Here is a 72,089-nt window from a genome sequence, read left to right as displayed (position 1 = left end):
CAGTTCAAGCGTAAGAATAACTTGCTCAAAATGCTGAAACCTTTATTTCTTTCACAAGAAGTAATGAGACTGAGGTAGATGAAGAGAGAAAGAAAGCAAAAGCAGGCTGAATGCTGCTTTTAGCCTTGACAAGATTGCTGCAGGGTGCAAGTCAAAATTGTATTTATTTAAACTGCACAGTAAGTTGCTCTGAGGAGGATCCATCATGTATAACATTTTGTAAATCCTCCACCTACTGAAAAATATAACCTAATAAAAACTGCTTGATACATAATTTCGCACTCCTTTGCTTAATTGCACATAGAGGATAAATGGATAGAAGCAAATTACTATTATTTAACATTTATTAAGCACCCACAGGGTACCTGGCATTCTATAAAACATGGATGAATCCATCCTTTCTTACTATCAAACTTTAGTTTCAGGCAAAATTATGTACACGCACAGATAAGACACTTTTTAAAAAAGTATCCATTCCACATGCTTAAGCTATTCATATATATTTGATGCACTTTATGTATGTGTATATAAAGTATACAATTTAAAAATATCATCTTATGCTATATGTTTTAGCTCATCTTCATACACATGCACACACGTACTTACACATGCACATTTTTGCTTTAAAAGTGATTAAGGTAAAAATAAGTGGTAATAAGAAGTGAGGATAACCAACAAAGCAAAATACCTGAAATTGAGAAGAAAGGAAGAACAAGAAAGCTGTTTCTTTCCAAACAACTATAATCAGTTTATATTAATTCCCCTAGCTTCTATGGGGTTCTTATTTCAGGCTGTATATATATGTATGCATATATATTCATTTTATGTTAGAAAATTTATTAAAATGGCAGGATTGAAGGGTGATCATTTATTTAGTAGTTTAGGTAACATATGAGATTAAGTGATTGGAGTGATAAAAATTGTAAGGGGAGGGATTAAAATGGTAAAAGTTTATCTTATGATAAAATGGAATAACATTACTGAAAACTTTCTTTTTTCTGCCGTCATAATTTGGTTCACAATTCTGTTTCTATTATCTAAGTTTCCTTCATTTCTCATTGTCATTACTATTGTTATAACCAAATAATGACTGTACCTGTATGCCTATGTGGCATGTTGTTGGTCACCACACACTGAGAAAAAAGATGCATGTTACTACAAAAGCACACATTCACACCCAGGCAGGCACACAATTATCAACTCAATTTTAAGCACCTTATTTCCCTGAAGAGACATTTCCATCCACACAAATTCCAATAAAATCAGTACAATATTTGCTGAGCACCTACACTGTACCATGTGTTAATTAGGAGTTTCAGATAACACACACACACACACACACACACACACACGGCCTTCCTGCTAGGGATTCATAAACTAAAATAGGACATAGGAATGTTAATGAGAGATTTGCAGAATATGGTAATGAGTGTGCATAAAGTGCCATGGGGGACCCGAGTGAACACTTTGTTCTACCCAGTTTTTGGAGTAACTCTCCTCTGGTATATAAATCAAATCTATCCTCAGTGAGCAGTGAAAGAAACAACAAATAAATCCCTCTTAGATATTACTAGTGTATAAACTATTTAGCAACTAATCATGGATTCCCTCATGGTATTTCTTATATTGTTATTTTGTATGGCTTGCTACTTTTGACTGTATTTATGTTGTATCTCCCCAACTCTATAGCAAGCTCTTTGTGCCCTGCACTCAATCATTTATCTACTGATTTGATTTCAGTTGTAAAACAGAAAGACATTGATATAAAGTCTGTGTCATTCCACCCACTTTCAATTAGGCATTTCTTTGTCTGAGATCTCAAATAATTCCTTTAAAAATAATTTATCATGTTTCTTTTTATTCGAGATTTGTATATCTGAGTCCCTCAGACTGAACTCCTTGAGGAGAGGGACTGGGTTTTATGCCTGGTGCATAGGGAGGTAGGGTTGCCAATTTTAGCTAATCAAATTCTGGAGGCCTAGTAAAACTTGAAGTCCAAATAAATACTAATAAATAATTTTTAATATAAGTATATACCAAATACTTCATGGACATACTTTTATACTTATAGTGTTATTTATGTTGATGTTTATATATTTATACTCATATGAAAAATTATTTATTGCTTATCTGAAATTCAAATTTAACTGAGTTTCCTGTATTTCATTTGGCAACCAAATATAGAGCAACCCAAAAAGTATTGTGGTACATGAAAAGTTTATATATATATATAGTGGTTTATTCAGGCTGCTCATCACGTATCTGCTGAACTGGAACATGAGGCCAATTACGACATTGTTTTCACTCTGCTAATGAAAGAGATCTTGGACCTACAGCTATGCAAATTCTACCAGATGAGACCAATCAGAAGCTTGAGGTCGTATCCACAGCAGCCACAGAGCTGCTATACTAAATATGTGCTTCCTGTAGTACTAAGGTATCAGTATGACCATCAGCTCAGAGCCATGTGGCAAGTCTAGGAGATCATGGGAGGCAGAGGACTGGTGATGACCTCCAGTTTGGGAGAGAACAATAGAGAGTTCAGACTAATGAAACAATTTGATATCCTCCTCCTCCTTCTTCTTCTTCTTCTTCTTCTTCTTCTTCTTCTTCTTCTTCTTCTTCTTCTTCTTCTTCTTTCTTTCTTTCTTTTCTTTCTTTTCTTTTCTTTTCTTTTCTTTCTTTTCTTTCCTTCTTTCTCTTCTTCTTTCTTCTTCTTCTTCTTTCTTCTTCTTCTTCTTCTTCTTCTTCTTCTTCTTTTCTTCTTCTTCTTCTTCTTCTTCTTCTTCTTCTTCTTCTTCTTCTTTTCTTCTTCTTCTTCTTCTTTTTTTAGGAGAGAGGCTTTTATAATTGTTTAACTCTTTAGAAACCCAAAGTTTAACTTTAATGTGATGTTGAAACTGTCAATGTAGGAGACAGTGTGACATAGTGTACAACAAACACAGAATGGGTGTGAGTCCCAGCGTTATTCTGACCACCTGTATTGGCAGCCTCAATGGGGCACAAGGTGGCTTTAGCTTGACCCCGCAGATAATGGCATTTGCCCTTTCCTCACTTTTAAGTGTTAGCTAGAGAATACAAAATGCAGTTTTAAACCCTGTCTTCCAATTATCTTGACCCTTTTAATGCTCTCCCATGCAGAATTCTGAAACCACCACTGCAGCTGTGAGCGCCTGTGCATCATCACCTTTTTTGAAGCTCGTTTTCCACATCTATCCATTGAAAACACTTTCACATACAGTATAGGGTTATCACGCAATTTAAAGGTAATAGATGTGATGCACCTGCCACATATTAGGCATTTGAAAAATGTGAATTCTTACTATTATGTTTGGCCCATATATAGCTTAATATGCTTTACTTTGTTTCTTCTCCATTCATGTGAGCCTCTTTTCACTACAAGTTCCTCTGTCAGTGAAGCTCAGTGTGTCACAAAGATTCTTCTCTTTGAGGATCAGTATATGTCATCTTCGGAACGCCTAGTGTATCTCTCCCTTTCTGTGAGCAGAGCTCCTCCCATATCAGACAGAATAAAGAGCTCAATGTTGAGGAATTTAACTACCTGAATTCATAGAGCAATGCAAATTGAACAATTTCCTACATATTTTTAATATTTGGCCAACTATAATAACTGTGACTCACCACACACTCACGCACATAAAAAATGCTATAGGTATTTGACATGGTAGCTATGTTTATGTATTTTGACTGGGAATCCTCTAGAATATGGTTTTACAAATATGCCTTTAATTTGTAATTGCTATTCACTTATTTTCTCACGTAGAGCAGTGTAAGATAAGGTGTTAACAGCAGAGATAAAAATGAGACAATTACTCAAAGGAGAAAATAAAGCATTGCTTTATAAATGCCAGTGTAATAATCACCTCTGTGGGTGAGGTGCTTCTAGGTTTCTCATCATATTTCATGATCCATGATGGTTCTCCAGCTGTGGAGCTGTTTCTGAAGTCAGTGGGCATTTCATACTCATCTGATTTGCAATAGACAGAAACCCTGGGGCCAAACACCATCTTACTTGTGAACTGGCTTCAGGGAGTAAATAATCTATCCTACACTTTCATTTCTATATAGTAACTCTACTTACATGTGATATGCGACAAGCTGCTCGACCTTTTTATGAGGGAGTTTTATTTCTTGTGAAAAAATAGGGAAATGGATATTATTGATTTCGCAGCAGTGATAACTTTTGCTTGCTCTATGCATGCAAATTTTTAGATTAAATATAAGAAATTCATTATTTCCTTAATTTCTTAAGTCTTAGCCATGAAGAGGGATCTACTCTATCATGTAGTTAATCACATCTTCTCCTATTTTTGAAGGATCCACATTTTTTTCTTAGCTACCTTGATAGATTTATTCATTCTCACATCTAACATTTGAATAATTTATTATAATTAATTATTATTAAATATTAACAAAAAGAAAATGAATTTTATGAAACTTTCAAAAAATAAAACTTTACCTTGGAAAAAAATTTGCATTTTTGGTTACTTACATTATTTAAAACATTTAAATGAGTACATCACAATTCATTTGATAAATATCAGTATATTATACCTCAATTGCCTCATCATATATTTTCTTCCTTCTTGGAGAATTTTACATCTATTTATTTTCCAAAAGGAGAGAAGAACTATTCTGTGCCTCATTTTTTCATCTGTAAATTGAGTACAATAGTAGCATCTATCAAATTAAATAAATATAAGTGAAAATTAAATGATTTAACACATGTAAAGAACATAGAATAGTACATGGCACATATTAAAACAATACAAATTTAGCTATTATTATTATTGTCACCTTGTGAAATCCTACTCAGTTCCTAGCATCAGCTCAAATACTAGCATTTCCTTTAACATGGCATTGATCATTCTAGCTTTCACAGGACTCTTTCTGTTAGTCACATGGCATTTATAACTTTCTATATTGTAGTAATTTGTGTACAAGTTTTGTCATATGTCTCCTGCTAGAATCCGACCTCTGTGATTGTAAGTCTATATTTTATTCATTTCAATGCTCTTTAAAGCCACTGTTGGGAAAAAATATCTCATATAATTGTATGTTTAATAAATGAACAAAATCCAAGGTAAAGCATGTGTGACAAAAGTTCATTCTGGAAAACCTTCAATCCAATAAGTTACTATACGTTAAAAGTAAGTTTATGTCTATTTGGCTATGTTAGATCTTAGGAAGAAATTTAAGTAAAACTTAGTTTTCTTACCTGACATAATGCTACTTCAGAAAAACAATAAATATGCACCATGATTAATATGAATATGTTCCTATACATTTAAAAAATAAACCTGACAATTCTAATAATAGAACAAGTAAAAACACACATGATCTCTTATGGCATAATTTCACTTTTATCATATAACTATTGGCCAAAGAAAGTCCAATGGTTAAAGGTTAAGCCCATGTTTAGGAGCATGAATATATATTATATTATATATACTATATTATTACATATTATTATTATAGTATATATAATATCGTAATATATTTTATGTATATACTATATATACTCCATTGCTTTAATAGAGAAACTGAAAAATCACATGATTGAGGGCTTAGGTTCAGAGAGAGCAAAGGCTCGAGACCAATAACTTGATCAGCCACATATCATATTGAACAAAAATGAAATTTAACGTAAAAAATACAAATATTTTAAAAATTAAAGCTAATTAAAACTTAACATAAAGTTGAAAAAACAAACAATTGAACATTTATGTGTACCAGATGCTTCATGTACATTCTTTATTTAATCATTTCAACAACATTAATGAAGACATAATTTTAAATAAGCAAACAGAGTCTCTTTATTGGAGATATAATAACTTGCTCAGGTTAAATAAGTTTTACAAGTAAAAGTAATCCTTTTAAGGCTCTGAGTCCAGAGTTCATGATTTTTCTATTTACAGCTCTACCTTGGAAGTAAACAAAAATACATGGAGTTTATTTGGAAAAAAAAATCTCCAACAAAGTATTAAAGAATAATAGGACAAAAGGTCTCATGGCTTGTTAAAAAGGTGGAAAATAACTTTCTCAGTGGGCAAAACAGGTGTGATAATAGTGAGAATATTTATGTCAAAATGAATTAGGAAACCTTTGCACTGTAGATTTTGTACATTAAAGATGTAAATATTTCAAAAAAATCTATGAATTTATTTATTTTTGCAGAAATGCCACTCTTTGTTCTAACCTCACTCATAAATTCATGAGTCACCACTTTCACTCACAAGATTACATCTTTGAAGATGAATCCCCATATTCACTGAGTATATGCCACCAGAGTGGCCACAGTTTCCAAAATAGGTAGGCTTTCCTTTCCCTTGAGATCTTATAAAGCCCTAATGTTTAGTAAGTGTATTATTAAAGAGTTTTGATATCTGTACATTGTAATAACAATTTCTTCCCTTTTGGTCTACATAAATAGTAATATAAATAACTACTTCACAGTTGTTTATGTGCTCTACCTAATATATAGCACTTCACATTAATATTTGGCCTGCTAAAATAAATAAAAATTAGCAGAGAAGAAGTATGATGGGGAAATGGTTTCATGTTAAATAACTACATCATATATGGATGTTGAAACTATACTTGACTATTGAAGTATTTGAAAACATGCAAGACCATTAAAGTCATAGGATCTAAAATTGATTAAGCAATAAGAAGGCTTACCCTTATTAATATTTCAAAACTCACACATGGAAAAAATTCACAATGAAAAAAATTCTTCAATCACCAGATCGAAATGAATATATTCTTCATTTTAAAAATGTGTTCACAAACGATTCTGTGAGCAAATAATATAAACTCTGGATTCTATAAATATCCTGAGGGAACAGTGAATTATTATTTTATATAATAAGAACTATGGCAAAAGTTTAATTCTAAGAATAATCAAAATATGATTTATCAAGGCAGGAATAGATAAGGTATTTAAACCTCCCAAGGAAGTCATGTCCATTCAGTATGAAATATCATTTGTCTTAAGTATAACCTGTTACAGTGTCAGAAAATTAACAAAAAAGTCCAAATGTTCCATAAGACAATGTTATAACAATACTATAATAACTACAGTGGCTACCATGCATTGAACATTGATAAGCTGCACATTGTTAAATGTTTAATATACCATATTTCATTAACTTTGTGATAGGCTTTTTTCATATTCTAATACCTGTTGAAAGAGATTCTTCTTAAAATACGTGACCTCGTTTAATCTTCATATGCAAGACAACAATTGTCTGCTTGACATTTCCAGCATATGTTCAAATTTTGTCATTGTTGCTCAGTTTTTTCTCATTTCAACCCACTTGGTACTACCTCACATGTTAAGATTAATTGCTGTTTAAAATGAGTTTTAAAAATATTACACTGGGCCCAGGTGTGGAAAGGATTATGTATGCAAAAAGGCAGAGACACAAAACAGTATATGCAAATAAATATGGAAATGAATAAATTTGATATATGTGAATGAAAATTCATCAGAAAAATAAACACAATTCCATATTTTCTTGAAAAGCCTCAACCAAATTCTTTTGAGATCTAAGAAAGGAAGTTATCCATAAATGCAGTAATCTTTATTATATGTTGTTGCTGAACTATGTAAGAAAGTATTGCTTATCATAAACAAAGCCTTACACCTAAAATGCAGGAATATTGCTGTATCCTTTAAAACAGATGGAAACTTCAAAGAAACCAAGATCAAATATGATTGGTTTTTCAATGAAGCAAGATCATCATTGAGATGTTGAGTATCATCAAAAACAATAAAATATCTAGTAATAAATTTAGCCAAGGAGGTAAAAGATCTATACTCAGAAAATTATGTCATTGAAGAACAGAAATTGAAGAAGATACATATAAATGGAAGCATATATAGTGTTCATAGATAGGAAGAATTAACATGGTTAAAATGTTCATACTACCCAAAGCAATCTATAGACTCAATGCAATTTCTATCAAAATACCAATGCATTTTTCACAGAACTTGAACAAATAATCCTAAATTTATATGGAACCATAAAAGACCCCCAATGGCCACAGCAATCTTGAGAAAGAAGAACAAAGTTGGAGTTATCATGCTACCTAATATCAAATTAAACTACCAGGCTATAGTAATCAAACAACATGGTACTAGCATAAAAACAGACATATAGATCAATGGAATAGAATAGAGAGCTAAGACATAAATCCATGTCTACATGATCATTTAATCTATGACAAAGGAGGCAAAAATATACAATAGAGTAAAGACAGCCTCTTAAATAAATGGTGCTGAGAAAAGTGAACAAATACATGCAAAAATTGAAATGGACTACTTTCCTATACCATATGCAAGATAAACTAAAAAATAGATTAAAGACTTAAATGTAAGACCCAAAATGAAACTCCTAGAAGAAAACATAGGCAGTAAACCCTCTGACATTACTCTTAGCAATATTTTTTCTGTTATATCTCCTCAGGCAAGGGAAACAAAAGAAAAAAATAAATAAATGGGACTACATCAAATTAAAAAATTTTACACAGCAAAGGAAACTATCAACAAAACAAAAAGACAATCCATCAAGTGAGAAGATATTTGCCTATGATACATTTGATAAAGAGTTAATATTCAAAATTTATAAAGAACTCATAAAACTCAACACCAAAAAAATCCAAACAATCCAATTTAAAAATGGGCAGAACACCTGAAAAGGTATTTCTCCAAAAAGGACATACAGATGGCCAATAGAAATATAAAATGAAACTCAAGGTCAGTAATCATCAGAGAAATGCAAATTGAAACCACAATGAGATATCATCTCCCACCTGCTAGAACGGTTATCATCAATAAATTAAAAAACAAGTGTTGGCAAGGATGTGGTGAAAAGGAAACCCTTGTACACTGTTGGTAGGATTGCAAATTGGTACAGCCACTATGGGAAACAGTTTGGAGGTTCCTTAAAAGATAAAAAATAGAACTATCTTATGACCCAAGATTTCCACTTCTGAGTATTTTTCCAAAGAAAACAAAACACTAATTCAAAAAGATTATCGTGTCCTTATGTTTACTGCAGTGCTATTTACAATAGCCAAGATATGGAAGCAACCTAAGTGCCTATCACTAGACAATTGTATAAAGAAGTTATGGTACATATACACAATAGAATATTGCTCAGCCACAAAAAAATGAAATCTTACCTTTGCATTGACATAGATGAACCTAGAGGACATAATGCTGAGTGAAATAAGTCAGACAGAGAAATATATATGATTTCACTTATATGTGAACTCTAAGGAACAAAACAAATGAACAAATAAAACAAAAACAGACTCGTAGATACAGAGAACAGACCTGGCGATTGCTAGATGGGAGGGAGTTTGGGAGGCTGGGAGAAAAAGATGAAGGGATTATGAAGTACAAATGAGTAGCTACAAAACATTCACAAGAATAGCAGTACAGTATAGGGAATATAGTCAATAATATTGAAATGGCTATGTATAGTGCCAAGTGGGTACTAGAGTAATCAGGGGGATCACTTCATAAATTATATAAATGTCTAACCATTGTGCTGTACACCTGAAACTAATATAAAAAAAAATTAAATTTTAAAACAGACATTGAGCATCAATTTGTCAGAAGCTTTCTATTCATTTTGAACAAAAGTTGCTCACATTTTCAGCAATTCAGAAATAAAAGGAAAAAATTTTTTATGTTTATATAAATAATAAATTGCCAGCATCAAAATTCCGGAATGAGTGTTAACCATGTGGGAGAAAACTTCAGAGATAATAGTGTATCATTCTCTTAAGAAATGCTTCAAAACTAATGTTTTTGCTGCACAGAGAATAATATTATGATTTTAAAAAAGCAACAATATGGACATCAACCAATTTGAGTTTCAAAGTGACTTAAAATAAGCTCTGAAAATGGTAAGTTTTCGGAATGCCTAAACCAATATATTTTTCTTATATTTTAATTTTAATACTTAAACCTTAAAAATCTTTTTACTTGTATATAAAATAAAATGTTCTAAGTAAAAGAAAGAATTGTAGTTTTCTTTCTTAGTGATATAAAAATAAAGGGGATGGCTAGAATAAATAACGTATTATAGTTGGTGAAATATAATTATTCAAATTATTCCTCAAAGTCATGGTTATACATATTAATATTTTTAGTTTACATTTGAATATATTGAGTCATAGAGAGTCTTGGTACTATGCCAAAGGTTACACAAATCGTTTTGTGCCAGAGAACAATCCTGAGGATTCTTGTTGAAAAGCTGGAGGTCTTTCATGATGTGATCAACTTTCTACACATTTCCAAAGCTCAATTTTTTCAAGCACAAAAAGAGGAAATTTAATTAAAAATACTACAAAGTTCTTTTCACTGACATTATTGTTTCTGAGGAAAACCCAAACTATTGTCTAATGGCAACTGTAACATAAAGGAAATGTTTGCTAAGTAATTCTTGTATTCATTCAATATGCAATTATGGTTCAAATATCCAATTGTTTCTCCAGATTAATCTTGCCCCAAATTTAATATTTTATCTACTCTATACCACATAAGGTGATAACAAGTCTCATGCATAGTTATCTACAGAAGAAAAAAAAAGCTTAGTTTATTTGTCCTAAAATCAATATTTTGTTCCAGAACCCATGGATTTAGAGAATGAATTTTCCCCCCTCATCTTTACCTTTAATTAATTTTAAATTTCAAATATAGAAACTCTCAGCTTTTATGTTTTGACATTGCATAAGTTTTTAATCTTTTTATTCACAGATATTCACAAAAAGTCTCTGACATTGATTAACTTTTTCTGGAAAATCTATAGCTTCATTTTAATGTCTGCAGTTACAATGAACAAAGAGAAAGATAACTAGATATGGTGAATCTTGGTCTGAATTATGAACAATACGTATATTTTTGCTGCTCTTGATACTTTGGCATTTGTTGTGCTTTTGAGCTAATATCTTTAAGAATCGAGTTGCATAAAGGGTGAGTCTTAATAGTGAATCACTTCAGTAGAATGGTTCTTTTCTCTAAATGTGTTACTTGACACTTGCAGAAGCAATGTGCCTCTGCCATATTTTAACCAGTCAACAATCTTCTTATATCTTGCTGCCATTTATCTCCATCACTTGGGAGCTGAGAATGGAGGTAATTTGACACATTTTACTGCTTCTCCATCCAAAATAGAGTAAGACATTTCAGAGATGTAGTTTGTCTTGGAGTTCTTCTAACATAGCCTCATCTGAGAGATGTTAAATGAATCAGAGAAACGAAATAATTCGACCAAGATGTCACAACTGTTCTATAGCAGCCTTAGTATAAGAGACCAGGCTCCCTTGGTTCACTATGCCATGCTGGCTATTCCAAGTCTGTTTATTTCATCTTTATGATTACACTTCCTAACCTCTAACAAAAAATTTCTTTCAACACCATTAAAACTCAGTTATCCTATTTCTTAATTGGACGTTTTTAGAAACCTAACAGCTCAAGAGACTGTATTGAAGAGTTAAAAACATAGTCTATGGAATCTTAAACATGTTAGATTAAGCCTGGGGTCTCAGAACTTTATAATATGAGCTTCATTTAAGTCTCAGTTTATTATTTTTTTTAAATTTATATATTGGGAAAAATAATACTTACTTACAGAATTATTGAAAAATTAGTATGTGCTGTATAAGATTATATACATTAATCCTGAGCCACTGTGAGTCTTTAATAAATGGTAGTAATTTTATTATGATTGAAAAAAATGATTGAAGTAGACCAAAATGTAAAGATGACAAGGTGAAATATTGTGAACATTTATTCTTTTTGTATAACTTTTTCAAATTTTGTATAAAGTAATTATAATAGTTAATAATGAATAAATAAATGCAATTAAATTATAGAGAGCCTAGAAAAACCATAAATAATTCTTGCAGTTTCTTTGAGTTCCCTGTTGAGATGGAGAGGCCTGGGAAACTAAAATTTTACTTCTTGTCACTCATCACCCCAAGGACTGTCTTCCTGACAAATTAGCATAGAAGAATTCAAATAACAGGCTAAAACCACAATGAAATGCCATTACCCAGCTATTTTAGAATGGCTAAAATCAAAGAAGACATACCAAGTTTTGGTGAAGATGTTGAGCCACTAAAATTCTTTTAATTTTCTAGGAATGTAAAATAGTACAACCACTATGGAAAACAGTGCATTTGTTTGAAAAAATCAAAGATACACCTATTCTAGGCATTTATCCAAGAGAAAGGAAAACAAATGTCCACCTAAAGACCTGCATACAAATGCTCAAAGCATCTATCTCTCTTTGTGACAACCTAAAATCAGAAACATCGCCAATGTCCATCCACTGGTGAATGGATAAACAAATCATGCCATATCTATACAATGGAATACTACTCAGCAACAGGGAGAAATAGGCTACTGATAAACAACATGAGTAAATTATTAAAATAATTGTGCTAGGTGAAAGGAGCAAGATACCCCTCTCCCAAAAGAAAGAGTATATACTGAATGATTCCATTTACTGGAGAATCTTGAAAACATATGTAAAAATATAGTGACATAAAGCTGATCAGTGTTGTCTGGGGTATGGGGGTGGGGATAGAGAGTGGGAATTTAGACAAATTTGGAAAGTGATGGATATGTTCACCATCTTGATTGTAATGATGTTTTCACGGGTATATACACAACCTATCAAATTGTACACTTTAAATATGTGCAGTTTATTGTATGTTAGTTATACCTTAATAATATTGCTTTTCTTTTAAAAGGTTATACTACACAAAATGTAGTCGTCTCACTCGTTTTGAGTATCATTACAAGGGACAAAAATTGAAGCATAGAAGCACAATAAGGAAAATTATGTTCACCAAATTATCTCAGATCTTTTATCCAAAAATTAAAAGTATTATTTCACTTTTATTATCTTTGTGGTATCTAAAGAAGGACAGATTTATTTTTCTTATTCTTATAATTTGCTAAAAGTGTTGCATTATATGATTCTCAGGGTTCTTACTCCAATTTCTGTATTGAACCTCATCTAACTTGGCAACTTGATGCAAATAAAGAACATATTTGGAGAGAATTCACAGCCAATTCACAGATTTCCCAGTAGCGAGAACCATTCCATGAAAGAAAACAATACCTGAAGTTAACTGTAAAAAAAAAAAGTCTTACCTAAAAGTGCACTCAAAAGGTAAGAGACATATAGACTTTACATTTTGCTAGAAAACAGGCTGTAAATAATGTAAATGGTGTGATTACAGTTTTTTTTAGCTTCTCATCTTCCCCATTTTTCTATACAAAGAAGGAAAGAATAAGTTACAGCTGTTTCCAACAATGTTCTATATCTTGGATTTCTGTTAAAAGCCTACCCAAATACACTTAAAAGACAAAATAACAAGTATCTTCCCTTATAAAAATTGTGAAACTGGCACAATTAAGGTGCAAGCAAGATTTCTTTACAATGAAAACCATAGGAATGAACAATTCTGTCATAGTGGAATTTCATTCTATATAAGTAAATTGCTATGAATCAAATTTCCATCTTACAGAGCAAATACTTGGCTTCCCATCTTTCTTTATTAAAACTGTCAAGTGTCAGGCAGGGAATTAGTATGTGAAAAGGAATATTTTATATAGGGCAGGTGTTCTATGAATGTCTTTGACTGACAAGAATCTTGCTAAAACCTGGACTGAAGAAATTAAACCTTACTGTTTGTTGTCATTTAAATTTGAGGGATGGTGGGAAGCTCCTCACTCTTATAATATCTCTCCATTGGCCTGACAAAATGCCTATAATTTCACCATTAGAAATTTACTCTTTTCAACCAGCTGAAGCCGTGAATGAGCAGAGGCACAGAAGAAACAAATATATGGATGCATGCTCAGACCTGGGAACTTCTAATGTGCCTAAATGCAAGACAAAAGAAAACATCATTGCCATGTTGCAAAGATTTTCAGCTCTCAAAATTTTTCAGCTAGTACATTTAGGGTAAAGTATTTATCTAATAGATCAAAGCGTATACCCATTATTATGACATTATCAAAGGTGCCAAAGTGATAGAAGTTTAATCATTTAGTATTATTTCAACCTATTTTATTTTAATGTAAAAAAGGATTTTTAATGCAGAAATCAATGATAATTTTTAAAAATATACAGTTTGAGGTTATTAAAAAATTGCATGAGTCAAATATGTTAGTGAGAACTTGTGTGTGTGTGTGTACATGCGTGAGAGGTGGGAGTAATTTCAGTGTACATATAGGTTAAGGGACTGTTAGTAGTATATGTCATAGTTTATGTCCATAGAGAGCCAAGGTTTTAATTATTCATAACTTAAGACTCTTGAGTCATAGTAACAGCTGCAAACACACACAGCAATTAATAAATGGACAAAAGCCAAGGCCTCAGTCTCTGGAGCTCTGACGCTCTGGAATGAGGCAGAGGGAATTCAGAGGCTTACCCAGGAAAGAAGCTTTAAAAGCCTCGCCTAAGTCTCAGGTGTGTGTGCTGGGCCTTCCCTGGCTTTACCATAAGCCATCTTTCACCGTGTAATTCCAGTTAAATTCTGTGCAGGGACATGCGCTGAATTATTGTTTCTTTCTGCCTGTATTTTCCTGACATTTGCTGTTGGCTGGGCATTCTCATTTGCCTCTTCCCGATGTTCGTCACTGATGTGGCTGCAACATACAGGTCAGTGACCAGGCATCCACAATATGAAACGCTCATGTCATCACATTCTATGTATTTTGCTACTGAGTAGAGAATGTTGTGTTCAATCTGCAATGAAACTACTCTCTTATATCCTTTGGACATGCATTATACCTGTGTAATAGCATCTGCTTCAAAAATGCTTCTTCTCTCTTTCCTCTCTACATTCTTTTGAAACTATTGCCTTCAATTACTTTTCATTCAGAGTTCACATTTGCTAAAATTGGAATAAACTCAAAAAAGCTTTAAAAAGAGACGGAGAGAGACTCATCATGGATGCATTTTGACAACCCTCTTTTTTTTTCTTTCCATCCCCCTTCAGAGAGGGTAGCTTCTTCAAATGCACACTTTGCTTTTGACAGCTCTGCAGTGATTGGGTGCAGCAGAAAATAGTGCCTGACACATAAAATCCACTGATTCATCTATGCAATATTTATTTCATAGCCAACATAAATAAAAATAAAATATTTCCTTGAACATTTTGCTCACACAGTGCCTGGCTGCACTGCCAGCAACTTTTCAGATCCTTCCATTAGAAAACTTTTATTTGCTTTCCACTCTACCATAAATCATCTCTAATCTGACTCTGATTGGACTGTCTTTTGTTGAATAATAAAACGTAAGTATTGCTTGGGAATGTATTTTGAATACATTGACGATAACTCAATAAAGATGAGACGAGTATGTTTGGCTGAGGAATCTGTTGGATTCATAGAAGATAAAGACTTTCAACAGAAAAAAATGTGTGGGTTTTTTTTTTTTTTTTGCCCTAATTACCAATTACCTAGGCCTTGCTGTGGCCTCACTAAGTAGCTATTATTGCTCAGTGTCTGGGCTTTTAGGTGATTGAGGTAATCACAACCTTGCAGAATCCAAATCCCAGTTATTAGAGTGAGACCAAGATAATTCAAGAAACTGAAAGAGAGAGAGAGAAAGAGAGAGAGAGAGAGAGAGAGAAAGAGAAATCATCACTTGTAGAAGCTACTATAGCCTCAAGTGAGTCAAGTAAGAGCAAGCCTGATTATCACCATTGCACAAAATCTAATTGAGATAAATATGCAGAGGTAGAAAGTCAGGAAATCTCTGTTGCTTGAGTACATTTGTGAGCACGGTAAAAGTTTTCTTGAAGTGGCAGGAAATCACTAAGCATAAGTAGAACCAGGCTATAGGGCAAGAAAAGATCAGAGAGGAGGGGTAGAAATTAAGTGACAGAGGAATGAACTGATGGGGCGATCTCTAGTGAAATTAACTGAATATCTCTTATCATTTGGCAACACCGAAGATCTTTATTTAACCTATTCACTTAATATGGATTTGCGTTATTTAGGAGCAGCTTTCAAATTTCTTACTCTGAAACTCTTAAAATATTTTAAGAACTATATAAAACTTAAAAGTTTTTAAGTTGATATCTAAAATTTAATTGTAGTATATGATATAATTTATGTGTATTATATTGACATTTTAAGCACAATTAAACGACTTTTTAAATGTATACAATTGAGTATAAAGACCATAGCATTTAATATACACCTCAGTCCATAAAAATTTCCTTAAGTAAAAGATTATATTATGGTCAAAATTTATATTTTTCATATTTGTGTATTACCATTCCATTTTTTTCCACAAATTTTAACCTAATGGAAAATGTTTTTAAAATTGCGAGACTAATCACAAATAATATGTCTCAATTTTTATATGTGTCTCTGTGTGTCTGTATGTCTGTGTGTTTGTAAGTCTCTAAATTTTGAAAATGTCTATAGGCTTAAAATCATTATGGTTATTTTATTAAATAATTGATCAAAAATATATTACCAAGTTGATAATTAATTATCGAGACATAAAACAGATTGGAAATATATCTCTTAATGTGATAAATTGGACTTTTAAAATATTTTTTATTTCTACACAAATGAATATTTATTGCTAGAATGAAGTAGTGTTCAGCTTGAATTCTATATTTGTTTTTATGGATGTGAGCTTTATACATTTTTTTTCTTTTAAGATATAAATGAAAATGAAAGAGTTTAGTTATTTAATAACACATTATTTTTACTTTATCTTAGTTATATACTTAAAATCATATAGTGATCTGTCAAAAAAAATATTTTTATTTATCTAAATTTCTCCAGGTTTATTGAAAACAAAGAAATAAAAGCTGCTTGAATGGAAAAATGATTTTTTAGTCATTAGGGTCATTTACTTTCTCAGCTTCTAAAAAGTGTATCTAAAATTCTTTCAAAAGATTTAGCAATGATTATTGATGATGCAACTTTTTTTAAGTTAGAGGCATCTTATTAAATCCAATATGATAAGAAAAGTTTGAAAAATTAAAATATTACAAATTCTAGCATACCGTCGCAATACAGTTTTTAAACAAACTGCATATATCTTACTATGTGATTTAAATAAAATTACATCAAAAACTTGAACTATATATTTAACTCAACCTATGGGATACAAATTAATTAGCAAAGCCAATTCTTATCATAAATACAGTTAACCCAATGAGATTCATGTTCTATCAGAAAAAAATCTAATTTTGTGTTTATTTAAATATCTTAAGATAATTATTTTGTGACTACCATTTATATTCTGAATTAAATTCTAAAACAGATAGTGACATAGATTAGATATATTAGATAGATGATAGATAGATAGATAGACAAATAGATAGATGATATGATAGATAGGATAAATAGATGATAGGTAAATAAGTCACGAAACCTTCCTATGAGTTTATTGCTTAATTAAAACAAGTTGTTTTAATTAATTCTTAATCTAAACAGTGCAAATACCCAATTTTTAATGGCATATATGCTATTTACAAAGTATATATAAGACAGGAAAAATTCAAAAGTTAGTCTCACATTGAAGGTGTATAGAGTAAAGGAGCTTCAGTAATACCAACTTTTTATATTTTTCACTTGTGTGTTTTTGTTTTAAAACTTTTACATTTCCTATTATGAAAATTTTTGGAAATATACAAAGTGGAGAAAGTAATATAATTAACTCTACATATCCATTTCCAGCTTCAACAATTAACAACGCAGAGTCAATCTTGTTTTATCAATCACCCACCCATTTTCCCCAGTCCTGGATTATTTTGAAGCAAATATCAAATTTTGAATAATTTTATCTGCAAACATTTTATTATATATCAAATAAAAATAAAGACATTTTACAAACAATTACAATGTTATTATCATTTTAATGAGTAATTTCTTAGAGTGATCAGTTATCCACCATGTAGTCATATTTTCCTGATTGTTAATTATTTATTTAAAACAGAAGTCAGAGGTCAATAGATTGTGTTTTGTTGATATTTCTCTTAAGACCCTCTTTTACTTTATATCCCCAGTCATTGCCTCCCTCTCTTCTCCTTCCTTCTCCTCTCATTTTGTTGTTGTTGTTGAATAAAATATAATCCCATAGAATTTGCCACAGTCTAGAGTTTGCTAATTATATCTCCATGGAGCTACATAAAAGTACATTAAATGTTTACACTTTCATTGTGTTATCTGCAAGTTGCTTTAGACCCATAGACTTGATAAGATTGTTTTTTCCCCTCTTTCTTCTGGGAACAAATGAAATTAAAAAATTAAAAAATACAATGAAAATAAAAATAAAAATAAAACTCACTGAAAGAGCCCAACAAAAAAGTGGCAATGACAGAAGATAAAATCAAGAAACAAGAATTGATTAATGGAATTCACAAAATATGTAAAACAGAAAGAAAATTATTTGAAGTAAATTTAACAGAATCTCAGGGATCTGTGGAGCAATAACAAAAATTCAGCATTTGTATCAGAGATCCAGAAGGAGAGAAGACAAAGAGCAAGCTAAAAGACACAAGCCTACTAATCCAATAAACTGAGGGAACCCCAAAAAAAGAAAACCAAAGACATCTATGCCAAGACACATCATAATTAAACTTTTGAAACTAAAGACAAAAAAAAAATCTTGAGAGTAATAAAACATTACCTGTACAAAAATACCAATTTGAATGATAGTAGATTTATTATCTAAAGCTATGAAAGCCAAAACAGATAGGAATATAAAATAAACCACTTTTAAAATAATTGAAATCATAAGGAGTATGTTCTCTAACCATAATGATATCAAATTAGAAATTAATAACAGAGAGACAACAGGACAATTTCAAAATGTGGAAATTAGGTAATGCACTTTTAAATAATCCATGGATCAAAGAGAAAGTCTCAAAGGAAATGAAAACATATATAAAATAAATGAAAATAAAAATACAACATGTCAATATATGTGAGATGCAGCCAAAACAGTGCTAAGGAAATTTATACCACTAAATTTTTATATGGGAAAAGAAGAGAAGCTTCGGATCAATACTCTTAAGTTTATATCTCAAAAAACTAGAAAAATAACAGTAAAATAAAGCTAGAGTAAGAAGAAAGAAAATAATAACAAAAGCAGAAATTTAAAAACTGAAAACATAAAACAATAGACAAAAAATTGGTATTTTAAAAAATCAATAAAATTGATAAAATTCTAGCATGACAGACAAAACAAAAAGAGGATACAAATCAGCAATACTGGGAAAGTAACAGGAAATAGCTCTTCAGACCCTGCAGCCATTAAAAAGCATAAAAGAATAAATGGACCAATTCCTTAAAAACTACCAAAACTCAACTAAGCTGAAATGATAATCTGAACAGACAGATAACAATTAGAGAAATTGAATTCATATCTAAAAGCATCTGAAAAAGAAATCTCCAGGCCCAGGCGATTTCATTAAAGAATTCTACCAAACATGTAAAGAAGATTAACACCAATTTTACACAATCTCTTCCAGAAAAAGAGGGAATGCTTTCCAATATATTTTTATGAGTCCATTATTACTCTGATCCCAGAACCAAAAAAAAAAAAAAAAAAAGAAAGTACAATAAAAAAATAACTATAGACCATCATATTCCATGATATTAGACACAAATTTTTTAACAACATATCAGTAAACTAAATTCTCAATTCACTGAATACACAATATATAAAAAGAATTAGCTGATTCAACATGTAAGGAGTTTGGAAGCTGCCACTCCATCCTAAAACAAATGAAAATCGTAATAGATTGAAAAAAGTAACTCTTCTAGGATCCTACAGAGATAGGAGGACACAGGACAAACCACTGCCCTGATAATCAGAGAGACAGAGAGGTAAATATAGGGAGTTACAGTTTACCAGAGCGGAAACTCAATAGGGAAAATGACCAAATGAACCATAGCTAGAGAAACCTGAATTGTAACTGATAAATTGCTGAAGGCCAAGTGTGGAAAACTAAAAGTTAAAAATTCCAGGGGAACCCAGTCATAAAGGGGGTCCCACAATATATGTGTGATTTACATCCAGAAGCTCTTCCGGCTTCCACAGTAAATATTGGAAAAAAATATTTCCCTCTCCCAGCAAGGAGAGGGAAAAAAAACATTTTCAAATATAGCAGAGCATTGTTTTTAACAAGGCCTGCACTCAGGAAAATAGATAACCAGAGCCTAACCCGTGGGGGTATAATCAGAGCTAAACTCACCTGGGGGAAGAAAAATACCCAACTTTAGCTTATTCTAGCCATCTAAGTGGGAAGGAAAAAAAGGGAAACATTTGTAAAGTTCATAGTCTAAACACATAGGCTCACTAAAGGACTAGACCTAATCATTGGGCTATAGAATGCTTCCCCTATCCCCATACTTCATACCACATTACTGAAGATCTATATGCAGCAATTCCTTTTACCCAATATGTCATCTCTGGCTATCAAGACATACTAAAATGCAGAACACATCATTGAAAAGACAGAGCAAGTATCAGAGCCAGACATGGCAGAGATGTTGAAATTATCAAATTAGGAAAATAAAACAACTATGATTAATATTCTAAGAGCTCTAATAGATAAAGGAGACAGTATGCAAGAACTGATGGACAATGTAAGCAAAGAGATGGAACTCCGAAGAAAGAACCAAAAAGAAATGCTAGAGATGAATAAAAATTGTAACAGAAATAAAGAATGCCTTTGATGGGCCTTTAGTAGAATGAACATGGCTAAGGAAAAAAATCACTAAGCTATAGGATATATCAATAGAATTTCCAAATACCAAAAAGCAAAAAGAACAAAGATGGTAAAACACAGAACAGAATATCCAAGGACTGTGAGACAACTACAAAAGGTATAATATATACAAAATAGGAATACCAGAAAAAGAAGAAAACAATAAAGGAGCAGAGAAAACATTTGAAACAATGAGAATTTCAAGTGAATATCAGACACCAAACCACAGATCTAAGATTCTCAGAGAACACTTAGCAGTGTGAAAGTAAAAACACCCTCAGCATATCATTTTCAAACTACAGAAAATCAAAAATAAAGAAAAAGTCCTGAAAGAAGCCAGATGGGGGAATAAAACACTTAACAAAAATAAAAATTACATCCAACTTCTCATAAACCATGCTAGCAAGAAGAGAATACAATGAACATTTTAAAGTGTTCAGAGAAAAACACCCACCAATCTAGAATTCTGTATCCTGTGAAATTATTATTCCAAAATGAAGGAGAAATACTTTCTCAGAAAAAAAAAAAAATGAGAAAATTTTTGACAGTATACTTTCCTTGCAAAAATATTAAAAGAAGATTTTTTAGAGACAAGGAAAATAATACACATAAGAAAGCTGTATCTGTGTAAATAAAGAGCTTTAAAAAACGGAGTAAAGGTAAAATAAAAACATTTTTCTTATTTGTAATTGCTCTAACAGACAATAGTTTGTTTAAAATAATAATAGCAACAATGTATTCAATTATGTATGCTTATGTTTATATCCTCTATATTTATATATAGATATAATTAATGACAGCAGTGATAAACAGGACAGGAAGAAGGAGATTAATCCAACTACGTCATTAATCACTTTGAATGTCAATGGCCTAAATGCACCAATGAAAAGACAGAGATTGTCAGAGTGGAATAAAATACAACCCGTCTACAGGTATACTTTGAAGATTTTCAAGTTTAGTTGCAGACCACTGCAATAAAGTGAATATAGCAAGTCACACAAAGTTTGAGGTTTCCCAGTGCATAAAAAGTTATATTTACACTACACTATAGTCTATTAATCATGCAATAATTTTATGTTTTAAAAAACAATGATCATACCTTAATTAAAAAATACTTTATTGTTAAAAAATGCTAACCATCATCTAAACCTCCAGCAAATTGTAATTTTTTTGCTGGTGTAAAGTCTTACCCACAATTTGTAAAATACAATATCTGTAAAGTGCAATAAAGCAAAGCACAATAAAACAAGGCATGACTATATATGTTGTTTTTTTAAAAACCCACTTTATGTATAAAGACAAATATAAATGAAAAGTAAATGGATGGTGTAAAATATATCATACTAACACTAGTGAAAAGAAAGCAGGAATAATTAATTTCAGACAGAACAGATTTCAAAACAAGAAAAGCTAACAGAGATAAAGAAGGGCATTTCATATCAATGGGTCAATGCTCCAAGAAAAAATAACAGTTCTTAATGTATATGCACCTAAAAACATAGTGTCAAGCTATGTGAAGCAAAAACAAATAGAATTATAAAGAAAATAGGTGAATTCACTATTATAGTTAGAGACTTCAAAAACCACCTAGCAGAAAAGGATGGATCCAGCAGGCAGAAAATCAATAATGACATAATTGAACTCAAGAACACCATCAATCAACTAGATATAATGGACATCTATAGACTGCTTCATCCAGAAACAACAGCTGAATACACATTCTTCCCAAGCTCACACAGAACACAACATATCCAAACTTGTGGGATGCAGTGAATGCAGTGCTTATAGGAAAACTTATAGCATTGAATAAATGCATATATTAGAAAAGAAAAAAGATCTAAAATCAATAATCCAAATTTTTACCTACAAAAATTAAGAAAATAAGAAAAAATAAATCTAAACAGGAGAAAAGAAATAATTAGAGCAGAAATCGATGAAATTAAAAGCAGAAAATCAATAGAGTAAATCAATAAAACTAAAAGCTGCTTCTTTGAAAAGTTCAATAAAATCTATAAGCCTCTAGCCACACTAAGGAAAGAAGAGAGAGAGGACACAAATAACTAACATCAGAAATGAAAAATAGATATCACTACAGATCACATAGATACTTAAAAAGATAATAAAGACATATTGTGAAGAACTCTATGTCAATGAATTTGATAACCTAGATTAAATAAACTAATTCCTTGAAAAATGCAATCTGCCAAAATTTATGAAAGAAGAAATAAAAAATCTTAATAGGTCTGTATCTATTAAAGAAATTGAATCAATAATTAATAAACTTCCATTACAGAAAGCACCAGGCCCAGATGGGTTCACTGTTGAATTCCACCAAATATTTAAGAAAGAAATTATACAAATTTTCTACAATCTCTTTTAGAGGATAAAAGCAGAAGGAATACAGTCTAACATATTCTATAAGGCCAGAATTACCTTGATTCCAAAACCAGACAAAGAAATTACAAGAAAAGAAAACCACAGAACAGTATCTCTCATGAGCATAGATTTTGAAATTCCCGGTAAAATGTTAGCAAATTAAATTTAACAATTTGTAAAAAAAAAAAAAAATATGTATCATGACCAAATGGGATTTATCCGACATATGCAAAGCTAATTCCACACTCAAAATCTATAAATGTAATCTATCACATAAACAGTTTTAAAGAAAAGATCAATCACAAGATTTTATTAATAAATACTGAAATCCAACAACTTTTGATGATAAAAACTCTCAGTAAACTTGGATGGGAAGGAAATTTCCTCAATTTGTTAAAGAATATCTACAAAAACCTACAGCTAACATCATATTTCATGGTGAGAAACTTTCACACTAAGATCAGGTAAAAAGCAAGGATTTCTCATCCTATCACTACTTTTTAAGATTGTCCTGAAAGTTCTAGCCAATGGAATAAAGCAAGAAAAAGAAATAAATCATATGCGAATTGAAAGGAAGACATAAAAATGTCTTTGTTCACAGATGATATGATTATCTATATAGAAAATCTGAAAGAGTTGACAGAAAAACTCCTGGAACTAGTAGGTGAGTAAGTATAGCAAAGCTAAAAGGGTATGTTAATATACAAAAGTCAATTGCAGTCTTATATATCAGCAAAGAACAAGTGGAATTTGAAATTGGAAAGAATTATAAACTGTGATCTAGTGAAATTTTTTCTAGTTATCTAATGTTAAAAAAATTAATTAATGTAATTTACCATATCAACAATCTAAAAATGAGAAATTGGGCGATGCACAAATTGTTTAACAAAATTTAACATATATTTGTGATAAAAATACTCAGTCGGTTAGAAATAGAGAATAACCTCAACTTTATTTAATATACCCCACAGCTAGGTTTACACTTAATGGTAAAAGACTAAATGCATTTCCCTAAGATTGGAAACAAGGCAAGGTTATTTATTCTCACATTTCTTATTCGATATACTGTTGGAAGTTCTAGCCAGTGCAATGAGACAGTAAAAAGATATAAAAGCACATAGATTAAGAATCAAGAAATAAAACCGCCACTATTTGCAGATGATAGATAGTGATTGTCTACATAGAAAATTCCAGGAACCTGTATAAAAAATCCAAAACTTCTAAAACTGATAAGTGAGTTCAGCAAGATAAAAGAATATAAGATCTACTCGTAAGAAAATGATTACATATTCAAATACTAATAATTAGCATATGAGAACCAAAATTAAAAACACCATACCATTTATAAATACTCCAGAAAATACGAAATAAATACTTAAAAGTTTAACAAACTGTATACAGGAACTCTGCTGGAGATTACTAAAAGCTGATTAAAGAAATCAGATAGAAGCTAAATAAATGGAGAGACATACTGTGTTCACAGATTGAAAGACTAAACACAGTAAAGAAATCGGTTATCTCCAATCTGATCTATATGTTTAATGAAATTCCTATCTGAATCACAGTAAGGTTTTTTGGTAGACATAGACCAGTTTATTCTACAGTGGAAAGGTACAGTCCTTGGAAAAACTAAAATAAACTTGTCAAAGAAGAATAAAGTTAGAGGAATCACTTTATCCGATATTAAGGCATACTATATAGCTACAGAAATAGACTTTGTGGTATTGGAAAAAGGACAGAAACACAGATTAATGGAACAGAATTAAGAATCCACAGATAAAACCACGCAGATGGTGCTTAACTGATTTTGAAAAAGGTATAAAAACAATTTAATGATGGTAGAATAGCCTTTCAACAGATGATACTGGAACAATTACCCATCCTTAGGCAAAATGATAAACCTCAAATTAAACCTCACACCTTATACAAAATTATTTAAAATAAATTCTGAACTTAAATAAAAAATGTAAAACTATAAAACTTTTAGAAAGACACATAGGTCAAATATTAAGTACCTAGGACTAGGCAAAGAGTCGTTAGACTTAATCTAAAAGCATTATCAATAAAAAGAAAAATTGATACCTTAGATGTCATCAAAATTATAAAGTATCTGTCGCTAGTGCAGTCACCTGCATAGAGGAGGCAGAGCACCCCCACGACTTGCTGCTCCACCACCTTGTTTTTTTCAACACCTCCACAAACCGCCTATTTGTACCCAGGCTTCCCACAGCTCCAGCCTACGTTGCCTTTGCAGCTGTCGCAGCAGGGTAGAAGGAGACACTGAACTGGCATTAGACAAGCAGGATCACACAAACTCACTCTTCCAATGAAATAATTCCTTCATCAAGCAGAAATCAACTGAAATACTTCATTCAAATGTGGCCAATTATCTCAACAATGTCATTCATAAAAAATATATATATAGTATGTTTTATCAAGATGGTGGAGTGGGTAAACTCTGTGCTTGCCTCCTCTCACAACTACATCAAAATTACAACTAAACTATAGAATAACCATCATAGAAAATCGCTAGAAGTCTAGTTGAACAAAAGTCTTAGAAAAAAGGACAAACAGAAAAAAAAACACCTTGAGAATGGTAGAAGGGGCTGGTCTCACACCCACAAGTGGCTGTTAAAAATCTGAGGGCTATCTTGGCTGCAGAGGTCCCCCTGGAAGGGCAAGGGGTTCCAGCACCACACAAGACATCTCAGCCCAGGCTTCCAGTACTTGAAAGAGAAGACCCCACAAAATCTGCATGTGAAAATCAGCAGAAATTGTGCCTGAGTGAAATGAAGGGCTGCAGAATTCCAGGCATTTCTTTAAAGGACCAGTGCATGGACTCACCCACTGATGAACTTGCTCTGAGCTCCAGTGTTATGGCAACAGCTCAAAAGGCAACAGGGGACCTATGGAGAGGAACTGAATTGTCTGGCTTCAGGGCGAGGGCTAAAAGGTCAGCTTTTTCCCAGACAGAGTGCTGGTAGAGGCCACTATTTCTTTGTTGAGCCCTCACACCACCCAGAGTGCGGACACAGGCATTTGCCATATCTGAGTCTCCATCAACCTGGCTAACACTGGTCTCCTGCGTTGGTGATTCCCCGAGACCCCTCTGCCCAAATTGTGGACCCTCCCAAGCCACTTCTAGTGGATTTTCCATACAAATGGCTTGTCTTGGCTCATGCTGCAGACTTTGCTAAAATCTCTCAAAGGTTCGTAAAACCTAAACAAGCAGCATCTGGCCTTGGCATGCCCCATATGTCTTGCTGAGCAGCCTCAAGCCTAGCACTAGAGGCAGCTGGCCTTGAGTTTCAGCTTGGCCTTTTGAGCCACATCTAAGCCCAGCATGGGGTGGCAGCCATCTGCGGATCACTTGGTAGCTCGTGCCAGGTGGCCCTGGGCAGGGTACAGGCTACAGCTGAACTTGGCCTGTAGCAGGGCCCCTCCTAAGAAACACTGCCTGCAGACTCAGTAACTGGCTTTGGTCTGAGCCAGAGCATCACCTGGAACCATATTCAAGGACAACACACCCAAAGGGTGAACTGGGAAGGCAGCAGAGTTCTGCTAAAGCGAATCCTGCTCCATAAGGTCAGCTCCTCTGCTATAGTTTGCAGCCAGTCCTCACAACCAATCAGCTCAAGGGTCTGTCCCTCCCGCTGATATATAAACAGCAACCAAGGCTCAACTACAACAGTAGGGCACACATAATCCACACAAGGGACATACTTGGATTACCCAGGTCAAGTGACAATAGAGACTGTACCACTGGGTCCCACATGGCACTTATTACATAAGTACTCTATTAAGACTGGGAAACCTAAGCTCTACCTAATACATAGAAACTAACACAGGGAGGCAGCCAAAATGGGGAAACAAAGATATACGCCAGATGAAAGAACAGAACAAAGCTCCAGAAAAAGAACTAAACAAAATTGAGATAAGCAATCCATCAGATGCAAAGTTTAAAAAACTGGTTATAACGATGCTCAGTGAACTTAAGAGAAGAGTAAATGAACTCAGTGAGAACTTTAACAAAGAAATAGAAAACATAAAAATGAAGGTAAAATGCATAAAAAAGAACCAGTCAGAAATGAAGAATGCAATAACTGAAACGAAGAATTCCTTAGGATGAATTGGCAGCAGATTAGACAAAGCAGAGAATCAAATCGGTGATATAGAAGATAAGGTAGCAGGAAACACCCAATCAGAACAGCAATAAGAAAAAAGAATCCAAAAAATGAGGTTATCTTAAAGGACCTCTAACTATCATTTAGAACATCAAGCATATCAACATTCACATCATAGGGTTATCAGAAGGAGAAGACAGAAAGTGAGAAATTGGAAACCTATTTGAAGAAACAATGATGGAAAACTTACCTAATCTGGTGAAGGAAATAGACATACAAGCCCGGAAAGCATAGAGTCCCAAATAAAATGAACCCAAAGAGGCCAACACCAAGACACACCATAATTAAAATGCCAAAAGTTAGAAATAAAGAGAGAATATTAAAAGCATCAAGAGAAGTGCAGTTAGTTATCTACGAGGGACCTCCCATAAGACAGTCAGCTGATTTCTCGACAGAAACTTTGCTAGCAAGAAGAGATTGGCATGAAATATTCAAAATGATGAAAAGCAAGGACCTATAACCAAGATTTACTCTACCGAGCATAATTATCATTTAGAATTGAAGGACAGATAAAAAGCTTCACAGACAGGAAAAATCCAAAGAAGTTCATCACCACCACGCCAGTATTACAGGAAATGTTGGAAGGAGTTCTTTAAGAAGAAGAAGAAAAAAGAAAAAGAAATTAAAAATATGAATAATAAAATGATAATAGCTACATATCTATCAACAATGTAAATAGATTAGTTGCTCCATTCAAAAGATAGGGTGGCTGAATGGATAAGAAAATAAGACCCTTATATATGCTACCTACAAGAGACTCACCTCAGATTGAAAGACACACACAGACCGAAAGTAAGGTGACGGAAAAAGATGTTTCATGAAAATGGAAATAAACAAAAAAGCTGGGGTAGCAATGCTTATACTAGATTTTAAAATAAGATTTTAAAACAAAGGCTATCATAAGAGACAAAGATTCAGTAATCCCACTTCTGTGTATTTATCTGAAGAAATCCAAAATACTACTTTGAAGGGACATATGAATCAATTATTTACAATAGTCAAGATATGAAGACAACCTGGGTGTTCATCAATGGATGAATAGATAAAGAAGTGATGGTACATATATACAATGGAATATTACTTAGCCATAAAAAAGAATGAAATCTTGGCATCTGCAACAACATAGATGGATATAGAGTGTATTGTGCTGAATGGAGTAAGTCAGACAGAGAAAGACAAATTTCATATGACTTTACTTATATGTGGAATATAAAGAACAAAATAAACAAAACAGAAACAAACTCATAGATACAGAGAACATTTTGGTGGTTGCTGGATGGGAGTGGGGTTGAAGTGGTGGGTGAAAAAGCAGAAGAGATTAATAAGTATAAATTGGTGGTTACAAAATAGTTATGGGGATGTAAAGTATAACATAAAGAACATAGTCAATAATATTGTAACAACTATGTATGGTGTCAGGTGGGTACTATATTTACTGATGTGATCATTTGATAAATTATATAAATGTCTAATCACTATGTTGTACATCTATCTGAAACTAATATAATATTGTATGATAACTGTAATTTTAAAAATTTTTAAATATTAAAAAAATACAAATCGGTAGTTACAAAACAGTCATGGAGAGGTAAATATAGCATAAAGAATGTTGTTGTCAATGATATTGTAATAACTATCCATGGTGTCAGATGGTTACTAGCTTTATAGGGGTGATTACTTCATAAGTTATATAAATGTCTAATTACTATTTACATATCTGAAACTAATACAATTATTGTATATCAACCGTTATTGAGAAATTTTTTAAAATTGTTAAAAAAACTAAAGCATTTTCTCTTTAAAGGTCCATATAAAAAGAATGAAGACTAGCTTCAGAGTTAGGGAAAATATTTGCAAACCATATGTGGTTTATCGAGTAATCTCCCCAACAAAGACTCAGCATGCTAACCCCAGGAACCTGTGGATGTTACCTTAAAAGGCAAAAGAGACTTTGCAGATGTGATGAGGAGATTATCTTGCATTATGGAAGGGGGGCACTGTAATCGAGGATTCTTATAAAAAAACCATAGTAGGTCCTGGTAGGAAGAAGACAATGTGATGATTGTAGTAGAGATTGCAGCAATGAAGCCACAGTACAATGAATGAAGGTGGCTTCTAGAAGCTGGAAGAAGCAAAGAATAGATATTCCCCCTGTAAACTCCAGAAGGGATCAGACATGCTGACACCTTGAATTTAGCCTTGCATGACTCATTTTGGCCTTCTAACCTTCCAAAACGTGAGATGATAAATTTGCATTGTTTTAAGTCACTAAATTTGAGGTAATTTGTACAGTAGCAACATGAGGCTAATATACCAAATATCTGACAGAAGAATATCTAGATTATATAAATAAATCTCAAAACTTAAAAATAAAAATAATTCAATTAGAAAATGGGCAAAAAATGAAAAGATATCTCACTGAAGAGGATATACAAATGACAAATGAGCACATTGAAAAGATGGTCAACATCATTAGCTATCAAGGAAATGTAAATTATAGTACAATGAGATTTCACTGTATATTTATCAGAATGGCTTATTACCAAAAAAAAGTTATAATACCAAATGCTGGCAAGCATGCACAGAAAAAGAATCATTCATATATTGTTGATGCAAATATAAAATATTCACTCTAGAAAAAATTTTGGCAGTTTTTAATAGAAATAAATATGCAGTTACCAAATGACCTGGCAATTGTACCCTTGGGCATTTATCCCAGAGAATTAAAAACTTGTATATACATAAAAACCTGTACATGACTGTTTATGGCAGCTCTATTTATAGTAGCCAAAAGCTGTAATCAGCTCAGATTTCCTTCAACAGATGAAAGGTTAAACAACCCCAGTACACACAAAGCATGGAATACTACCTAGCAATAAAAAGAAATAAACTACTGATACATGCCACAATTTGGATGCATCTCCAGAGAAATAGTTTAGTGAAAAAAAATCTTGAAAGGTTGTATACTATATGATTCAGGATATGTAACGTTTTCAAAAGTACTAAATTTTAGAAATAAAGAACAGATTAATGGTTGCCAGAGCCTAGGAAGAGGTGAAAGAAATGAATGTAGTCATAAAAACAAAATACAAGGGATCCTTGTAATGACAGAACTGTTCAGTATCTTGACTGTCTTGGTAGATACACAACCCTAGATGTGATAAAATTGTATAGAACCAAACACATACACACCCATACACACATACACAAACAAGTAAATTGGGGAAATACAAATAAGATCATTGGATAGTATCAATGTCAATACCCTGGTTCATACTTTAGTTTTGCAGAATGTTAACACTGGGAGAACCAGCTAAGTGAACTTCTATGTGGAATGTCTCTGTAATAATTCTTACAACTACAAGTGAATTTACAATTTCAATAAAATTTTTTATTAAAATGCAACTATAAAAGAGATGATAAGCACAAGTGAACATCTCTGATTTATTTCTCCTTTGAGAACTAGTGTCTATAATGAGAATTCTTACATGCCATCAAGTGGGCTCCTTCCCCTGGCAACCCTATGAACGAGTGAAGTATCTCATCATAGTGTTTTTAAGGTAAGAAATATCAAAGACTGAAAAAAGGAAATGCAGCAGATTGCCTCCTGCTGCATAGTGTGTGGGTTCAATTCACTTGTGCTGGGGTCCGTATGTCGCAAGTCACCAAATGCCTAGGAAATGTAAGCACCCCTGTAGGGATAATGAGTACAGAATTCTAATCCCAAGGTTTGGAGAAATACAATTTCTTCTGTGGTTATAATTTTAATTTTTAACTTTTTTTATGTTTATATATTTCACCTTATTGTGAAGAAAGTTGGTTTGCCAAGACTTTGCTAGTAATTATCAGTAACTTGTTTCCATAGGATAGAAAAGAAACATGCTAGTAAAGAACAAATTAGTGTGAAATATTTAGGTGGCAATGCCTTAAACTGGGAATCAATCCCATTTTTGTTTTAAAGCATTTTTTCCCCCATATTGATCAGATATCTTGAGGACAAACCATGTTTAAGATCATTTTTACATCTCACAGTGCTTGGTACAATGCCATCCTTGAATATAGTAAATTGTTAAATATATATTTACTGACTCTATTGCTAATTAACTTATCATATAAACTGTACAGTCATGAAAAATGTAGTGAGGAAATGGAAATATATACAAGTATTCTTTGTAGAACATTTTATAAATGCCTGTCTCAAATTTTCAGACATAAATACAAACTTCATTTAGTGTATACATGATATAAAATAGAACAGAGCAAAGACGTTTTGGAAGCAGTAATATTCATTAGAATATAGAAAAATGCCAATAATCCACACCTCCAATGTACAATTTAAAACTCAAAAATGAGATAAAATAAACAATCATATCCTTCTTACAATGGAATATGATGTTTTTAAAGAGCTCCATCCTTTCTCTTTCAGTATAGGTTATCATATTCAGATTTATTTCTAAGATTATCATTAATATTGTTGAGTATAGCTTCAAGAAACATTGCATAGTAAGCATACCCGACAGAAACACCCCTCTTAATCTATTAACCTATATATTCGGTGGCTAAAATAAAAATAACCTTGATAATTCAGTGTATAACATGTTTATTTTTTGACTTGAATTGTTTGAGTAAATAAAGGATTGTGTAAATTAATCTATAAAAATATACGTACCAACTTCCACATTTAAAAAAGGGTGTATGTTGGTTCAAAAATTGGCCCCTTGTTTAAGAAGTTCAAGGAGGGACCAAAGAAATAAGCAGGCCACTCCAGATTGGTAAGTGGCATGTTTAGTAAGGAAGGGAACTTACATATGACGTTTGTCTTGGACCCCCACAAGATGAATAGGTCTCTGCATCCACCTACCACAATCAACAACACATCACTCTCTCAAGATTGTGTCCTTAAATATGGCTCCCACTGTGGGAATGGTGGGCAAACAGTACATTCCAAGAACAGGCAAGTAGGTAGTCAATCTGATTTCCTATTGAATTGTTATCTTTGTGATGATTTACCTTGCTCACAAATTTATAATTGTGAACACACTCTTGCCTTTTCTCTCTTACACGTGCACACACACAAACAGAGGATGCTTATTTTTATGTTTAGATTTCATATATTGCTTATGATGTGAAAACAAGTCACCTGATAAAAGAAGATGCAAAGGATAGATAAAAGTAAATGTGACTAAATAAAAAAGAACCACTGATGCCAGCCTGGAGAAATATAACTTTGCATGCAGATAATAGAGTTCTCAAGGATTTTCTGCATCTGAAGATAGATTTAATCACTAAGCAAAATCTATCCCTTCACATTGTTTGCTGGCAGAAAGAAGGAAAGGAAAATGATATATCATATGTATATATGAATATATATATATATGATATATATACCATAAAATGATTGTATGAAAATAATATATCATATATATATAATGATTGTATGAAAATAATATATCATAATAATGATTGTATGAAAATAATATAGCACATACATATGATATATATATGATATATATACCATAAAATGATTGTAGATTTAGGAAATTTATTTTTAAATCTATGGAATGATTGTTAGTGAAACTATAATCTCACAAGATAAAAAATTTAGAATCACAAAAATCAATTACATAGTTGGAGTTCAATTTATTAGTTTCTCAAGTTTTGAAGGCTATTTTATATTGACACTGAGAACATGAAGTCTATGTAATAAAACATGCAAAGAGTATCAATTATCTCTACTGGTTTCACAATTGAAAGCTAAGGGAATTATAGTTTCAATGAATGCTTCTCTTTGGAAATAGCAAATGCTTAGTAATTGTAGTAATAGAGAATATTTTAAAGAAAAATGAAAATATTGTTCAAATAATAGTATGAGGAGAGTTAGAGTGAATTACTATTGCAAAAATACATCCAACAATTATTGAACATAGTAATTGAGAATGTGGCTTCTGGGGTTAGGCTGAATTCATATTTCAACTCACCACTTATTAAATGTGTGACACTGTACGCATGTGTGACTATTCTGTGTCTGCTTATTTCTTATAAGATAATAATGTAGTGCTTAACTGATTGGGTTGTTATGAGGGTCATGTAAGATAATCTGTACTTTAAAAAATTTAGAGACGTTTCTGACACAAAGTAGACTCATTGATAGTTGTTATGACACACCATTGTTTGCCAACAAAGTAAGGCAACAGAAAGAATAGGTAGGTACAAATCTTAAGAGCATTCACAATATATTAGAAAGGCAGGTATGTAAATAGTCCCACCAAAAATTTAAAAAGTGCTGAGAAATAATTTAGGAGGAGCTAATTACAATGGGGTTATTGAGGCATATTTTAGAGAACATAAGTTGAACTGAGACCTGAAATTTGTGTAGGATTTTAATAGTTGTATAGAAATAGGAAGAAGGAGGATGAAAAAAATCTTTCTAAGACAAAACAGGCCTAATGACATAGGGACATCTCAGAAATTATGCTCTTGGGGGAAAAAAATAATGTGGTGAATGGAGTTTTTAGAATTGTGAACAGATACATTGAAAGCTGAAATGTAAAACTGAGAAGACTTTGCTTTAAATACTCTACTCTGGAAATTTGTTAGTTGTGCTAAAAATGTATATAAAATGTTCACCAAAGATTTGCGGTCCCAGTCTACCCTGAACAAGTCCGATCAAGTCTGATCTCAGAAGTTAAGCAGGGTCGGGCCTGGTTAGTACTTGGATGAGAGACCACCTAGGAAGGCCAGGTGCTATAGCTGTAAAAAATAAGGGATTGTAAGCTGACAAGGTCCTTGCAATCTGTGAGGTCAACCAAGGGTTGCCTCACCTAAAAAAAAGAAAAATTTGTGGTCCCTTTGTATATATAAAGTTGATTTGGTGTGGCAGTTACCAAGACAAGGACTCTATATTTCTGCCTGATTTGCATTTAAGTGGGGTCATATGACTAATTCTTAACAATAGAATTTGAGTGGCAGCGATATGTGTTACTTAAGAGCACATTGTGCTTTCTCTACCATTCTTTCCCAGTTTTTAGCCTAGAAAGGAAGAACTCTGAAGTACTGGGAGACAAGAGTGCCAAAAGATGAAGATGGAAGGAGCCTGTGTTCTTGTTGGCCACTGTAACCTCTGAGCGTGTTTGTGTCTGTGTTTAATAATAGCTAGTGTTACCTTACCTAATAACAAAAGTAATTTCAACTTTATTCTTATTATCTACTGAATATTTTAGGAGAAGAACTCAAGCAGTGTTGTAGAAGAAAGTCGACTCTGATGATAGGAAAAATTATAGCGTCAATAGGCTAAAAGATGGGAGGCCACCCAGAAAACTATTCCACTAATTTTCAGAGTTGGAAAGTGTATAATCAGAGAGTTGGCATAAGAACCAAAGGAAAGAATACATACAAAAATAGTCATTGGGGGCAGAGTGAATAGGACTTCGTGACTGGACCTAGGGAATGAGTGAGAAGGAAGAGAGGGTGAAACACTGGAGATTTTGTCTCTCTGTGACCAGTAAATAAAAATTACAAGATAGCAAAACTTAGCTTAATTTATAATTTTAGTTAATTATAAGTGCTATCAAAAAAAGTGATAGGTACCCTTGAGAGTCAGTGACATCTCCTCAACCCAAATATACGTGAAGATGGCAAATGGCCATTCACTAAAACTATTATAAAGAGGCTCTTTAAGGAGTGGATTTGCATAAAAATAGAACTTCTTAAACTTTTTACAATTCAATGATTGTATATTTAAGCAACATGATTGGTGGGGTTCAAAAATATTTCAATAACTCATAAGAAAAAGTAAGGCAAATTTTAAATAACAGAAATTTATAGGCTATAAACACATTTCATGTATTATTTTGAAACAAATTTTGTTTTACTTCAGAATTATGCAAGAATAACAAGGATATTTGAAATAGCATTTTATAGCATTGACATAATCTAATTAATAGAACTTCTTATGATGAACAATTATAAATTTTAGTTGTGGCTATGGAAAAAATTACCAAAAGTATGGTTTGTGATTTCTTTCCAATGTATAGGTAGTATTTTAGAATTTAATCTAGCACTTATCATTTCTCTTTACAAGTCTTTCCTCATTCTTCACAGAGTCTTTGATTTATCCACCTGTGATATTTCATCTGAGGCAGAGCCGTATGTCTCCATTTAAAAGGAACTATACAGGTCTGTATGTTATTGTTCTGCAAGTGCGTATTCTGTGTCCACTGCTGATTTGCATAGCATCTGCTGTTACTTTGTGCTTTCTCTGTAGTTTTTCTGTATTCTTGACAGCTGCTTCAATAGTACTTTGCCATCGGATTGGCTGTGATGAGGAGAAGATGTGACATGTTCAGATTCTGATGACACAGCAAACTGCAAATTACCCATTGGCAAAATGAAGTCTATTGCTGGCAAATAGTCTCTGGAATTCCGTAATAGGCAATCTGGGCATTGCAGTACTCCAGCGCAGCAGATGCTGTTGTATATAACAGTTCCATTTTCTAGTAGTCAGAGTGGTAATCAGCCATAGCAAGGTATTCATGACTTCCCACTGTAAACAAACACATCCTTTCTTTACTCCAAGCAACTCAGGTGATTTCATGAGCATGACATGGTGATTTGGGTTATTGGCTTGAGATATTGTCATTATCTTTATAAATTCTAAAGTTATAATTCTCTGAAACTTCATTAATTGATTATCATGAACTTTCTCTAGCATCGGCTATACATTCAATGAGACAAACCCCTTTTGAGCTAATAAAAGTATCAATTTTAATCAAATAACCTATATTTTAATTTATGTAATTTTATTAGTAAGGTATAATATTACTACAATTTGCTTCAAAGACTAGAGATCCTTTAGAGCAATCAAGATAGAATGTGAGAAATCTGTGTTTACACTCTAGTATGAAAGCTTTAAAAGCATTATAGAAATAAATTTAAAGATGTTTTAAACCCAAATGTCTTTTTAAATAGCAGCTATAAACTTCTTGAAGGGAATTATCCAACCATACCATCATATTATATAAGTATATAATATCAAACATAAATGGAATGTTGATTTTATATAAAAATAAATTATACAAAAATGCTATCTTCTACACAATGACATATTCAGACTCTAGGCAATATTCTATTACTAAGTCAGATAACAAGGTTTAAATACATATATTGAACCTGTTACAGTTTTTTTCCATGCTAAAGCCTTCTTTAAAATCGGTACTGATAATAACATCAGTAATATCTGAGTAAGATTCACAATATCCATAGAATTTCGGTGTTCAGATAACAAAAGAATTTAAAATTTAAAGGACCAGGTTGATTTAGTGACTTTAATTGTTGGTTTTTGTAGGGGGCTATGTGAAATGACATGCTCTCAATATATGCAAATACCATAGATAACATTTTTTCACAATAAGTAGCTAATTTTACAGACTCTCTTAGGAAAATTGACTGTGTTTATACTGACCTAAAGCCAAAACTCTTTATTTTGTTTTAAGGTATATAGAGTGATTTATTCCCTTTTTAGAAGCTCTGGTACCCAAATGCCAACTATTTTAGTAATCTAAATTTTGACCACAATGATGTAAATATAAATTAAAATCCACAAAATAAATTTGCTAAAGCAATCTCTTTTGTTGTTGTTTACAATGTGTGCAAACAATATTGTGCATATTCGTTATGGAGTGCTTATCAGGAGATTGTTTGGACACAAATGGGTATATCATTGAGAAAAAAATGAGTTTAAAAGCATAAATATAACCTCTGGAATAAAGTTCCAAAAATGCAATATAAGCTCTAAATAAAGTGAATAGAAAAATAAATTACATTTTATTTTGGCAAAACACATAACCCTTAGTCTAAAGACATTAGGAAAATAATTTTGCCTTCTTTGTATTCTTTATTTTTTAATTTTACTTATTTGTTTGTTTTTGTTTGCTGATTAGATTTTTGTCTGTTGGGCAGTGAACTTATTGAATAAATGACTCAATCGAGGTGATATATTAGTCAATGGCAATTAGTTCAGAAACAGCAGGTGAGTCTTTGTTGATTAATCCACATTGGATAAAAAGTTTTTCAACTAACTCCCTGGGTATCTTAGAAGCATTCGGGCTGAACCTTAGAGCAGTGAAACAAGGGTAAGAGAGAGAAAAAAGAGATGATCCCTAGTGTTTGTTGCCAATATGCTTAGTTACAGGATTATATAGTAGGTTAGGGAAAATTGTGTATTAGGGAAAACTTAGAGATAATGGAAAGTTATACAACTTAGCTTCAAGATTGATTATTAAGATAAAAAAGTTAATTATTGAATTGATTTTAGTCAAGTATCTGTTTTTATTTAAGATTGTATACTGTTTTTAGTTTTATTGGATTTCAGAAACTGGATCACAAAAATTTCCTGCTTTGGTGAAACAGTAAAATCTAAACATAAAGAAATAAATAAGATAAGTCAATAGAAAATATTTATTCAAATTTTATGTCTATAGGGATCTTGAACCAATTAAAACCATTATTCTTAAAACTAAAATAATTTTTTTTAAAAAAACATGTTGGAAGTGTTGTCATATGTGGGATGGTATCTTCTAGGCTAATGAGAATACAGCTGGTTAACTACTTTAGATAAAATAAAAACAAAGTGAAAATGAATAAAAACAATTGAGAGTCCTTTAGTCTGCTTTAAAGAACACAAGCCAGTTCATCACTTTTAGCTTTTGAAATTTGGAAGTGCTATATGACTCCCTATCTCAACACATCTGCCTTTAAAAAAATGTCCTTTGAAAAAGAGGGAATATTTCTAAATGTGCTAAAATATTTTAGAAATAAGTTGTGAAATGAGTTGTTACAATCATGTTTCTTCAAGTTATAGCAGCCCAGATTCCATCTGAACGAAGTTGAAGGTGCTTACAATAGAAAGTTGCTTTGAATTCCAGAGTAGTACACTAAGCTATATAGTTGTATATTTTAATTATCAATTAAATTGAGTTCAAAATTGTGAAATGTTTAAAATTGTAAAATTAGAAAACATAAAGACATGGGTTCAAAATTCTTTCTACATGTTATGTGTGTGAGTTTAAATGAGTAAATTAGACTTTAAAACCATAACTTTCTCAATGCTTTCAATCAAGTAGGAATGATTCTAGAACTTAAATTTTCTGGTTATTGGGTAAATTAAATCATATAGTGTATATAAAACATCTATTGCAGTACTAATACATAAATATATTCAAAAATCATAACCTATTATTAAAAGTCTCTAAAGTGAATTAATCTATGTCTAGATTAGAGTAAAATGTGCAGCTACGTTACATTGGTTTCTTATGTTGAGTTTCCAGACAAATATAAATAGATCTTTTTTATATTTTGTTTATATAACTGATGTTTATAACAAAATTCAGTTCTTAACATTTCAATCTTAAAATCCAACTATATTTCTCAAATTACAACTATTTCAATCTCTTGAAATTATTATTACACTGAATCTGTTATCTGATAGATCAAACCATTCTAATCTAATGAGCAAATCTCCTATGCCTTAACCAATAGAAACATTCAAGAAGACAGAGCTCATGAAGGAAAATGTGACTTGTTACCAAAGGGATCTCCTTAGGTTGGCATGACTCCATTAATATCTCATTTTTGCAACGATTTTAAAACACTTGTTGTGAATTCAGGTAACTGCACTACATTCCAGTATTTCTATTCCTTTAACATAAGTACAGATTAGATATTTTGCCTTATAAATTTCTGAAATCATTCTTTACATTCTACTCATCATGTAACCCTGCAAAATACGAATGAAGTTGTTTCTGCATGGTTTATACTCAGTGAATCTTTATTGGTTCTTAGTGTTGATGCTTATATAATTTTTTTTTAAACAAATATTTATTGAATAACTGCTATGTTATGCATCTTACTAAGTGATGTGATGGGGAAAGTTTGTGAACAAGGAAAACAGTTTCTCCTCTAGGGTTGTGAGTGCAATAGGGTTATAGTCAAGAAGACAATTATAATGTAATAAATTCAATTATGGATCAAATTATGATGGTGTATAACCCAGATTGTGTGTGAGGAGGGCCTAAGTTAATAAATATTTCCTAGGAAAATTAAACATTTTAGCCAAGTCTGGAACAATAGGTAAAAGTTCACCTCATCAAGGCAAAAGAGTGTTTAGCACAAAGAAAATAACATTTAAAAAAATATAAGCAAAGAAATTATGGACTATAACCAGAATGAGTAGGTTTGCTATGGCTAGAGTGAAGAGCCTATAGAGGTAGGGAAAGAGGCTGGAAGAGTGACCCAGCCAGAACATGAAGCACTATGCAGGCCTTTGTATTTCTTCTGCCTGTAACTGTTGAAATCAACTTTCCTTAAACCACCTTTTCTTTTGGGTAGTAGAAGAAGATTTACACATTTCCATATCATAAGGATATTTTCAAATTCCAACTGTTTTTCAATCTTTATCAATGATTGACTGTGATCACAGTCATAAATTCAGTACATTGGCATGCAATTCATTGTTTTTTATTTGTTTATTCATGTATCACATATATATATGGCTGAATTTAGCACACAAAATTCATATGTTGAAGCTCTAACCTCCAGTACCTCATAATGTAACTGCATTTGGAGATAGGGCCTTTAGGAAGTGATTAAATTAAAATCAGCCTTTTAGGGTAGAACCTAATCCAATCTGGTGTCTTTATAAGAAGAGGACATTAGAGCACATGGAGAGGAATGTACACACACAGAGGAAAGACCATGTGAGGACACAGCAAGAAGGTGGCCATCTGCAAGCCGAAGAAGAAAATAAACTTGCTAACACTCTGATCTTGGACTTCTGACCTCCAGAACTGTGAGAAAATAAAATTCTGTTGCTTAAGCCACACAAGTCTATGGTATTTTGTTGTGGCAACCCTAACGAATTAATATAATATGTGTGTATTTATGTATATTTAACTATGTCCTGTTCCCTGCACTGTTCTGTTGGTCAAGACTATAAAGAAAAGAAATATCATTTCCTAAATTCTAGGAATTTAAGAATCAAGGGGGAGATTATGTTAGTAAGATAAAAATTACAAAATGCATATATACAATAATATCGGTATATACATGCCATAAGGGAACTGATGGGAAATTACAACAATATGTGGAAAGTATTGGAAATGATGATTCAATGAAAATCTTGGAGGAAAAAGTGGATTTAGCAAAACAAAAGGGTTTGTTCTTGGTAAGAGGGTGGCCTTGGCTTTCTGACTGGTCTAAGAGATGTGAGGGAGCATGGTAGACTGTTTGGCTTGTGGTAGTGTAGCATAGCCGGCACAGCACAGGTGTATATGAGTGAATGAATGTCAAGCAGGAACATCTTCAATGATCTTGAAGAAGTGAACTTTAACTACATTTTCTCCTATGTACAGCTTCATTCCCATGATGCTACTTTTTCATAATTTCCAGTATGTTGATTGTTTTCCGTTTTGAAAGAACAGATACAAATTAGCAATTAATTAATCTTGGCCATCTCTGTTACCAGTTTGCTTTATGTGCTCTCTCTCATGCGCTGCTTCTAGCACTTTTTGGTCCACATTCTTAATTCTAAAAGGATATTTTAAAGTAAGGCAATTTTAAAATATGTCAGATTTTCAGGCTTAAGCCTTTTTCCTGCCCATCAGTTCATACTGAGGTTCTTCCTCTCAGCTTTTATTTTAATCTGCTTTAAGTTAATGATTAATGCCTATACCAGCTGTTACATGCTCTCAATATACGCAGTAGCACAAAAACACTTACCAACACTTAGTCATAACACTGTGGGATATTTACTTACCTTTCTTCTCTTCCCCACAATGTTTGTATTTTAAATTGGTTCCTTTATGCTAAGTTTTAGCTTTTTCCTCCTTGAGTTAATTGTTCTTAAACTTTATGTGTATCAAAATCACCTGGAAATCATTGTTAAAAATGCAGATGCTTCCCAAACAGTCTAATTTAAAACACTTGCAGAAATAGCATATGAATTGAGAAATGTCGTCTTAGTTATTAACTGATCTGCAGGGTGTTTATTAACAGTCTTTGGCAGTAGGCACACTTACAATCTTTAATGTGAACACCATGGCACAATGTTTTTTTCCTGTGTTCTCAAGTCCATCCTTTGTGATCACAGAGTGGCAGGGTTCCATTCTTAGACTGATGCCATGAAGAACATTTAATATAAAGCTCTTGAATTTCTGCTTTTGTAAACCATGCATGCACAAACTCTAACTTCCATTTACACACCTGTATACTACAATTCATACTTTGCAGTTGGTTCGACTTTTGCTGGCAAGCACTGAAACAGTTCATCAGTTTCCTATATCGAAGTAGTGAAGGGTCCTGTATTAGTCAAGATTCTCCCTAGAAACAAGCCAACAGGAGATGTACAAATGAACAGAGATTTATTATAAGGAATGGACTCACATGTTTACAAAGGCCGGCAAGTCCAGCCGCCCCCTCCCCTCAAGCGCGGAGCATTAATTTGTTGTCCGCGCCATGGACAAATTTGCAGAGCCAATGCCCAGTTTGAATATGAAGTCTGGCAGGCTGTAGTATAACCAAGAAGAGCTCATGTCCTAGTTTCAAGGCAGTTAAGCAGAAGAATTTCCTCATAATTGGGGGAGAGTCAGCCTTTGGTTCTATTTAGTCCTTCCACTGATTAGATGAGGCCCACCCACTCGTTAATTGCATCCCAGAACACCATCACAGAAATATCCAGAATAATGTTTGAACAGACATCTGGACACCTACAGCCCAATCAAGTTTCCACATAAAATTAACCATCACAGCTCCCGTGAGTATAATCTCAAACTCATGAAAATTGGATCTGAGATTGATTTCTCTGTGTGGTATGAAATGTGATCTCATTTAACTATATCCCTTTATAGATAATTTTGGTATCCCATTTCCCCTTTTTCTGTATGGACAACTTATTTTCTCAGCATTATTAATTAAATTTTGTATCCTTTACTTGCTTGATTTCCTCTCTCCTCAAAATAACTGCAGTATTTGAAAATTCTGTTAATGGGTGATCTGTTCTGCCCTATTGGTCTTATTTTCCATTCTTGTGCCATAACATCAATGTCATGATCACTTCCACTTTCCAATAATTATTAATATTTGGAAAAAGTATCCTCTCATTTTTCTTTTTTCTTAGAAATTTCTTGACTAATCTTGGCTTTTCGATATCTCATACAAGTTTTAGAATCAGTGTTAATTTTCATGAACAACAATTCTATCTGGATTTTGATTAGAATTTATTGAATCTATATACCAATGTAGGGAAAATTGCTACTTTGTGGTATTTAATATTCCTATCTATGACCAAAGTCAATTTCTTTACTTAGACCTTATTTAATTTTTTTCAATATTTTAAAATATTTTCTACATGAAGATATTGCATATGTTTTGTTAGATTTATTCCTAGACATATCATTTGGTTTTCACTGAAAAAAATCTTAAATTATGTTTTTCAGTTATTTTAATAATAGATAAAATGCAATTAATGTTTACAAATCAGTTTTATATCCTAAAAAACTGCATAACATTCTTTAAACTTCTAATTAATTACTGTTACTTCTATGCAGGTGAACAGAACATTATGACAAATTTGGTTCTCCCTTCTTAGTACTTATAAATTCCATGCAGTGTGACAATCATTATCTTTTGATTTAGAGAGTCTAATTTACTTACATTTATTATTTTCACATGGCTGCTTTTTTGTCTTCCCCTTCTAAGAGCCATTTATTTCTTATATCTCTTGTAGTATTACCGGTTTCTTTAGCACTTCTTTGGACTAACTGCCTAGTGCATTTAGATTATTGTCTTGAAGGATGAGAATTTTGACCCTGTCATTAGGTGTGGCTATTTTTCATCTCCAATTGATTGTCCAATGCCATTTATGTTTTTTAAAGTATTTTAAAATTTGCAGAATTTCTTTCCAATTCTGCCCTAATGCCTAGATAATTTGAGATAACTAGATATTTTCTTGGCTTCTTCTCCAAAGTGACACTTTTCTCTCCTGAGTCTCTCTAATTCTCAATTATTTCTTTCTAGAATTTGAGTAACTAGGGGATGCAACAGCCCTTGGCTCAATACATGATATAAAAATTTAATATGGTCAAGAAGGTAGCCTATATCCCTGCCATATTCTCTTCTTTTTTCACATGGAGGGCTCTTTTCGTGTCTCTGAGTCCTATACTCCTGAGCAAAGTATTTTTGGGAGGATGTCATATTTTCTTCAGCTTCTCCCTCCAGGGTGTCATCCTCTTACAAGGAGGAAGAGAAATGATGTTAATTTCACTTCTTCTCCCATGGGTTTAGTGCGGCTCACTGTTTTTACTTTACTCCAGTTGACTCAGTCTTTGTACAACTAGAGTCAGATTCCTAACATGGTATAGGATGTTCAAAATCCTGTTCTCAGGGTCATAACAGAAGAGTACTCATTTTTATTTACCAGAGCCTGCAGTTCCACCCTATAAAGAGTTACATTTAGTGCAGAGCAGCATCTCTCATTGCCAGGGCATCCCTAACTATCTTACTTATGCTCTGAGTCCCTGTATCCCTGAATACATGAGTCTCTACAGAACAGCTTGTCTAAGCGCTGTAGTTTAATTGGCAGATTGGTGATATCTATTCTGTGTAACAGTCATTTGATTTGTACAAGGAGCAAATTAATTGCTTATCTAGTCCCAAGGAGACCTACATATGCCTATTTCCTGGAATTGGAGTTGCTAAGGACTTCAATTTAGGTACCTGAATTAGTTCTACCTCTGGGCCCACTTTTCAAATTTCACTTGAAGTTTCGAATTCCAACTCTGTTCTACTTTGCTGTTCTGTTTTCGTTCCTAAAGAAAAATAATGTTAGCTTGCCCTCTTACTCTCCCAAGTTATATTTACTAACAAGGACAATTGGTAGACTATTCAATTTCTTTTTTCAGGCTGAGTTTCTCTGGTCAAATTTCACTCTATTAGTAATCACTTTACCCAGTATAATTTATCAATAATATTTTTCTATATTTTTCTTTGCAAAAAAATATCAAAAGTCCTGATTATTTTTAACTTTCTCATGTATCATAAATCTTGTGTATGCTTTCCACCTTATCTTCGTACTATAAAATACCCATTCAAAAACTAGCAAGCCTAGACCATAGGCACTGAAGCCTTTGTGGCTTTTGAAAATATATGTAATTCTTAATACTCATATAATTTCTAAACCTTTTCCTTGTTTTTCTTCCTTGAGATCTTCTTTCTATAAAATTTCATAGACATATTCCTACGAAAATTCATAGATCCACCCTCCTGCCTCAGGCACCACATTTTCTGAATATATTAAGAAAATACTTATATAAAGTAAAGTAGTATACTCTGTTTTACTAGCAGCCCCAGCAGTATTTTTCACAAATGCAATAAAGCTGAGGCAACTGACTACTCCAAATATGTCTCGTTTACTGCCATTTCTCTCCCAGACAGGACTCCAACCTTAACTGAATCATAATTTCCAGGATTGTTTTTTTCCTGCTACTTCATGAGGGAATGCTAGTAAGTTTACAATATTACACACATCTGAATTACACACATCTGTAACACCCAATCTTAAATGCTAAGGTTTTCAAAGGTCATAGGCCTAGCTTCTGAGTAGTTTCTAATACTTTCTCAATCTAAAACAAGTTCCCAGAGCCATCATAGACAAACTAGATGACACTGTCAGATCAATTGATACTGTCAATTTTCCTGCTTTATGAATCAACTCTTTGGTAGTCAGTCTAGGAAAAAATTCCTGACTCGTGTGTAGGGTTCTGATCCAAGCCAAGATGCAGCTGAATGTTATTACAGAATTCAGATGATGCTGGCCAAGACTTTGAAATAAAATCCAAAATTAACTGGACCCTTCTGCTACTGGAGATCAAAACAAGAGAAGTTGGAAGCTCTATTTAACATCTTATAACCTGTCCTCAGATACCTACTAATTTTGCCTAAATTCTAGATTCTTCTAACTTCTTCTAGATTCCACTGAGTTTGTTCATTTGGCATATGTAATATCACTGACTTGTAAATGTTGTCACTGATTAACCTATACTCATCCACATGATTCTCTATGATTTTCTTTGATTTTATAAAATACAAATAAATATCATTAAGCAAAAAGCTTACTAAAATGTTGAGTAAATGGATCTTTTCCATACCATTATAAACCAATTAAAATATGAGACATCCTTAATGTAAAAAAAAAGAAAGAAAACAAACAAACAAAAAAAGCCCTAGGCTTTTCCCACAATTTGGCTGTTAGTCTTTAACTATGTTGTCCACTTCTCCCATTTCACTGACTCATACAGAACATTTTAATTTTCTATGTTTCTATCACATAATTTACCGTAGGCCTTGTCTTTCCACATACATTTAAATAACTGGCTCCATTAATCTATGGGTCACCTATTCCAATTTCTATATGTACCACCCACCCCCAACTGTCGTTCAGATGATTACAGAGGAAAACAAGAAGCATTATGGAAATTTTTACTTATCTAAATTATTCTACTCCCTTTAGAAAGTGCATAGGGTTATAGATAGTTTTTATTTTTTAAAATAATTGTTTTCATTTTGCCTTCTGATAAATTTTGACAATGTAATATTATGTTTAGATGTTGAATTGGAAGCTATCTTACCTATTTCTTTCATTTTCACCATTGTTGGCTACTTCCTTCCTTCTTTTTATCTTTCCTTATTTTGGGGGGTGGGGAAGGGAACATCCCTTCTGTCTTTTCTTCTATTTCTCTCCTCCATTGCCATCATCTCTGATTTTATTATTTTTCTCTCTTCTTTTTTCTTTCTTCTTTCCTATATATCTTCTTTCTGCCTCTATTATTTACACAAAAAAAGAGAAAAAATCTGACAAATAGTTACTAATTTCTATCTGAAGAGAAATATATCATCTAAATACATAAATTGACATTTCAGTTAGTAATCGTACAAATTTATACTATCATCTTCGTGTTTCTCACAGATTATAAATTAGATTGGTTCTTCCTTTGGATGTGATTTGACTGTAAAATCTCAAATGTTCCAGCAGGGGTTGGGGTTGGGGGTGGGAATAGCTTCTTGCCAAAGTGTCATCCCCTTGCGAATTCCAGGATAAAGCTGTTGCATGAAGACTTTCACTCCTTGAGTGATCTGCTAGGTCAGATTCCCTCATCAAATTTGTCAGTGTGAGTAGGTTTTTAGTACTGTTATCAGCTTAAATTCCAACCCTCTCATCACCATTTAACATTTCTCTGGCATGATTTAAATGGATTTTGACGGAATTCCAATATCAGAGAGCATATTCTGCCAGTATAAAACATGTTCAGTAGCTACAATCACAAAACATCTAAATTTATCCAATTTCACTTTTTGGATGCATTTTTCCCTTCACCCTACATGCCAAACTAAGTCATTTTTCCTGCCTACTGGTACAAACAGGTCCCAAAGTACCCAATCTGAAAACAAGATTGATTTAATGCTTTTAATTTTTTCCATTACTCTTGTAACTGTGCATTCTCAAATATTCAAGGTAATATTTTACTAAAATGTATATGTTGGTTATGATAGAATAATTTTTTTAAATATCACTGCTCATGCATACTAATCATTTTCCAATCACCCAGTCTTATAGATGAAGAGATGTGATGCAGAGAAGCTAAGAGATTTGCCCCAAATCATACTTCTAGAGAGCAGCCAAACTGTTTATAGCCATAGGTTCCAGGCTCCACCAGCAAACATTAGTATACATTTAGAGGCAGTCAGATAATGTTCTAAGTATTTTGGGGTAGGGATATTGACCATATGTGAGATAATATTTATGATTATAAATTCCTTTGTAGCTTAAAAAGAGTATCTCATAAATACATATGCTCTTAATACTGTAAAATCTCTTTGGCTACCACACATTGTAGGAAACCATTGTATATTTTGCAGTTAATTATTAGACATACAGCATTTCTTGGGAGTGTCCTAATATTAAGTTGAATTTTATGAAATCACTGAACTATTTTTTGACCTAAAAATTATAAGTTAATATTGTTTAAGCTAATACTTTGATAATATATAGTAGTAAACAGACTTAGGGACTAAAATGTCAAAATCTGTGCCTTTTTAGTTCCTAAGTGTTAAAGTGGAGATAGGGTGAAAGTGAGCGAAGGGAAATATGAATTTTGACCAATTAAAAATGGAAAAAATAATCTAAAAGGAAAACACTTCCTTTGTAAATCTTTCAATAGGGTATCGCAACCAATGGAGAATAAACAAGGATGAAAATCTAAACATGGCAAGTGCTTGACAGTGTCTCTTTAACAGCCTCAGATAGATTCATTTTAGCCTGCGTGTCCTGGCTTATTCACTCCTTTATCATATATCTGTAGCTTGACTGACTCCCAGTTCTTGTTGATGCAGCATGTGGGAACTGGCTCCATTATCTTTAGTTTCCAGGACTATAAAATATCTAATAAACTTAGCAACCAGCATGCCAAGTACATGTAATGCAGCCAGCAGTGAAACTTTGGGTTGATTTTGAAACAAAGCTTTGGAATCCTTTCTTTCATATGTAATGTCTGTTAGAGTTTTGTATGCATTAATCTAAAACTTCTCATCTTAACCATGGCTTCTCTATCTGCTGCCACAAAGAAGGAACACAAATCAGTAATGAGGCAACTCTTAGGCTACGAACTATAAAAATCAAAATATTTGCCCTGAGATATGACCATTTCAAGTTTATAAATTTTGAGAAATTACTTATACATTTAGGAAACAAGTATTAGAGGATGTAAAGAGTGTTCTGGATTCAATGTAGAGTATGTTTGCAGATCCATCGCAGTATTGCCAATGCTCTATTTTGGGTATGGGTACATAAACGTGAGTGTATAGTTTACATCACTGCTAATTTACTCATTGTTTATTTTATTTAAGTTGGTATTCTGATTTATTCCAAATATTTTGGGGGATGCGCTAATTAACTTGGCGCTTGGGTAGGAGACCAAAATAAAAGTAAAATAATTTGTTAATAGAGCTGTAACAATCTGAATTCATAAATTGAGACACGCGAAGTAAAATTTAAAAAGCTGTCACCATGACTTGAATATAAGATGTTCAGAATCTGCCAACCTTTATGAGAAAGTGAAGAATAGATTCACAGACAATAAAGGTGAATTTGAGATAGTATTATCCAACTTCTCCTTTCAATTTTTGGAGATAATAATAAGTAAGGAAATTTTTTAAAGTTCTAAAGTTAGTTTGTGATAGTCAAGTTGAAAATATGTTCCCCGATTTCCAGACCAGTGTTTTTCTGCTGTTCAGTAAAGATGTAAAATGATCAAGGCAAAACAGGAGAAACAAGAGCTCGTCTTCTCCATAAAAAGGATTATAGCTGGGGAGAACTACTTTTTTCCAAATGGCAAATTAGAGCATGTTTTTGGTGTCCTGGTATTTTCCCCAATGAAGGTGCCTAAGAGAGAATGAAACTGCAATTAGTAAGTGACAGTGTGTAAATGATAGGCTTGATGCTAGGACATATGGTCTAAAGAAATGAGAGCAGTATACTTTTCTGTAGTGTGTTTGTCACTTTGAAGAAGAGAAATAGCAGAGAAAGTGTAATCATTCTCTATAGCAGCTGGAAGTTGCATGGACACACAAACATCTTCTTGCTCATTGGTATAAAAAATAGATATGACTTTTTTAAAGGGAAGTAAATGTTTAGGATGTCCATGTTTATGTGGTGACTTATGTAGGTTATTAAGTTTGGCTTAATAACCAAAGTTTTGTCTCAATCATCACAGGTGCTTTTTTACTGGATAAGATGATTGTCTAAAATTAATTTGCCTTAAAAATAATAAATAAATAAATACTAAAGTAAAAACCAATCATTACAGAGCTAGTAACGATGTTTACATATAGTTTAGAGAGATTTATGGCAAGGAGTAATTTAGTATGCAACTCTCAAGAAAGAAAAAAAATAATGAGGTAAAACCTATGATTATTTTGAAAAGAAGTAAGAGACAATACTGAAAGTTAGAGAACTGGACTGTATACATGTACTGGGTGGAAGTGACACGAAAAATGAGTTGAACTGAAGCCATCTGAATTAAAGTCCTTAAAGTTAGAAAAGATAGACTGAAAAAATATATATATTTTTAAATTATTATTTAACATCGTTTTATTTATATGTGGACACATTATTACTACTACAGGGATTTGAAATGTGACAGGTAGCAGGGACCTGAGTACTAATTATTAAAAAATATTTAAGTTTCTTTAAGGTCTTTGGATAGCTTGATCTAGTAAGAATAAACTCTGATTCAGTTTGACCAGAACCATAAAGGATTGCCAGATTGCCTTTCTATATAATTATGTTACAGAGAATTGAAGGTGTCTGGTAGCTTCATTAAATGTACATGCATCCTGCAGCAGTGGGTATTTCTCTCTAAAGAATCTGAAAGTATTTGGGGGCTAATTTTTTTTCAAGAGACAAATTAGTGGCATTTTCTAATGTACATTTTAAAATATGCAGCAAAATCGATAGAACAAAAGTGGTAAAATTAGGTTCTAGAAAATTCACCTTTTTGCATATGTTAACTTTGGTTTGCTTGTTTCCTTGACCTTTACAAAATATAAAACATATATTAAGGATTAATTAAAATAATAAATTTACCACTTAGTATTAGATGTTTGCTAATAGGAATTTTGTTTTTCATGCTCAATAAAAAAAAACTTTAAAACGTCAAAAAAATATATTTTTTTTCATTTTAAGGTGATATTTAAATCAATGGAAATAGGTGAGGAAGACATGCACTATTCAGAGATTCCAAGAAGTAATCTTCTCTCTAATTGTTTTATATTCTATTTTTACATTTTATAAAACAGACCTCACAGGTACTATAAAGAACACATGAGCATTAGCTGCACAGTACTCCTGCCATCAGGCCATGATCTTCAGACGAAGTACACAATCCAAGAGATATGGTATTCCCTCACAAGAAATTACAAACGTAGTTTGTATGTTTTCACATAAATGCCTATGCACTGCTGAATCTTCGGATCTCTAACACTGTCCCCACCCCTGTTAAATGTGATTTGCATTTATTTATTTTTTTTACCAGCATTTCTCAAGTAATGAATTGAATTAAGCAATTGCCACAGTCTCTAGGTCTGAAGTTATGATTCGAGGCTAAGCCCACATTCCCCCAGACTGTGTAACAATTTTACAATATGTCCAGAATGCTTGAATGCTTGCTAAAACTCTTATTGTCACACGAGTCGCAAGGAAAGCACAAAGATTTTGACCATGAAGGAGAGAATGAAGCCTGTGGTATTTATAGCAAGACAAGGAGGTACTTACAACATTAATAGAATAAGTTATGAATCTATTTTGTTAGATATGGCTGCGATTTTCTGTCCTTATGTAATTTTTTTCTAGTTTTAGTAAGGTTTTTCTGGATTTGTGGGTATCATGACTTGAAGCACTTGCCAACAGAAACCTTGTAATCATGAGATAGATGTCTTTTTGCAATTATCCTAGATTTTTTTTTCCATCTCCTTAGTGTTGCTATGCACCACAATAGTTGGTTTGCTTTTTCTCCCTCTTTTTTTGTCAATACAGTGACAGAATTGCTGTCAATTTTGTAAAGCTTTATTATTCTAGCCACATATTTTAGAAAAGGAAGCTCATCACTCTAGATGGTAGCATTTCTAACAATTATATTTATATTTCATTTAAAATTCTTATGGCCATTCTTGAGAGAAAAGCATCCTTTGTAACATATGTGTCATCAGCAGGAGTTTCGGGGGTTTTAGGATGAGCATTTTTAGGATAATTTTTACCTAGTAGAATTTGAATAATATTTACATCCAAAGCAACATATAAATTCCAAATTAACTCATTGATCTTGGCTGCACTGTGTTCAACAGCTACATTCAGTCTTGCTATTCTAGATAATATTGTCTAGATTTTACCTCTAAGTAAGTAAACGACAAAGCTTGCACTGTAAGATTTTTTTTAAATACAGATAGAGTGGATTATAGAAGAGCTCTCATAGCTAAAATTGCTCATACTCTTGGACTAGCATTAACCAAAGTGTGCTCCACTGAATACTTACTCTGGAGAACAGTTAACTCGAAGAGAATAAGAGCTTGAAGGGCACAGCCGAGGAGACTTTCAGTGGGTCAAGAAGGCTGACAAAGTGAAAAACTGATGATTTCTCACAGTCTTGAAAATGCTAAAAGTCATTCTGATAATCTCAAAGGGTTTATATGACATATATTTCCAAATGAAATTACATTATTACCCCTTTAAATTTAACAGAATATTTCATTACACTAATATTCACAGAAATATATTTTGGAAAACAGTTTTAGACAATTTCTTTACTTAGAAAACAGTTTTAGACAATTTCTTTACTTATATTAATGCAGTTAGCATTAATATATTGGCTAGATGGAAAACCAGAGGAGAGAAGGAGCAATTAGAGGGATCGTTTTATAAACTATAGAAATGTCTAACCCTAACCAATATACTGTATACTCGAAACTAATAAAATAAAATTCTTTTAAAAAAAAAAAAAAAAGAAAGAAATCCTGGAAGCTTTTCTCAAAAGAGAAAGTGCTTCTATTTTTTTTTTAATGTAAAAGAATACTTCTCTTTCTAATCCAACTAAAATTATCTGTAAACAAAACTGTGAATACAGCTTCTTCCTTGACTTGTCTTTTAATTTCTATCCATTTTTTATTTGACACTTCAGATCTCTTCATAAAAGGAATCTAACACCTGTAACCTCTCCTTGTCCTCTGGGGTTATTCTTACCCATAAGCCCTTGCCTCTGTCTACATCTTCTGAATTATATCAACATTCTTTGCTTTGGAGCACAAGTCTATGCTAACAACTCTCATGCATTTTAAAGAAGTTTGTGGAGACTCACAAAGCTGTCTCTCTTCTGTCATTAATGGATCAGCAGATAAGAGCAGTCACTTCTCTGGTTTGACTCAAGGCAGCATTTCTAGTTGAAATCTTAAGTTAAATGCTATGCAAGGATGACTGCTAAAGTAGAAAGTTTGAGGCATGAGCTTCAGTTTTAGTCCAGCCAGCAAATATATATGTATATTTGGCTATGTGCAAATCAATGCACCTTTTTTTTTTCTGGATCTATATTCAATATATATTGGGTACCTATTCTATGTTATTTCTGATAGGTGTTATGGGTAAAATTATTTTATTTACTATGATATCCTGAATTAGTTAATTCCTAAGGAATTGAAACGTGTTTTATTTACTTTATCTTTTGTCGTAGTTTGGAAAGTAACTTTCAGCTTTCTTTAAAAAAAAAAAAATTAACTAAATTTTCCAAATAATCAAAGTACAAAATAAAATTCTACTTTTCATCATAGAAAAGGAAGAATTAATATTATCTGCTTTCTCTAAATTCTCAGCCTTTAATTTATTCTCAGAAAACAAATCTAAATTGTTGTTTTGATTATAGTAATGTAACCTAGGATATGTAGTTGTGTTTAAATCGTACTCCAGGTTTCTGCATTTAATTTTAAAGCAAGTCTTGCAGCAATTATTTGGATTTAAGCCTACGTAGTTAACGAATATTAGCGCTTACCAATAATTCTTATTCTCCAGAGCTCTTGCTTTTGAGTCCTTAATTTCTATTGATCATTTGGTTGTCCAGAGTGTATCCTACAATATTTCATTCAGAAAAAAGTAACATGAGGCATCTGTATTCTGCACTTTACCATATTTGTAAACATCCTTTTGTAAATTTGGTAGTTATGAATGACAATTTGGCTGACTATAGAATTTTATGTTCACAGTCCTTTCTTGAACCTTTGTAAAATGATTTTATACAAAATCTGCTTTGATATATATGTGGAGTCTAAGAAAATTCTTTTTTTTTTTTGTAGATTTGTAAGTAATTGTTTTCTCACTTTGGATATTTGAGCGTTTTTCTTTCATTATGAAATCAAAAGTTATGATAGGAATATGTGTAATTTTATGTCCTTTAATATTTTTTCTCTTTTTCAGGAATGTAATAGGCTTTAAAAAAATTCTTACTCAAAAATATTTCACCCTGATTTTTAAATTATTTTTTCAATACTATAATTTTTATATAATTTTTATAACTTATTTAATTATTTATGATCTATATTTATATCTGTGGCATCCATTTAGTACGTGTGGTTTTGATTTTTCTTTTTATATAAAACAACATCCCTTTTTTTAAAAAACTTGGTTTTATTGTCACTTTTAAAGGAGGACTTTCCCGATGGTCCTTGACAAAAATAACAAAATAACAACGCTATCATAACAAGGGCACGATATTTTTTTCTTGTTTGTATGGAGAGAATCAAATTTCTTCATCACTGTAGCCGGTGATTCTCTATTCACATTGGTAGGATCTCTGCCTAGTGACATCTCATCTCATTTATTCCATCTCTCTTTTCATTGTACAGATTATATTTCTTAGCGTCATTTTTTTTCTACCACATTATGTTCCTAAAGCGTATATTGTTTTTTCTTTTTCAATAAAATCAATTTTTAAAGTATATATTTCCTATGGATCTTCTTAGTAAAAAGTACTTTCTCTTGATGTGTCTGGTATTTACATAATGCATGTGTATGTGTGTTTCTGAATATTTATACTAGAATGAGATGAGACTGATCTAGATACCAACTAATAAGAGTGTGTGAAATCTCATTTGTGAACAAAAATCTAGAAATGTCCTTACAACAGGAAGAAAAAAAGGTAGAGAGGGAAAGAAGGAGGAAGGGAATGAGGGAGGAAGGAAGGTTGAGACTGAGTGCATTATATTGATTTCTATAGCCATGTTATTCTCAATATACCATGCAGACTCTTACAGTGTCTTTAAGAATTGAAAATATTGTTTTTTTGCACTGGAATAAATTTCAGATTTAACAGTAGATTCAGTAAGAACATTTTTATGATATAGAATTTGTTACCTCTTATTATCATAAGCTTCATCTGATCCTTTAGAGAAAAGTAAATTTATGTGTTATCTTCCTTCTCATGCTACCTATAACCCTGAAAAATCGTATGCAGAGAAACTGCATAGACTGACTCTTGCTGTCTCTTTTGTTTGCACCTTAAAATTTCAAAATGATGAATTTCCCAGGGTAAAATACTTGCCATTCACCTGCCTGTCTTAGTCTGAGTGACTGTACTAGGCCAGCAGCAAGTACATGGTCTACCCAAGGCTCCCTCCCTACACAACATTATCCAGGTTAAGCAACAATATCTTTTCTTGCAGATGGCAATATGATTTGAGATGGGTGAGAAAAATCCTCAAATGGAGGATGCAATCTCAAAGAAAAAGCATCTGGCCATGTATTAGGCTTCAAGTAACTGTAAGTTCAGCTTTTAGAGATCCTGACATCAATGTATTCTCCACATGTTCTTAGCTACTGAGGGAAAAAAGTAATAGAGAATTTACCTTAACAAAATTATCAGCAAAGACGTTTCTTTCAGATCAATAAATATGGGTCTAAAATAGCAGTTATTATAAGGATATCTAAACTCTTTTACAATAACATCCTAACTTTAAGAAGATGAGTTTATATGTTCTCAGGGAAATCTCACAAAGAATATAAATTTAGTACTTAAAATGAACATTTCTGAAGAATATTTGATTACAAATGTACTTTTTTCTTAACTGCATGTTTTTTTTTCCTTTGCTTCTTTAGGAATGATTTTTTTTTTTTATCTTGCCACTGGAGGAAATATATTCAGATTTAAAAATACTGAATTAAAAAAATAAATTCAAGATATATTACAAATTTTTATTTACATAATGTTCAGAGCCAAAACTGTTGAAGCAATAAGAGAAAAGTTGAATATTTCTCTTTTTTCGCTTCTGAAAATCTGCTTCACTAGCAGTAAATTACCTCCAAAATGAAGAAAAGAAGGCAAGTAATTTATTAAATTCTTACTGAATACCATGAGTGTGTTGTAGAAAATGTGTGTGTGTTGAAAACCAAAATAACATTAAGCAATTGGCAGTGTTATTTCCATTTTATAAATGCTGAAACAAAAGACAAAGTTGAACAACTGAAAAATCTGACCAAAACTCATTTAGCCATGAAGTTATAAAACTGAGATACAAACATCTTCCTGAATCCAATTCAGTTATCTAAAACAAACAAAATCCAAAAGCAATTAAAAAAAAAGAAAAAGAAAAAAAAAAACAAGCAAACGCTTCTATAAATCTTTTTGGGTTATGTTCTAAAAGATATGTAGGCCCTAATAAAGATTTACATGCTCTTAGACTACATCTATAATAATTATGTCTTCTTTCATTTTTGCCAATAATCACAGCAAAACAAAGAAATTAATTTAAATATCGATAAATAAATAAGCAATAAAAGAAAAATGAGGAAAAACATAAAATAAAGAAGTCTTCAAAAAGAATAGTTTGACCCTTAAAGCATGAATATATGACAATATGGGCAAACAAAAAGGTAGAAGATCAGAAGTTGTTTTGTTATACAAGAGCTTTTTCCAAGCTTTTCTCTTTCACATAAGTTGAAAAGCAAATATACTTAATTAAGGGATATAATAATTAAATTAGGTATCAAAACAGCTGCTGAGTAAGTATATGCGGGTTAGGCGTTATATGTCTAAAGTCTTGAAAATCATTTTTTTAGATGTTTTTTATTATTTTGGTTTATCTTTAATTTTATTATAATTTTGTCAGTTCCAAAAGGTAAAAGGTATGTATATTTATTAGGACAAATTTCCTGAAAATGAAAACAAAAATTGTCTTGTTTAAAAAGAATAGATATATAATCACACTGTTATAATTAAAATTTGAGAAAGTAATTTGAAAATAAAATATCGATATTTGAACAAAATATAAACTATTTCGTTTTTCTAAACAAGAAAATGCTTTTTTTTTCAGTTAATACATGGTTTAATATAAAGATATTTATAAAATGAAATCAAAACATATAATTGTTATATTTTTCTGCTACATTGACCCTTTTATTATGTGAAATATGTCTCTAGTAAAATTTATTATCCCAATGTCCATTTTTTCTAATGTTAATATAGGCACTCCAGTTTTCTTTTGATGTTTGTTTGTATAATATATCTTTTTTTTCTGACAACATTTAGTTGGAATTTTGCTTTTATATCCAGTCTACAATCTCTCTGCATTTTAATTAGGGAGTTCAGACTATTTATATCTGATGTAATTTTTATATCATTGCATTTTTATTTATGATTTTGTTATTTATTTTCTGTACGTCTCCAGACTTTTTTGTTTTTTGTTTCTCTTTAATTTCTATAGTGGTAAATAAATATTTTTGTATATTATTTTAATTATTTTTTATTTTTTCTATATTTTTTGAGTTTTTTTCTCCATAGTTGCTCTAGAGATTGCAATATGTATTCTAATTTATTACAATATACTTCAGAGTAATACTAATTTAATTCTGATAAAATATAATAACTTCACTTCAATATACCTCTATTTTCTATTTTACATCATTGTTATCATATACTGAGTCTATATGTGTAATAACACAACAATATGTTATTATAATTGCTTTATATATTCTAATGTCTTTTTTAAAAGTTATAAGAAGAAATGATAAAATCTATTTGTAAAATCTTTTTTATAGCCTGTACTTATCATTTATGATATTTTTTATTTCTTCCAAAGAATTCCAGCGCTCCTCAGGTATAATTTTCCTATAGCTTGAAGGACTTCCTCTAGTATTTACTGTAAGGCAAGCCTACTAACAGCAAATATTCTCAGTCTTGATTTCCTGCAATGTCTGTACTTTACCTCATATTAGAAGAATAAGTTTGTGGGATATAGAGTTCTTGGTTAACAGTTGCTTTTGTTTTTTATTTTGTTTTCCCTTTTTGTATTTTTAATATGTCATTCCACTGCCTTCTAAAGTCTTATTTGATTGTGATGGTAAAGCAGCTATTGATTGCATTGATGTTCTCCTGTGTAAAATGAGTCACTTTTGTCTTGCTGCTTTCAAGATTTTCTCTCTGTGTTTGAATTTAAACAGATAGACTATAATGTGCTTTTGTATAACTATTTTTATATCCATCCTATTGATATTTGTTGGTTAATATTTTTATCAAATTTGAGATGTTTTTGTTCATTATTTTTTTCACTGATTCTTCTGTCAACTGAAACATGCTGTTGAGCTTCTTTTCATTCTGTTTTGCTTTGTTTTTTTTTCTATTCCAGGTTTTCTACGCTTCAATTCCAGAATTTTCATTTGTTTTTTATTCATAACTTCTATATCCTTGTTGAATTTTTATTTGTTGATTTGTTATTGTTATACTGTCATATTTTTATTTTTTATCATGGTTTCCATTATTTCTTTAAGCATATTTAAAATAGTACATTTGAAGTTTTTTTATGCTAAATTTAACATTTGTGAATACTCAGGGACAGTTCTACTGACTGTTTTTAAAAATTCCCTGTCATTGTGTTATAGTTTCCTTTTTCTTTGTATCTCTCACAAATTTTTAATATCAGATTTTTACAAATAATATTTTTAACTATAGGAAATAACAATAGTATCTATATCTATCTACCTATCATCTACCTAGCTAGCTATATATTAGATGATTGCATATATTGCAGCAACTCTGACATTTTGATATTTTTCCCTGATGGTAGTTGTCAATGTTTTGTGGTGTTATTGTTTATTATTGTTTTTAGAACTTGCCTGGACATAATCTATGATATCTATCTCCATTGTAGTGTATGGTCACCTGTGTATCTGCTCAAATATTTTTTTATTCTTTTTGTTTTATTTTCTTTTCTTTCAACTTGGCTTCCTAGGAGATGCCTCTATGTGTAACTTAATGGTCATTAAATAATTGCAAGGAAGATGTGCTTAAACACTAAGGAAGTAAGTTTTCTGTCCTGGATCTGTGTGGGCATATGGGAACACATTCAATGGTCGGGCCATTTTCAAGTTGCCTAAAGTTTACTTTCCCTATGGTCTTTTTCAAGTCTTCTGTACACATGTATGTGGTCACTGGATTGCCCAAAGATGTTGAAATAGCTTGGGACTCCTCTAGTGTCAGCTGGACACATGCAAAGCTTCAGCCAAAAGCATGGTTAGTCCAAATCACATCCACAAACTCAGGCCTTTAAGGAGTCACTTCCACTAATAAAGCTGATGTGTGTGGACATCACCAAACATTCCAAATAGGAAAGTTGTTGATCTTCATAGTTTTGCAGCCCCAAAACAAACATTACACTGAGCTGGGGTAATGGCATAGAATCCCACTGCTCTCATCTCTAAAGTTCAGCAGTTTGTCCAGCTTAAACATTTCTCCATTTCTATGCTTTTGACTAATTTCCAGAGCAATTAAATAATAGTTTTTGTCAATTTTGTGACAATATATAATTTATTTTAAGAGAGAATACTTGCTAATGTTAGTCATAGTAAGAAGTCATGACTTTTTTAATTTGTCTATATTTTGCAATAAAATAAACAAAAACTAAAACTAATCCAAATATCTTTCATGAAAGAAGGTGAATAGTTGTAAAGAAACATAGGATACTTTTACAGTGACATGCATTTTTGTTGCCCTATCTTGTCAAGCATAGAAATGAACTTTAAATTCTAGATTCCCACCTTATAAAAATAGTGTGAATGTAAATTTTTCTGAAAATTCATGACAAACCAAAAGAGACAAAATGAAAAAAATATTGTGAAAAATGTAGAGAAGTTGAGGATCAAAGCTAAAGATTAAAAGATTGAATCTAGGTAACTTATATGCAGGGAAATTTCAACAAGAAACCATCAATAAGGCAAAGAGGCAACTAACTGAATGGGAGAAGATTTCTGCCCTCCTATAAGGGCCAAATTTCCAAAATATATAAAGAACTCATACAACTCAACAATAATAAAACAAACAATCCATTTAAAAAATGGCAAAGTACCTGAACAGACACTTCTCCCAAGAAGACATATAAATAGCTAACAGACATATAAAAAGATGCTCAACTTCATTAGCTTACAGGAAAATACAAATCAAAATCACAATGAGATACCATCTCACATCCGTTAGAATGACTATCATCAACAGGACAAGTAATAACAAGTGTTGGAGAGGTTTGGGGAAAAAGGAACCCTCATACACTGTTGGTGGGAATGTAAATTGGTACGACTACTATGGAAAACAGTATGGAGGTTCCTCAAAAGCCTAAGAATAGAATTACTATATGACCCAGCAATCCCTCTTCTGGGTATTTATCCAAAAATCTTGAAAACATTTATCTGCAAAAATATAGCACCCCAATGTTCATAGACACATTGTTTGCAGTGGCCAAGACATGGAAACAACTGAAATGTTCATCAATAGATGATTGGTTAAGAAAGATGTGGTACATATATACAGTGGAATGTCACTCAGCAATAAGAAAAGATGAAATACTGCCATTTGCAACAACATGGATGGATCTTGAGATTATCATACTAAGCAAAATAAATCAGACAGAAAAAGTTGGGAACCATGTGATTTCACTCATGTGTCAGACATAAAACTAAAAGTAACAAACAAATGTGAAAAACGAACAGACTCATGGACACAGATAGTGGATTAGTGGTTGCCAGAGGGGAGAGGAGGCAGGGAGGTAGATAGGGATAAGGGTGGAGGGGGTCAATATTTAGTGGTGGAAGGAAATTTAACTTTGGGTGGTAAACATGCAACGCATTATATATAGGACATATTATTGAATTGTACACTTGAAATCTATTTAATTTTATTAACCAATGTCACCCTAATAATTTTAAATAAATACATAAATAAATACATAAAGCAATGACAGCATCTTTCCAAGAAAATAAACATTATTAAAAGCATTTACAGCCATATTTAATTCTAATTGTGCCATAATGAAAGACTCTTACAGACAGCTGACAGTGACTGGGAAAGGATAAAAAGAAAACATTTAGAAATCAGTGTTAAATTAAATGCTATCTAAAAAGAAGAAATGGCATTGTCCCAAAGACTCTAAGATAGCAGCAATGTTGAGACAAATAAACATGTAAAGTGTTCAAAATAAGAATTGAATTAATGAGAGAAGGGAGAGTTTTATATTTATTGTATTTTTAAGAAATTGACAGATAAAATTAATGTATGATTTTTTTTAGTTTCTCAGTGAAAATACATGTAAATATGCCTAATGATTTGAAGAAAAATTATAACAAAATATTTGAAATCTTACCTAGAAGTCTCAGAAATGAGAGATACTAAAGTGAAGAGAAAGTTTATGTTTAGTTATACTTAAATAACCATGCAAGAAAAGAAAACAATGTCTTTGGGTGTTTCTTCTATGATTATGGTCCTGTAATATACTTAGAGGTGATTAGGAAACTAAAGTGTTATACTACCATTTTAATCAACATAACAAATATTTGTATAGTATATTTTACCTTCTTTGAAACATGCTAACTATTCACTGAAGACAGTAGACGTGAGGGATTGACAAACTTACAAAAGATTACTGAGAAATTAAAAAATGAAAATGCTTAGGTAGGCCTATAATTACATCAGGATTGATTTGTAATATAAATCAACTAAAGAACAATTTTCCAATATAAACTTGATATTGCATGAATAACTTTAAAACTCTTATATTAGCTAAACAAATAACAAAAGTGTATAGTGGGTTTTCCTAAACTTTTAATATAGTTATTAGTACTCTTATTACTCTTGAAAATGGCCACAGGCTATTATGAAATTCTCTCTCCAGTCCAAACTAAAAGACTCTTCACAGGATGTGGAATTCCAGAGAAGCTGCTAAGTGATAATGGAGTCAAATTTACGTCACCAAAGCTCCAAACCTTTCTTAGCTCAAATGGAATGAAATGTATTCATTTTGTATTACACAAGCTAGCTGCTAATGGACTCATCCAGCACTTTGGACAGTTGTTCATGTAAGCACTTTTTGCTTGAAAGTGTGGAGGCTGTCCAGTGCAACAGCAGCTACCTAATGCTCAGTGGTCCTTCTGCTGTGTCGAGGGTGTTCACTTATCATTAGATGAACTTCCCACTCTGTTACTTCTGGTCAAAGACAAGCACTGCCTTTTATGATCTCAGAGAACCAGAAAGACCAACAAGATCTTTTAGAGCAAGGTGATCTGGAGGAAAAGGCATTAGAAAATTAGCCAGGAGGACACATTTTCAAGCTGCTCCTTTAATTTAATTTGTTGTTCTTAATGCCTAAGGAAAAATATGACTATGTTTCATGATGATAAAAAGTGAAAGGATAAATGAAGAGATGCAAAAGAGAAGTAAACAAAGGAGAGGACCTGTTCTCATAATAATGAATGCCCAGTTCCTTATCTGGCAATCGCAGATATCAGTAAACTGTATGGATACTTTACTTTTACTCAGCATGAGTTGATGGACAGGACTCCAAATGAGGTTAATGAAGTTTATCTAGAGGGAATAATCTATGATCCACTAAAGTATGTTTAAAAATTCTTGAAAGTTTTATTTTCTTTCATTTAAATTGTTGTTAATTTAAGTACAGCTGGTATACAATATTATATTAGTTATATCAGGTTCTGGTATACAGTATCATGATTCAACATTTTTATACTTTACAATGTGATCACCCCATTAATTCTAGTAATTGAATTTAAAATCGAGAAAATTCCAGTCATTTCTCTAGCAAGGATAGCTATTAGTTATGTAAAGTTCAAGCCTACACGAAATCTTATGAGAGATTTTAAATTCCTAAAATAAAGACATCTATGTCTATTGATTAATATATCTGTACCTTTAGCCTGTGAACGCCATTGTGGCAGAGATTGCCAATGGCCTTGGCCAATATTCAGTCTTTTCTCCATCTTTAAAAATAAACATAATCCAGTACATGGCTATACAACTAACTGTGACATTTCCAATCTCCATTCTTGCCAGGTATAATCACAAGACCAATTCCGGCCAATAGCATAGGAGCAGAATTGAAATGTGCAACCTCTGACTCATGCCCTTATAAGTTAAAAGTAAAAGAGCACATAAATTCTTTCTTCCTTCTTTCAACCTTTTTATGTGCCATAAGGTGGACATTGTGACTAATTTCAACCAAGCTGATGAGGTAATAGCCTAGGGATGTCAGAAAAAAAAATGAAATATAAGAGTTTTATGTCCCTAACACCTCTGGGTACCTTGCCAACCCTAAATCACCTACCTGGAGAGTTTCCTCATAGAGAAATTAATGGCTATCTTATTTAAGGATTGTACTTTAGGACACCTTGTCATTATGGCTTAGCCTGCATCCTAATATAACTTTTAATGAAGGTACTCTGGAAGACATATAAGAACTCCTTAGTTTTAATAATATAAAGAATGTGATTGCTTACAAAGTTGCTAGGACACTTAAACGTGGTTATTCTCATGGTTTTGTTTTGTTTTTTTCATAGTAGCCAACTAAGGGTTAACAGCATTTCAGAATTAGGAATATCAATAGTTTGTTCCAGGCTACATATCTGTTAACTAGATATATGCTAAGTGCAATTATTATTTAATTGAGTAGAATAGAAAATACATGAGGACAATAATGTTTTTTATTCTTGTCCAGAAATGTTTGCCATCCATGAACTACATTAGACAGTGCTGTTTAAAAAATGTTAATTTGAAGTATGTCCTCCTCTCTATCCTCTTTTAGGTCCCTCTCAGCAACTTGCTGAGAATTTTTACCATGTATTTATACATTTAAAAAATAAAAACTTTTGACAGCACAGGTGTTGTAGATTTGACTAATAATGTATTCCAAAGGCCTTCTCAGGATGCACAAGCTTAATGGAAAAGCAAGTTTTATCCACTGCTGTTCTTCATCAGATGTGGAAACATTTTTGGTATGAAACATTATAAAGTGGTTTATTCTCATAAGTAAACTATAGTGTAAGTATGAGCAGTATTGTTAATGCATTTGATACATAGAACAACTTACTTCGCTTTTGCTTTTACTTTCTCATTTCCTGTAATGGTGTGGTCTACAATTCTTACTATTCTCTTTCACTTTTAGATTCCAGTAAAATTTGTTAAATGATAGCCACTGTCGAATGAGATTTAGTGACATCGAAACATCTTTATTTTAAAAGTCTCCTTTTCCAGGTTTTTTAATTTAGATTATAACTTTCTTACCTTTGAAACTCTTCATTTGCAGGATAATGTCAGTTCCTTTCAGGAAATTAATACTACTACTAATAATAATACATTATCCAAGTAAAGAGGTTTTTTACTTTTATTTAATAACTTAGCATTTGTGTAGATTTTAAGAGCAGTCTTCCAGGTTCTTGATACTAAAATTCCTCTAAGATTCACATTTACTTTCCTTTTAGAATTTCGGCTGGTACATATGATGTTGCATAAAATGAGAATTTGAGGCAGAATATGTAATGGGTTAGATTAAGGTGTGAAAGGGACAGGTATAGTCTCTAGGAACACTTTCAACAGGCTGTGGGCTCTGAGGCAAATACTGTGAGCGTATCACGAGGGAGCTGCCCCCTGGTGGCTTCCAGCAGAGAATTTCTGATTATATCTATGATTTCAAAAATAGAACTCCTCCTTCACTCCTTTATGTCAGTCAAATTTGAATTCTTGTGTGTTCTGAAGCTGATAATATTAATTGTAAACTACAGCATTGGATTTGGTCCAGACAACTAGAAATTAATTCAAGAGTTCTTGCCCAGAAAGGAGAGAGGATTTGACTAGGGAAAGAAAAAAAACCTACACTGTTTTTCAGGCAGGCAGAAAAAAATACAGGAAAAAACTAACAATCTAGCCAAAGCTATCCCTTCCTAGACATAGATGTGTCTCAGACAAGCAAACATGTGGTCTCATAAAAGGTTTCCAGGTTTCCGAATGGAAGTGCTGTGAATAGCCTCATACATAAGCGATCCAGCTAATTCCCTGTGGCTCAAGACATTCTCTCATTGATTTATGATGATTCTGCGGCATAGCCCACTAAATTGCTGAGGATGTGCAGTGAACTCTGAGAGCTTAAAGAAACCTGCCTCATGGACAAACCGTATATCTTTTTAATAAAAATGTTTTTCATGCTCAAGTTTCTACCTTTTTCTTCCTACCTGATATTAAAATATGCGCCTTCAAGTTTCAGGTGTCCTTTGAATCATTCATTATGTACTTTCATTTTCAAAAGCCTCAATGTTTAGAGAAATTACTAATCTCCAGATGATTTCTCGGGAAAGAGTTATTTTCCCCTTCATCCTTGACTGTTTCTCTTCTACCTATCTCCTAACATTCCTTTTTTCATACTTCAGTTTTTTCCCCTTAAAGAACTAAAGCCAGATTGCCCTCTAATTTTATATAAAGCTCTTTGTTCTTGCCTTACCCGGCCTGGTTTTCTACATGCCCAAGAAAATGAATAGACCTGCTAGACTAAGTTGGTAACTGAATGCTATTCTCACATACCATACCTAATCCTCAAATCTATAGCACATATGCTATTTGAAACAAATCTACCAAATTAGTTAACTTAAAGACATAGTATGAACCCCCAAAGCCGGATCTAAATTTGTAAGTTGGATAAGAGTATTTCAAAAATTTTATTCAATGAAATAAAATCATAGACCGAAGAAGAGAATTTGATGATGAAATAACAAGGTTTTTTTTAATTCACTAAATTGGTATGGATTAATAATTCTGTAATGCATAAAAATCTTAACATTTTAGTAGTTTTCTTCCATCTCAGCTATTATTATTTAGTGAGCATAGAAATCATATCTAGCTTTTTTATTCATCTATGTGGTATATCTTATTAGTTTGAATGACTATTAATGACTATTAATTAGATAATGGAAATGCAAATTGCACCTTATTTAGCATCTTTGGGCCTAGGATCTAAGAGTCAATGGCTGCTTAATTTTTTTTCCACTTAGTGAGCTTTGAATAACTTCTATGTGCATTTGAAAGCATTATTTTTGCCTTTACAATACTGAAATCTGGCCTTGCAATCACAGAATGGATGGACTCTCTAAATAATTCTCTGTTTTCTAAAAGAGATATTGCTTCAAGCTGTAGGATCTTCACATTGAACAAGGCACAAAGAGAAATGGACCCTATGTCTGGCCATTCTATTCAATCATTCATTTTCAAGAAGGACAGAGAAGACAGGCAGAGGGGGAATAAAACAAGTAGAGTACATTTGCTTTATTTTCTATTTAGGTGCATATATACAGAATTACTTTCTTAACACACATCTTTGTCTGTGGCCTAACATTTAAAACCATGATAATAAAAGAATGAGAAAAATTATGAAGCTTTTATTTTCTCAAAATGCCATAATTAACCTAGCTTCCAGAATATATAAGCTCACAGTTAAAAAAGAAATTTTTTTAATTTTCAGTATCATTTGTATGAATAAGATTTGTATTGTTGTGCATTTCAAGTATAATTTTATACACTAAAATAAGATAAAAAACTTCATGAAATTTGAAAGAAATATGGTATTTAAGAATGTTAATTTTAATCATTCATTGATGTGTATCAAAACTATACTATTAATAAATAACAAATATAGCAAGTAAATATCAAATATATTATTTCTATCAATATCTATCAATTACATATTATTAAATATCTATATTCAAATTCAACTACTCATGTTTTTAGTACCTCATGAGTGAGGAAAACAAAAATCACTCAAAATAAATAAAATGTTTTTCCCAGATTTCAGATATTTGAACTATCTCTGTCTTCACATGATTTATATGTTAAATGTATCAGAAACTATATTATATAATTTATCAAGATGTAGTTCTCATTCAATATAACTCCATTGAAGTGAAAAATAAAATAAGGTTCAGTCTTCAATGTTAATTATATTTCAAATAATTCATCCCATTGAAGAATTTCTAAGTTGTAGCAAATAATGAGGTAGATATAACATTTATCTAGATGAGCCCAACCTTTATTATGAAAATTACTATTAAGAAATATAGTAGACACACTTACTAAGGTCAGGGATATATGAAGACTGGAAATATTAGAATACAAAATGTTATATTTCCTCAAAGTGGTAACTCAGAATCATTATGCAAAATCGAGCATTGAAATTCTATTTTTCAAACCAATATCCATTAGTATATTCAAAATATAATTCAATTTTTAAAAAATGATTTACACATCATTTTCAGGACTATGTCCATGAAGTTCATTCTCCTTGTCTGTTAAAGAGATGATCACCAAATTTTTATGGTGTCTCTCTTAATGAAGATCATATTCACAAATGGGCTTCTAGTGGATACTGAAGGTATATTGAAATTCATTTGAGTACATTAGCAACAGGAAGGTGATGATATGAAAGTATCATTAAATTGAAACTAAAATAATACCAGAAGCCCTATCCATTTAGAGTGATATTTTCACTGCAAAGAAGAGCAAGATTATATGGACAGCATGGCTATCAGGCTCACTTGTGCTCAGATAGGAAAGAAAGAAGAAAATGGAAGAAAGGTTCCTCCTTTGAAGACTAATTCCAGAGCACAGTGGAATTCCCAGTGTCCTGAAAACCTTCTCCTTCAACCTCTCCCTACTTAGAGAAGAGAAACCATGGACATCTGCCACCCTTAATCACTTTAATATAGTTATGGCATATTTACCTTGGAGAAATATGTTTTAATTTTAGAACTCTGCTGACATCCTTACTGTCTACCCTCCATCCTAAAAAATTTGTGTGAGAAACAACATTTTAAAATGAAAACACCTGGGCTGATGTTTGTTTCAGACCAAGAGTGAATGAAAAGATTGAATTTACCTTTTCATCTGAAACAGACATAATTCATACAAAATACACAAACAATAGTTTTCAAGACACCGAACATCAGAAAATGAAGGATGGTGATTCCTGAGATATTAGAAACAAATGAGATGAGACCCACAAGTGTCCCAGCTTAATGCCTTGGAGAGTTTCCAGACCAAGGCACAAGGAAGAGGAGCTGAGGTGGAGCCCAGAGCATATCATGAGTTGAGGAGATGAATCTGAAAGTCTAGTTAGATCAAAGTGCCTAGAGTTTTGAGGACAGAGTACTGGAGAAGAGAGATCTACACAGAGAAAAGAATACAGAAATCTGCAGAGCGGACCCTTGAGTAGTTAGCAGTGCATTGATCAGCATGTACACTTGAGGAAACTACCTGAGGCCGAGGAAAGAAACCCAGGAAAAAATTAGAGGTAACAGTGACTGGATCATCCCCAGAAGAGAAGTGTGCCTGTTGCCATCAGTCAGATTGGAAAATCTCAAGATAGATGGGGCATGGGGTAGATCACACAGAGGGTCTTGCTTCAGAAATGGTGAATAATTACGCCTAATCTGAGCCCTGAACCACTCTCACCTAACAAATCTTAAAAGCAAGTCCCCGAAAAAAGATGACACCATTTCTATGTGATCTGACTGCGTCACAGAACAAATGTCAAGATATTTATAAAAATATATCCAGAACCCTACGAGGTAAAATTGCGATGTCTGACATCCAATCAAAGATTACCAGGTATACAAAGAAGCAGAAAAATATGAGCCATGACAAGGAGAAGAATCAATCACTTGAAACTGACCCAAGACTGACACAGATATAAAAATTATCAGACAAGGACATAAAAAAGTTATTATAACTCTACTCCATATGTTCAAAAATTGAAGAAGACACATTGAAGCTGTATTTTTAAAAACCTGAAATTTTAGAGATGAAAACTATAATGTCTGAGATTGAAAATATACTGGATATGATGCCAGATTTTGAAGACTTAAATTAGATTCTCTGCTCTAATATTCATAAGCTGTAATAACTCTTTTCTTAAACTTTAGTTTACTACTCTAAAACAAGACTTATAAAATCTGGTTCAAGGTATTGTTGCAAATTAAGCATGCAATAATTTTCTTTTTGTTATGTTTCTCCCCTGCTCAGATTAATTTCTCATTCCCTAATGCTTGAGGAAAAAAGTCCAAACTTTCTATTTTGATATTCCAGATCTATACAATCTGGCTTCAATTTTTTGTCCAGCCTGATTTCTAATTTATTTTATGTAACTATATTTTAGTCAAACTAAACTTTACCATTCTTTATATATCTCATAGTTCTTCGCCCCACTGTCTGTTATAGGCTGAATTATGTCTTCTAAAAAAATCCTATGTTGAAGCCCTAACCCCATTATCTCAAACTGTAATGGTATTTAGAGATAGGGCCTTTACAGAGATAATAAGTTAAAATGAGGTTATTAGGGTGGGCTCTAATCCAATATGACTAGTGATATTATAAGAAAAGGGAACTAAAATATTGACCTGTATGCAGGAAAGACAATGTGAAGACATAGGGAGAAGACAGCCGTCCACAAGGCAAAGAGAGAGCCCTGGAACAAATCCTTCCCTCATGGTCCTCAGAAGGCCCGACTCTGCTGCCACCTTGATCTCAGAATTCTAGTCTCCAGAACCGTGACAGTGAATTTCTATATAAGATCTCCACTCTACAGTACTTTCTTGCAGTAGCCCTAGTCCCAGCCCTGCCTTATTCACATTTCCTCTTTAACCTTTATGCCCTGTGCACATATCCCAATTATGAATCTTTATTCAAAATTTAGGTAGCTTGCCAATTTCTTCATCATAATGTTCTTATTTCTCCCACTAAAATGTAATCTCTTTCTCCTCAAGAATCCTATAGTATAATCTATATTCTTACAGCATTTACCTTTTCTACATTTTGAATTACTGTTAGTAATATGCCCTATTGTTCCACTTGGTCTGACATTTCCTACAGAGTTGAATCTGCTTATTCATTTTCATATTCTCCACAGAATCTAGCAGCTTGAGTATATGGTAGAATCTCCATTAAGATGTCCTTGATGAGTTAAAGCATAAGTCATATTCAAAAGACAACTCATATAAATACATATCTGTTTGAGTGTGTATCTATATAATTTTAAATTGTGTTTTCTTTACTAGATAGTAAAGTCCATGAACACAGGAAATTTTATCTGTCTGAATAAAGTGTTCATTCAGCTTTTAAAAAAGCCCGCACTCTTCTCAAGCAGTAATGTGTTGGTTTCCTACATACATCGTGAGTAAAAAATACACTTTTCTAATGACTTCCAAAGAAAAAAATAATTAGCAATTTTATGATTTTTGGTCCTAATTGTACTTCTATTGTCAGGACTAATAAACTCAGGCATAACTCATCTGCAGATGTTAATTCTGCCATCTCTCTGAAAGGGAGCATTCCGATACCTGACGTGCAATATTTTATCTCTATTCTCAAATAGTTTGGTTCATCACTTCAAACATTGCTACTACCCCTACATTTATCCAATGCTATGAGTTACCTTTTGTTTTCTTTACATTTAGAGATAACTTATTTATATTTCTTTTCCCACAAAGATAACAGTAACAATCCTTAATTACTTTACATAACCAAAAGCTGAGAGCATGGGAAGAGAGTTTTCAAGATTCACTTGAATTGTTAGCTCTATGAAAACTCTATTTACCTTGACACATATAGAATTCTTGTCTTTATGCTTCTTGTCTTGTCCCTCTGTGGAAGAATAATAAAACAAATGTAACGTTAAACTCTAAGCCCAATAATTATAAGAAAAATGTCTCATGATTTTTTTGTATGTGTGTCTCTAGTATATATAGCACATGCCTGACACATAACAGGCTCTCCCCATGTGGAAGTACACTAGCAACTCATAGGCTCAAATATTCCAATAGAGAAAGCAGGATGTTGTGAGATTTACTGTGTTATTTTTTTCTCTTCCTCCTCTTCCTCTTCCTCCTCCTCCTCCTCCTCCTCCTCTTTCTTCTTCTGCTGCTGCTTCTGCTTCTACTTCTATAATTATTATTATTATTATAGATTTTGTTGCTGTTGTTATTGTTATTTTCTCTATCAGGAAATTAAAATACAGGTTTACACATGAATTTTTAAACATAAATAACACTAATGTCTTCAGCATAGGATATTAAGAAGTAAAATATTTATTTTGATGAAATCTATAGTCCTCCAGCTCTCAATAAATTAATATAATGCTCACCAGAGTTCCCTGCCCTTTTACCATGATTATTTGACCTCCAGGTAAAGAAATTTCCTTGTGGTTCACCCAAACCTCAGCTGTCTCCAGAGGTGGTTTCTCACTTTCTAATTTGCAGACTGCGGTTTATCGATATTTACAGGGGTTGCGATGGGCAAGTAAAGAGTCCCCAAGAGGTTTAAAATTCTAGGTTCTACCTTTTCTATAAAATTAAATGCTCTGCATTTCGGAAAGTTTTATAGCTATTTGCAAATATAAATTAGTGACCTCAGCACAAGGAGGCCACTGTGATTGGGCTTCTGAAAAAAATATATTGTCATCACTGAGAGCTACTGGCTACAGGGCCTGAGTAGCTTAGGCCCAGAGTAAGGCCAGTCCCAAGAGTTGGGCGATGTCTCTGAGACTGAACATGAGTCATAATTGTGCACAGGGAAATATGAATTCTTAACAGAGAACATAGTTTAAAGAAGATGTAAAATAAGTAAGTAAATTCTAGACAGAATCCAAAAAGGTTAGGCAAACATTCAGTGAAGAGCCAAACAGCAAGCCACAAGTGGACCTTCCTAGAGCAAAACATGGATTGGAGGCCCAACCAGTACAGAACACAGTATAATTCTGTATGCCGGTTATCTGTAATGATAATAACAGTAGAAAGGCATAATCTCAGTGACCAGCAACTATGATATCAAGTTCAGATAGCACCAACCATAAAATATTTCTGTTGATGATAAAACGACAATATTTTCTCAATTTCCCCTTATTTCCTTTATTTTACTCACATTTGCTCAAAATGAAAACCTGATACAGAAGTTGATCTTAGGCTGACACAAGGCTTATGAAATGTGGATGCAAGCTGCTAGAATGAAATGAATGCATGAGAGACAACAGAAAAATCAAGATTCGACTCAGGCTTACCTACTCCCTTTTGAGAGAGTCTGCAACAACATAGATGGACCTAGAGGTTATTATGCTGAGTGAAATAAGTCAGACAAAGATAAATATCATATAATTTCACTTATATGTGGAATCTAAGGAACAAAAAGGACAAACTAATCAAAAACAGACTCACAATTATAGTGAACAATTTGGTGATGGACAGAGGGGAAGAGAGTTGGGGGGCTGGGAGAATGGAGTGAAGGTTTAAAGAAGTACAAATTATTAGTTGATAGTTGGTCATGGGGATGGAGAGTACAGCAGGGGGAATGCAGTTAGCATTAATACGATGGCTAGGTGGAGGGCCAGGGAAGGAAGGGAGCAATTGGGGGGATCGTTTTATGAACTATATAGATATCTAACCAGTGTACCGTGTACCTGAAAATAATTTGAATAAATAAATTTTTAAAAATGGTGTCATGCAGTATTTATATTTTTGTGACTGACATTTCACTTAGCATGATATCTTCAAGATTTATTTATATTGTCTCGTTGTGGAACTTAATTCTTTTTTAAGGCTGAATAGTATTCCATTGTATGTATATAATACATTTTCTTTATCCATTCGTCTGTTGCTGAACATTTAGGTTGTTTTCACATTTTCGCTATCATAAATAGTATTGCAATGAACGTGGGAGTGCTATCATCTCCTAGATATCCCAACTTCAGTCTTTAGGATAATCCAAAAGTTGGATCATTGGATCATAT

Source organism: Pteropus medius, unplaced genomic scaffold, assembly GCF_902729225.1.
Source record: "Pteropus medius unplaced genomic scaffold, Ma_sr-lr_union100, whole genome shotgun sequence".
Taxonomy (NCBI): Eukaryota; Metazoa; Chordata; class Mammalia; order Chiroptera; family Pteropodidae; genus Pteropus; species Pteropus medius.
This window is presented reverse-complemented; position numbering follows the sequence as displayed.